This window comes from Pinus tabuliformis, chromosome J (assembly GCF_031772625.1).
Source record: "Pinus tabuliformis cultivar Carrire ecotype Pingquan chromosome J, CPIR1, whole genome shotgun sequence".
NCBI classification, from domain to species: domain Eukaryota; kingdom Viridiplantae; phylum Streptophyta; class Pinopsida; order Pinales; family Pinaceae; genus Pinus; species Pinus tabuliformis.
Genome location: NC_142295.1, coordinates 1228578005 through 1228650093, shown reverse-complemented (window position 1 = coordinate 1228650093; position 72089 = coordinate 1228578005).

Genomic DNA, 72089 nt, shown 5'->3' with positions numbered 1-72089 from the left:
TGAAATTACCAGAAATTTCCAACATGGTATCAGAGCAGATCCAGGCTCTTTGAAGGTATCAAAGAAGCAGAAGGAAGGAGTTTTTTTTTGCAGCAGCAACTTCTCCAGCAGAGTGAAGTCTCAGGCAAAAGAATCCAGGTATTCCTCAAAGTTTTTTTTGTTACTACTGAAGAAACAATCAGTATTTTAAATACACAGTCCAATATTTGAAGCATAGTTAAGAATGGCAAGGTCAGAGAAGAAAGTCTCAAATTCTCCTAAGGATGTGTCTCTCTCTACTACTAAAATAGAAGACAACCTATTTGAAAGCATTCTATTTGAGGCTCCAAGGTTCAATGGGAACTTTGATATATGGGAAATAAAAATGAGGACTTTTTTACAGTTTGAAGGGATTGAAATTTGGGAATCAGTGATTGATGATAGCAGAATGGATAGAGAATCCAAGGAGTACAATGTAAAATCAGCAAAGACAATCTTGGATGGACTGCCTGATTCTGTAGAGAAGAATTTAGGGAAATATTCATCAGCAAAAGATATATGGGACAAACTTCATGACCTTCACGCAAAGGGAAAACTGACCATGACCATCAGTCAAGAAGGAAATTATGAACCCATCATAGAAGCTGAAAATGAGAAGGTTGACCTCATCAAGGTTCAAGTACAAGAAAGGGATGAAGAGCTCGCCAAGCTTAAGAAGGAACTTGATCAAAGCAAAAGGAAGCATCATGAAGAAGTCATATCCATGACAAATCAATTGAATAAAGCAAAGAAGCAAGAAGATACATTGTCAAGTCAACTTGAACAAAGGCACAAGAGAGTGAACAAACTTGTAGAAGAGATTGGACAGTACAAGGCAGAGGTCACCTCCCTTAAGTCTCAATTACAAGAAGCCAGGAAACAGGCACAAGAAGCTGAGAAGAAAATGGAAAGCAGTCAAGCAAAGAATGAAGAAATGAAGTCAGATATCATCTCCCTTAAAATAATAGCAGCTGAAGCTACTCGTAGCAAGGGAGAAACTAAGGAACAACTTGCAAAGAAGAATAATGAGTGTGAAAGATTGGAAGAAGAGATTTTCCTCCTCAGGAAAAAGGTTGAAGGGATGAACAAAATCATGAAGAGCTCTCAAGCCTTGGATGACATGCTTAGCTATCACAGATCTCCATCTGATAAATCAGGACTCGGGTATGTAGGTGAACCCTCAAACAAGAATGAAAATGCTTTAAGCAAAAGAGATATGAAGAAGGCAAAAAGAAATTGTGATGCTCCTGGTTCCTGCAGAGGCAAGGAGAAAGATCAAGGCTACAATAGAAGAAATCCTACTCCAAGTAGAAAACCAGCTCCAAGAAGAAATGTTGATGATGTCAAAGAGGCAAGAGGCAATGGTTATCATCAAAGGATCTCAAGGCAGAAAGGATTCAGAAGTACATCAAGAAAACCTCCATCTCCCAGGTACCAAAGTTCATTTTTTGGTTATTGTTATTCTTGTTCAAACTTTGGTCATATGGCAAAAGATTGTAGAGCATTTCATAGAGATAGATGTTACGGTCTCCGACAACCTCCAAGAAACAATTTTACACGAAGAAATCACGAAATCTTATTCATGAACAATGTAGAATGTTTCAAGTGTCATAACATTGGGAATATGACACGTGATTGTAACTTAACATGGGCTCCTACACAAGCTAGACCCATGCAAAAGAAGAAAGTTACACAAGTATGGAGAAGGAAGGAAATTCAGTTCGAAAGTCCCTTGAGCTCCCCAGCCAATCTAAGTTTCTTTTGGGAAGACTGCCGAAAGAAGATGATGCATACACTTAGGAGGGGCCTGTAATTCTTGATCATTATTGCTGAACTATATTAACAATCATTCTTTGATGAAAATCTTCTTATAGGTGAATGAAATGCACAGAAGTGCGAAGAGGGTAAAAACATGGGCTGCATGAAATTTTTTTGTTGTTGCATTGTAATGCATTACACACAGAAGTGTGAGGTAAGTTCTCTTTATTGTTCAATGTAATGTGATGAAAGTGAAGGCGCAACAACGCGATAAGAAAAAGGGGAAGAAACGCACAGCAGCGCGAAACAAAACGCAGCAGAAGGTGAGTAAAATCAAAAATAAAATGAAATGAAGAATTTACACAGTAGAGTAAAATGAAGGAGGAGCATGTAATGTAGAGAACGGAAGCACGCATCAGTGCAATCATGAAATTTTTCACACAACAGTGAAAAGGGTAATGTAAGTCTTGTTTTTGTTGTTGGAGAATATGTAGTAAAAACACACAGCGGTGTGAATATGAAAAATGCAGCAGCATGAAGATTTTTTTTGTTTAAGAAACGAAATGTAATGGGTAGCCGCACATGTAAAAGAAATTTTTCTTTACAGTAGTAAATGTAAGATCTTGTTTTTATACAACAGTGAATGTAAGTGCAGTGAGTGTGTTTTTCATTGAACTGAAATGCAATATATACAACAGCAGTGAAAGTGATGAAAGGAAAGCTGATACTAATAGGCAGAAAAGTTATGAATTCTTGAGGAAGTGTTTGGGTATAACTGATAACCTAGCAGTTGAAATTAAAGGGGAGTGTTGGAATATTAATTCCAACTGCGTGCAGTGTTGGCGGAAGCGGACAGTTGGACAGTGACAGTAGCACAGTCAGTTGCCGAATCAACCATCGTGCAGCAGGAAAACAGCTCCGGAAAACTACCAGTTCATATCGCACTACCTTTCACACAAAGCAGTTTTTGTCAGAGGGCCTCTGAACACCCTGACCAAGTGACATGCGTCCAGTGTACATTTACAAAACCGCCAATCTCCCGGCCATTAAACATCATTTGAGTTGTGTGGCTTAAGCTTGTGAAATTCGTCCGATTAAGTCAATGGACCAGGATCTTTTACAAGCTGCGTGAACTTTTGCTTGACCGCCCACGTGAAGGAATTAATGTAATTTATGGTGTTTCGTAAATTGTAGGTAAAAGTTGGTAAACGTTTTGAATTCTTGTTTCCACGGAAGCATGGCGAATTAAAGAATGGTATGGACAAGTCAACGCTGTTATAGACATTTTTGTGCCTTACCGCATGAAGCATGAAATGTCCATAATCTAAGGGATCCAAAGTCCCTAAACATGTTGTTCCTACCCCTAGAGGAACAAGGTCAGCAAACCACAACACTGAATAAAAGTTCTCCACCTGAAAAAACTCAAAAACAAGGCAATTCTGGATCATGTCAACTACTCCACTGAGCATCTGTGCTGAATGTCAACTGCTCCACTGTCTACCTGCGCTGAATGTCAACTAAAAAGAAGGCTACCTGTGCTGGGTGAATTGGGACATGTGGCACAGTCATTCCTCAAGGTGTCAATGCCCAGGAAGCTTCCAAAATGACACTTGGATCAGGGAATTCCACTGGTGATGAGTAAGAGGGTCTAGATCTCTAAGTGGAAGCAAGAACCTCCAAGTGGACTCAAGAACTGAAGAATAACTGAAGTGAGAGAGGACACTAGTCAGCTTCATGCCAGCCTCAAGCTGACTCATCCTTTCTCCAAAACTCCTATATATAGATCTCTCTCATGAGGTCTAGGGGAGGGGAATCTTGTGAATGTAAAGAATTGCTGTTGGTTTGAGTTTAGAACTATTGGGTGATTTGCTTTGAAGGAGGTGAAGAGGAGATTTCTTTCTGCTGGGAAGGTGATGCTGGATTGGGCCTCTTATGGTTGTATCACTTCCTGAACTTTACTTCTTCCATTAATAAAGCATTTGAGGTTCTTCTATATGCATGTGTCTCAATGATGTATTGTTATACTTGTGTATTTGATTTATTCTAATCCTTGAATCAATTATGAATGTATGCTTCTTGTAGTTTCCCTCTCTTGCCATTTTGCAGGATCTTGGTGTAGCTGGGCCAGTGAAAGAGAAAGGAGCTGGGAGCAAGCAGCAAGGAGAGAAGATTGGATCAACCATTAGCGAAAGACATCGGTTAGTGGATCTCTTTCTCCCCTATTTTACTTTCATAAAGAAGAAATCTCAGATAGCTTTGCTTTGATTGTTACTGAGGTACTATCACCCTTAGAGTGGGATAGGGTCATTCCGTATTGGATACTTTTCCCAACAAAAAATTGGCGACTCCACTGGGGATCGTATCTTGTTGGTTGTTTGTATTTTTGCTATTCATTTCCTAAACACAGGGAGTACCGAATCGAACTGCGTTTGGATCTTTCAAATGCAAAGTAGAGGGCAACTACTCTAGCTCAGTTTCTGGGCATGTTTATGATTTTAAGAGCTAATCCACAAGGACTCTGAATAGCTCTTAGTGATAGCTTTTCATCCTCCTTTTCATCCTTTAGTGTGTACTTGATTGATAGCTTTGATTTGGCCAAAAACTGTTGATTTTTGAGCAATCTGTGACCCAGAACCTGAGAAAAAAGAGAGTTTCTCTCTTCATTGCAGGCACTGTGAAGGCAGTCTGCATTTCATCGCAGGTCCCGAAGGGGCTACCTACGCTGAATGTCAAACTAACAGTGTACTACCTGCGCTGAACCAGTTAGGCCTTGTGCAACTGGGGTTCTCTGCTTTCTGTTGCCCTATTTTCATCCTTGTTTTTGCAGCCTGTTATCAGTCAATGTATCCATCTGAAACCACCTTTCTTTGCCACTATTCCGCCTCAGTTGTATAAAGAAACTGTATTTGTTCTTTGTGTTTTTCTTACGTCATTTGCAGTTTCCCATAACGAAAGTGAACTAGTCTTGCTGTGGCCTCTTAGATCTAGACCTGTGATAAGTGTCGTTCTGATCTTAAGAGTTAGTTTGTTTGCTGTTCATAGCTGATTGAGCTTTTTCTTTCGTCATATGGTTTGAATTTAAGTATTTCTAGTGTTGAAACAAGTAAATCTTAAGGTGTCTTTTGGTTTTGGACAAAAGCTTGTTTTCTTTCACTTGAAATTGAATTCAAAGTTATACAACAGCTTTCTTTTTGTAGTACATCAACATTAAGAAAGAGAAAAGAAATACCTGCATTGTGCATTTTGCATTTGATAAGTTTGCATGTTGATTTAGGAAAAAGTGCATTAGTGTGTGCTCTATGATCTGTGTGAAAAGATGATGTCTTTCTTTTCCCTCAGTAGTTAAGATTTTCATAAGTTGAAAAGATTGAAAAAGCTTGCTTCTCATCTTTAGACTGCATTTAGGAATTTGTATCAAACATCTCGTGGTGAACCTTGAAAGGCAAACTTTAAAAAGATCAACTTAAAATATATTGAATGAACCTAATAATGCTTTGAAACATAACGCAAACACATAGAGGTCTAAGCTAGAGACGTGTTCTGGCGTCGTTAAATGTAGTGACTATCGATCTCGAAGAAGGTGGGTGATTCCTCCTGAGAGTCGGTGCCACTAATACGGACTTGTGCTCCCACGTACCGTCGCGTATATATTGGGAGACCCCTATAGGCATATATCTTTTATCCTTAGGAAGCCGTGTCGGCCGCCCTACTGATCGCAATACAGTGAACACAGCATTCACGAAGATCGACCACCCGTGCCGTAAAACGTATTCTGTGGTTTTGCGAAAAGTTTGGCACACCCTCTGCCTAGATCTCCAGAGTAGTTTCTTTTGGCATTTTTCAAACTCTATAACTGAAAAAGTCCACCCGAGTATTTGTCACTTCGGGCTTGTTAAAACATCGAAAGAGACTAGAGTCATCTTTAGCTTTTTCTCGACTCTTTAAAACTGAAAAAGCAAGTTGTGTCTAAAAGCGTCTAATAAAATTCATTCAATTCGGAAACACAAATTTCCCCTTTTAATATTTTGGTTGATCGAGTAATCCGCAATCGTGGAAGAAAGTCAATTGAAACCCCGTCGTTCGCGGAGGCTTACGAGTCAACCGTCTTTGTCTCCGGAATCGAAAACAGTACGAACAAAGCGAACTCGTTTAACCGGTTCAAAATCTCCTATAAAAGTTAGAACAAGTGTTCCAACTGCATCTGAGGTTCCGGTTACTCCAAACATTTCTGGAAACCCTGCCTCTATAGAAGAAGTTCAACAGCCACAGAAGGACAGTAATACTGATCCTAGTCTGGGGGCAAGTACTTGTATAACTGAACCAGTTCCATCTGTAACCGGTCCAGAGAGTTTTGTTCCTCAAACAACTGTCGCTGTCGAAACAACCACTTCTTCGGCACCAGAAATATTTTACGGACCTGACGGTCTTCCTCTTCCACCGGGTTTGATTGTGATAGAGGAAATTGCAGAGGATCCACAAGAAAGTACTCCAACCCATTTTGGAGTCGGGGTCACTCTATTTCCTTCATCAGAAGTTAATCCACCACAAGTGGAGGTTCCTGTAGAATCGCTAGGCAATCTATTGGATAGACTTAAAATGTCTGAACAACCGTCATCATCTAGGACTGTGTCAAACAACACAGCGACAGCAGAAGCCCCTGCCGTCACTCCAACGATGTTTGCCGGCATACCATCTGTCCCGACTAGCTCGCAACCGCTAGAAGGAGTCCACCAAGGGACTATGACGACAGTGTGGTCTGTTCCAGTTTGTTCATCCGGAATAATATCCGGCAACTCTTACATTGAGACTCGACAGATTGATCCTCATGGAGGTCAATTTGGGCCATCCAGTCCTCAAGGACAAACAATCCCTCTGAGTTCCAGATTGCTACCGTATGGGGGGCAGTATTCCCTTTCATTACCTCCTCCGGGAGGATATCCATACGGCAGTTCGCAACAGTATTCAGGTTATACTGGAATTGCATCAAGTAGTTGGGTACCTACGCTACCTCAATAACCAAGGGTTGTATATTCTATGCAACAGTGTGTACCTATGAAGAACATCCCGACCACACCAGCTATTGTAACAGTGTCACAAGTTCAAGCAATGCCTGTTGCATGTCAACCTCAGATATCTCAGGTTGTAATGCAATAGCCCCTTGAACATGGGTCACAACCACAATCGCCAACTGGCGGGGCGACACAGGTCCAAACGGGTATAATTACCCCACACCTCGGTCCAACGGTTAGCATAGCACAACAGAACATGGCTTCACAACCATGGCTAGTGCAATACCAACAACCACAATTCCAGCAAGTGTACCAAGGTTCTGAGCAGCAGATCTTTGCGAACAGTGGACAACCGTATATCCAAAACGGTCAAAACCAACCACTTTACAGTGGTCAAGTCCACCAACCGTATCATTCATACCAACATCAATTACATTATGCTGGTATGCAAAGGCCCGCTGCTCAAGCGATTCCATCGTACCCTGGTTATGCTTCGCCTAACCTGAATCAACAGTTACCATTCGTGGCAACTTTAGAGTTACCCGATTTACACCGGTTAACCAACGATCCGATTGCTTATGCCCCTTGGTGGCCAGCGATTCCTCATAAACTTCCATCTGACATTCCTAAATTCAATGGAAATCCAGGTGAAGACCCATCGAATCACGTGATGACTTTTCATATGTGCTGTTCGTCGAACACCCTAAACGACGATTCGATAAGGCTTTGCCTTTTTCAGAGGACATTGACAGGTCCAGCGACTAAATGGTATATTGAGTTGCCAAAAGCCTCTTTCGACAATTTCAGCTCCTTAGCCACGACTTTCTTAACCCATTTTCAATTACCAATAAGGTATGAAACGGGGACTGAAATATTAACCAACTTCAAGCAGACAACTGCCACCCATATATCTGATCATATACATGAGTGGCTTCGTCGTCATAGGATGGTGAAAACATACGTTCCCGATCAGTTGTTAGCTGAATGGTTTATAAAGTCGTTACTTCCTGCTATAACAGAAGATGTGGCCAAGGGGGGAGTCGTAACAGAGGAGCAAGTTATCGCTCATGCACAGTATTTGGACTTAGTTTATACTCAGTCTGGCACGCTCTACGACAAAATACCTGACGCTCCTAGACTGGAATTTTCAATTCCTCCCCCTCCTAAATCCAATAGTGACTCTCATGCCGGTGATGGCGTGATTGGCACGACAAACGCGAAATCGATAAAGGCTTCGTCAAAGAAAGCCCGTAAGAATTCGGAGCAAAATGCAAAAGAAGAAATTCTTGCTTCGGAAGTAAATGCCGTATCAGCAGATAAGGGCAAAGAAACCAATCAACCAGGAAGCAAGAAGAAGCAAAACAAAGGGAAGAAGAAGAAACAGGGTGAATCATCTCCTGGAAAAAATTCTTCGAACCCTCCTAGGCAAGGGAAACAAATTTATCCATGTCAAATATGTGATGAAAAGGATCATTACACAAAGAATTGTCCATTAAAAGCTGAGTTAAAGAGGTCCTTTAAAAGTTCCCAAACCTCGGCTGTGTTGACTGATCCTTTTCCCAACCCAGTTCAAAATATGGTTGATAGTGGAAATGCTTCCCCGTCTCAAGTGCTTATGTTGTCGGTTTCAAAACAGCAGAATGATGCTTTGATTTCGACAAGGAACAAAGATTATGGGAATCCTCAGCTGTCGAACGACAAAGGTAAAGATCAACCAAGTAGTTCGACAACAACTTCGACAGAAGTTGTACCGCCCATCATTCTTGAATTAACAATAAAACCTCCAAAGGCTGTAGTACACAAGTCGACATTTAATCCTCGCGCCAGAGCGACACAACATTATAACATAGTGGAAGATTTGGTACAATCGCCATCCGCTATGTCGACTCTTGAGGTACTACAAAATTGTCCATCCCAAAGGCAGGCTTTGTTATCGGCAATTGGTGGGGTTGATCCTAAGGATTCCAATCTTGTATCCTTTGATCACAAAGGATACGATCCTCAGTTACCAGCTCAACTAGCTTTCCTTATTCAAGTGAAAGCCCTCAACAAAATTGTTCACAGAACAATTATTGATGAGGGAGCATCAACATGTATTATGTCGATGAGCTGCTGGAAAACTTTAGGATCTCCAACCTTGTCGCGATCATCGACGACATTAAAAGCTTTCGACGAAAGGACTTATACCCCATACGGTATCCTTAATAACTTGAAGGTTGAACTAGGAGGAAAAACAGTAGAAATTGATGTTGAGGTCATCGATGGAAATCTTGACTACAACATCCTATTGGGAAGACCATGGATTTATGCCATGGCCGCTATCGTGTCGACTTATTTTAGGAAGATCGCATTCCCGTTTGAAGGAGGGATTACGGTCGTCGACCAACAGAACTTCCTCCCTAATGGTTCACAAGTTACAGGAAGCATTCCCATGATCCATGAGAGCAACCATTCACTTCAAGATATCAGAGTAGGATTATTGAAGGACCCCACACTGATGGGAACTTTCACGCTACCACCTCCTATTTATATAGGAAATGTACCATTTGTAGCAACCTACAACATGATATCTTCCACGAAGGTCGACATGGATCGTGCAATGGTCTTGGCCCCAAGCCATTTAGAAATATTGTAGCAATCAATGTTTCAAGCATGGGAGGCGAACCCAAATCAACGCTCGTCAAGCGTTTGGGTAGATAGGTCTAGAGAATATGGAACCCCATTAGATCCTTGGTCGAAAGTACATGGGACTGACGAAGGAATCTTACAATCAATGTTGATTGAGGGGGCACCATGGAATGATCACCACCATCGTTCCCTTCTTCCAGAATATGAAGAAGATACTCAAAGTGACCTTTATCACCCTTCAGTTTTTGAATTCCTAACAAATACTGTAAATATGGTGGATTCCGAGCGAAACCTATCCAATATTGAAGAGACTATAGCCATAAATATCTCGACTAAAACAAATGTTGTAGAGAATATTTATGTCGGCAAAGGTTGTTCCCCTTCAGAACTAGAAATATATAATGCTCTTTTTCGCGAATTCAGAGATGTCTTTGCTTGGTCATATGATGAAATGTCAGGCACTCGAGTATCGTTGAACATGAAATTAAAATGTATCCTGATGTCAAATCAGTAAGACAACGGCTTCGGCAGGTGCACCCCAAGAAAGCTGCTGCCATTAAGGCGGAAGTTGAAAAACTTCTCCATGCTGGATTCATCTACCCGGTTCCTCTAACCGATTGGGTATCAAATATTGTCCCTGTTATGAAGAAACAAGGGACGATTAGAGTGTGTGTCGATTATAGGGATGTAAACCAAGCTTGTCCAAAGGACAACTATCCTACACCCTTCATCGACCAGATAATTGATGAATGCGCCGGATGTGAAATCTTTTCATTTATGGATGGATTTTCTGGGTACAATCAAATAAATATCCGCCCACAAGACCAGTCAAAGACTGCATTTATTTGTCCGTGGGGCACATTCACTTATCGAAAATTACCGTTTGGTTTAAAGAACGCAGGGGCGACGTTTCAGAGGGAAATGAATTATGCCTTCCATGATATCAAGAACATTGTTCAACCTTATCTCGACGACCTCCCGGCTCATTCGCGAAAGCGGACTGATCATCCGCAGCATTTAAGAGCGATATTTCTACGTTGCCGACACTACAAGATAAGACTAAATCCACACAAATGTGTGTTTTGTGTTGGTTCTGGTCGTTTACTTGGCTTTGTAGTCTCTAAGGATGGGATTCGTCTCAACCCTTGCAAGGTTCAAGCAATCATTAATTTGCCTCCACCTTCAAATTTGCTTCAGATTCAGAAACTCCAAGGGAAAGCGAACTTTCTGAGGAGGTTCATTCCAAATTACGCAGAACTTGCGAAAGGTTATACTCGTCTTTTGAAAAAGGATGTACCGTTTGTCTGGGACCAGGTGGCGCAAGCTTCCTTTGATGCTCTGAAAGATTGTCTAGTAAAAGCATCATTAATGTACGCCCCAGACTATCAAAGAGATTTTAACCTGTATCTGGCTGCAGCGGATACGACCATTGCGATGGTTTTAGTTCAAGAAGTCGATGGAATTGAACATCCTATCTATTATTTAAGTAAAAACTTAAATGATACAGAAAGTAAATATTCTTATGTTGAAAAACTAGCGCTTGCAGTTGTTCAAGCGATTCAAAGGTTTCGACATTATGTCCTCTTTCGGAAAACTACCATCTTGTCCGATTGCAACCCCATGACTTATATACTGTCGCGACAGTTGCTGGGGGGCAAATATTCAAAATGGATAGCAATCCTTCAAGAGTTTGATCTAGAATTTGTAAAATCCAAATCAAAGAAAGCTCTAGTTTTCGCAGAATTATTGTGTGATCTCCCATCGTCGTCCAACGATGAAACATCAGAAGAGTCAATCGTGGACAAAAGTTTGTTTCTGATATCTACAAGCGATGAGTGGTATGGAGATATCATAGTTTATCTCCAAACCCAAAAATTCAGGCCAAACACCTCTCACTCCGAACAAAAACGTATACGATACCAAGCAAAAGACTACATGATCGTCGGTGATACACTTTACCGTCGTGGTATCGATACAGTTCTGAGGAGGTGCCTTACCCATGAGGAGGCCGAAAAAGCCCTGAATGAGTGTCATTCAGGCGCGTGTGGGGGGCATCAATCTGGATATGCAACAACACAAAAAATCTTACGAGCAGGATACTTCTGGCCAACCATGTTCAAAGATTGCATAATCGCAGTCAGAAGTTGCCACGCTTGTCAAATTTTTGATAGCAAAACCAGAAGACCACCCGCACCTTTACAGCCAATAGTTGCTGTTGGGCCTTTCGCCAAATTGGGCATCGATTTCATGCAATGTAACCCCACCTCGACCGGGGGGCATGGGTATATTATAGTCGTTGTTGACTATTTTACCAAATGGGCCAAGGCGATGCCTACATTGGATAACACTGGTGAAACATCTGCCCTTTTCTTTTTCAATCATGTAGTCGCCAGGTTCGACATACCACAGGCTATAGTGACAGATCATGGGTCGCATTTTCGCAATCACATGATGGTCGAATTAGCTGCCAAGCTAGGGCTATCTCACGACAGCTCTACCCCGTATTATCTGCAAGCCAATGGACAAGTTGAAGCAATCAACAAGGTCCTGAAGCGTATGTTGCAAAGGATGATCGGGGTTCATAAAAGAAGGTGGCACCTAATCCTGTACTCAGCCTTGTGGGCTTACCGAACGTCGGTAAAGAACGCGACCGGGTTCACACCTTTTCAACTCGTGTATGGCCTGGAAGCAGTCTTGCCAATCCAGTGCGAAATTTCGTCGCTTAAACTCGCAATTGATCTCCTCCTCGGAACTTCAGAAGAAGAGGCTCGTTTCTTGGAATTAATCCAATTGGATGAAACCCGTCGTGATGCCGCTTTGACTAACGAAGCCCATAAGAAACGAGTCAAGGCTCAGTTCGATAAAAGTGTCAAACCCTGTGTCTTCTCAGAAGGTGATTTGGTCTTGCTTTATGACCAAGAATCCGATAAATTGGGAGCAGGCAAATTCAAGTCCTTATGGATGGGCCCCTACATTGTTAAAAGGGTGTTAGCAAAAGGAGCCTACGAGTTAATGGATTATGACGGAATTCCACTGGCGCAGCCCCGTAACGGGCTGTACCTCAAGCGTTACTATGCTTAAATAGTAGCCTGCATGCTTTTGTTGTTTTTTGTTTTCGCTAAAGTATTTGTTCTGGTCGAGTGATCCACCTTTTCCATTTTTTGCAGATGTCGAACCTTCTGGAGACATGTGTTGGATATGCCGACGGAGCGAGTCGTAGTTCGCGGAACCTATCCTCCGCAGCCTGGGCCAGTTTTGATCCAAGCGGCGAGTTAGTAAGTTTCAGAGGTGTGTGTATTGGGCAATCAATGAATAACATCGCTAAGTATAGTGCGTTGATAGAACTACTCTCTGATGCCATCACACGTGGCATATGTCGACTAATTGTCAGGCTAGACTCACAGCTCGTAATACTGCAACTCAATGGTATATATTCTGTTCACAATCCAACTATTTATCGCATGTTCCTAAGGGTTAAGATTTTGGAAAGACAATTTGATTCAATTCAATATCAACATATTTCCATAAACTTAAACACATTAACTGACTCATTAGCAAACTATGTGTTAGATAGACATTTGCAACATTTATAAAAAGGACACATCATCAAAGATTGTACATATGGATCATATAACTCAAACAGAATAAAACTCGAAAATCAAAATATATATATAAGCTGTTTATAGTTCATATATAATGTTATGTAACCAAGACAAAATTGGTCATATGACCTAAAACGCAAAAAGTGCTAGGGGGCACCCTAGCCTAGTGGTGCTCATGATAGCACGTCACGGCCTGTGCAATCATGCGCAAGAGACGAGTCCATCGTCTAGGCACACCAGTAGTGTGTCGCTGCAGCTGTAAAGGTAACTCATCAATCCTCACATCGGGAATACCGAGAGTAAGGCTCTCAACCTGCTCCTGCACAGCTGTAAGGGTCTCAGTATCGTCAAGGTCGCGGAGAATAACTCTCCTAGCAGGCTCCACTGCCGGGGCAGCAACTGGCAGTCTCGGACGAACTGCTGGACGAACAGGACCAACATCTGCATGCACCCAAGAGTATGATTAAAAGTCTTGATAGAATAAAGAACAACAACATTATGAATAAAACAGTAAACAGTGATATGGTCAAAGAGTTTACCAATAGCGCCCCACTGTTCGCCATCTGGTAACACCAAATCCGGATCACCTCGGAAATCCATACCCACATATGGATACTCGGAAAAGACCATCTCCTGGGCTCGAACCACCTGAAGAAGGCATCAGTAAAAGTAATCTGAGGTTGACCAGCATGCCTAGACATGTGATCGACCCACCTCTGCATGCGTGGCTCGGTTGGAGAAGACAAGTCGAGTATAATGTACTGAGGCTGCATTAGTGGTATTTTCTCCAAGGCGAAGGCAGTCAGAATAGAACCAAATCCAAAGTTCTTCAGCTTCCCGTCCTTTACCTTGGTCAACTGACTTTTCATCTGAACAAGTACTGCATCGCACCAGTTGAATAATTTCGGTTGGAGACACTCCAAGGCGTGCTGCACATAAGATCTGTTGGCAACATGTAGAGCTGCGCTACCGGCCATCCTACCAATGGTATACAGAATGGACCTGAGAGACCTGTCAGTAATCTCACGGATAACAACCTTGCCGTCTCTGCTCGGCTGGGAACCTTCCCTGCAATACTGGCGGACATAATCTCTCACGGAATTGGTCCCCCGGGCCGTACCTGACAAGGAAATGGGGGCACCTCGCCTTGACAATCCAGTCAAGAAGTACATGTCCTCTATGGTCAACGGGATGGACTTTCCCCTAATCTGGAATACTTGGTTAATAGGATCCTAAGCATCAAGCATATACTGCAGCAAAGTGATCTATGCTCTCATGCTAGAGATACGGAAAAACTTCAGCAAGCCATAGTTCCGCAGCGCGTTCACCGTGACAGGGTCATGGAGGGCAATCATGTCCTCCTCTTCATGTTCTCATTCTCGCCATGTAAGGGACATTTTGTTCAAAGTTCCCTGCAAAGCAAACAAAAGAAGGAGTAAGTTCCTGAATTTGGTGAAAAACTGGCGAAAATTCATCAAAAAATGAGCCAAAAACTCAGTTTTCTGAGCCCAACGTGGGCAGAGAGTGTCCCACCTGCGCTGAAGGTTAGGCTGCCTTAGGGCAGCTTGACATTTAGCGCAGGTTTCGAATGGGAAACCTGCGCTGAGGTTAGGGCGCCCTGGCAAAACCCCTGGGGCTCAGAAGGACTGAAAAACAGGCATAAAACTGAAAAAGGGAACCATGAAAAGAAAGAGCTAGGGTTTAGCTCCTACCTGGTCCAGACGGCGCTGAGAATCGTCCGCGGAATCTCTCAGAATCAGCTGATGAAAATCAAGGGGGAAGAGGCACCTCCAGAGCTCCAACAAACCAAATGCAAATGAAATGGTAAAATGAGAGGTAAAAACACCTTTTAATGGCTTTTTACGTAGTTCAAAGCGAAATATTAGGGTTATAATCTCATTTTCATGCAAATATTATTCATTTCTAACAAAGTTTGTTGCAGCAATTGAGAATGCAGTACTATCCTTGAAAAGAGAAAAGCTAGTAATGGTAAAAAATCAAAATTTGACCATATATTCGAGCAGTTTTAGCACATAGTTCATGCTCGTTAAAAAATAAACATAAGATCGAGCAATTTTACCGCGGAATTTATGCTCGTTAAAAAATAGAAAAGCGAGATCCGAGCAGTTTTAGCACATAGTTCATGCTCGTTAAAAAATAAACATAAGATTGAGCAGGGTTTTGGCGCATTCAAGCTCGTTAAAAAATGAACCTGTCCTGGTAAATAACCACTGTGATCGTAAATTTATCAGCCATAAAAGCCTTGGTCGTGTTTTGCACCTGCCACCTCCACTTTCATTTGGCCGATCGTTCACCTCCATATGATTTTTTACCCATTTTGAGGAACAGCTGCAAAGAGTGATTTCACCTAGCCATCCTTGTGACACTGCCGTGATTGGAAAATTCCAACCTGTACCTGGAATCAGTTGCTATCCCTGTTTATCACTCGTTCCTTAAAAGACGAGTCTTCTTTAAGCTCTTTTCATCTGACTCGTAAAATATGAAAATTTTGCCGAGTTTTGGCCTTCCAGCTCGTTAAAGTGACCGGAAGAGCTATCCCTCCTCTAGATTTTAATCTTTTTGGACCTGAGGGATTATTGCACAAAAAGGTCGAGCGCTTGTTTTATTCGGCTCGTTAAAGTTATCGAAAACTCATCCCTTCTGTATTGTTTTATACTTTTTCGGACTTAAGGGATTAGATGACGAAAAAGGAATTTTGGAGTTGACTTTATGTACCTTTTCAGACTCTCTAAAAATGAAAAGGACCGAGTTTTCTTTGTCGTTAGACTCGTTAAAATGATTAAATAGCGACAAACTTGTCTTTAGACGAGAACGAGTTTCCCTATCGCTAGGCTCGTTAAAACATAGCGATGGGCTTGCCCGAAGGGCAGGTTATAGAACAAGCATATGTTATCCTCCTCAAGCTTGACAAAAATAAAGAGGTACTGGTCAGAAATGACTGGGGAAAAATTGGGAGAACCTCAAAGCTTTAATGGTAGCAAGTCGCTCTTGAACATGACACTTTTCCTCCGTACCACATCGGGTTGGGTTGTTTCATTCACCGGTCTCATCACCATGGTCTCGCCAAACCATCCACATTTGGGGTAATGCTACCGATCCATCGCATCAATGTTGTTATATGTTCAAGAGATGTCGTTCAGAAAGAGTCAACCATGTCCCATCCACTACCATACATCATCTTTCATCCTTTCATGACCGCCACCCTGAATCATATTTCACAGATTGTTTTCACCTCCATTAAAATCATTAGCTCTGTTCCGTGTCATTGATGTGGGATTCATTAAGGCCCTCCTTTGACGGATCGCTTCTTGTCGACTTCAGCTCATTATCCAAGAAGTTGATCTAGGAACAACCCCCTCAGTACTTTGAAGCTTGCATGCCTCAATGGCAAGTTTCTCACTTCCGGTGACAGGTATACATCAATAACCTTCGACCAGAAGATTTTGTGTGGTGTTCGACGCCAAGTCCTATATTCACACCACGTGAATTGTACTGCAGTACCTTGAGGGTCATTATCATTATCGGTGATTCCTCTCGCGCTTGTTAACGGTTTACATCATTGACCGGTAATCAAGCAATGTCTTTCCATGTTCGACTTCAGCACAATTCTCACGTGGATCGACTTGTACTTAGAGTGAAGATCGAACGAGTTTGAAGACCCCGGATCTAGTTTCATCCATCCGGGCTGCGATATATATTCAGGAAATATAAAGACATTTGACATGTACATCATTGCAGCAGATGATCATCCTACTCAAAGGATGATAATTTTCACCAAAATTATCAGTCTACCATCAGACGATCGTCTGTTCTATGTACCAAAATGAATTTATAAAGTTGAGCATGGGAATGCCCGCCTCAGCTAGATCATGAAAACAGTATGAAAAATAATGTATTGTATTGTATCTTATTACAGGTCACCTCTCAGCGATTGAATGAACTTCAGATCCTCCTGATAAAGCATTTCACCCGATAAACGACCTCATACTTTAGGGGGCAACTGTTATAGACATTTTTGTGCCTTACAACATGAAGCATGAAATGTCCATAATCTAAGGGATCCAAAGTCCCTAAACATGTTGTTCCTACCCCTAGAGGAACAAGGTCAGCAAACCACAGCACTAAATAAAAGTTCTCCACCTGAAAACACTCAAAAACAAGGCAATTCTGGATCATGTCAACTGCTCCACTGAGCATCTGCGCTGAATGTCAACTGCTCCACTGTCTACCTGCGCTGAATGTAAACTGCAAAGAAGGCTACCTGCGCTGGGCGAATTGGGACATGTGGCACAGTCATTCCTCAAGGTGTCAATGCCCAGGAAGCTTCCAAAATGACACTTGGATCAGGGAATTCCACTGGTGATGAGTAAGAGGGTCTAGATCTCCAAGTGGAAGCAAGAACCTCCAAGTGGACTCAAGAACTGAATAATAACTGAAGTGAGAGAGGACACTAGTCAGCTTCATGCCAGCCTCAAGCTGACTCATCCTTTCTCCAAAACTCCTATATATAGATCTCTCTCTTGAGGTCTAGGGGAGGGGAATCTTGTGAATGTAAAGAATTGCTGTTGGTTTGAGTTTAGAACTATTGGGTGATTTGCTTTGAAGGAGGTGAAGAGGAGATTTCTTTCTGCTGGGAAGGTGATGCTGGATTGGGCCTCTTATGGTTGTATCACTTCCTGAACTTTACTTCTTCCATTAATAAAGCATTTGAGGTTCTTCTATATGCATGTGTCTCAATGATGTATTGTTATACTTGTGTATTTGATTTATTCTAATCCTTGAATCAATTATGAATGTATGCTTCTTGTAGTTTCCCTCTCTTTCCATTTTGCAGGATCTTGGTGTAGCTGGGCCAGTGAAAGAGCAAGTAGCTGGGAGCAAGCAGCAAGGAGAGAAGATTGGATCAACCATTAGCGAAAGACATCGGTTAGTTGATCTCTTTCTCCCCTATTTTACTTTCATAAAGAAGAAATCTCAGATAGCTTTGCTTTGATTGTTGTTGAGGTACTATCACTTTTAGAGTGGGAGAGGGTAATTCCGTATTGGATACTTTTCCCAACAACAAACACCCTATTTTTTTAATGCTTTTGGTACATGTCTTTGTGTGTGCTCATTCACAAAGCAGTGGTGTGTGTAAGGGAATGAAAGGGTGGGCTTGCGGCTGTAATGTGTTTTATGTTCATTGCACACGGGATGAATCAGAGGGTTCGCAACAACGAATAAAAACCAGGAGATGCACAGCAGTGCAACCTTGTGTAACGAAGTGCACAAAAAATTAAAATGAAACCAAAGCAGGGATGAGATGAAAATGAGGGTTCGTGACAGGGAATTGAAAACCAGAAGAGCACAACAGTGTGGAAGAGAAGAAAGATTTGCGGTAGCAAATGAATATTTGGAATTCCCTTTTACAGGTGATTTGTTGAAACGAATGGGAATGAAAAAGTATTTTTTTTATATGTAATGTGAAAACCCAGAATTTTGAATGTAATGAGAAATTTCATACAAGAGTGAATGTGAAAGAAATTTTTATTTCACAGCAGTAAACCAATGTAATAATTTCTCAGCTTACAACAGTAAATGCAAAAGTTCTTCACATAGCAGTGAATGTAAAAACCTTTTCACATAGCAGTAAATGAAAATTTTACACAACAGTGTAAAATTATTCATAAAAGAGGCAGAGTAATTTTGATGAAAGTCTCTTGGTGAATCCTTCTTTCAAGAGGAAGATGCTTTTCAGCATAGACTGGTGAATCCCTCCAGTTAAGAGGAAGATGCTCTTTAGCATAATCTCTTGGAGAATCCCTCTGTGTGAGGAAGACTCTTTTGTTGTTTGTGGAACTGCACTTGAAGCAGTGTTGGTGAATCTCTCTATGTGAGGAAGACCTTTGTGTAACAGCAGTTGTGTAATCCCTCTCTAAGAGGATGAATCCTGTATCAAGAATTTTGTTTTAATGAATACAAAGATTTTGTGGGTGTATGTAATGCTCTACTCAGGTACAAAAGCTCCTGTGGCAGAAAAAGAGCATTTTCTCTGTTCTTTTATGTTTGAAATTACCAGAAATTTCCAACAAGTATTTCCACTGATTCTTATTGTTGTCGCCGAATGAAGGGAACTAAAAATTTGTAGAATTTCCAATGGAGTACTGTGCGAGGCAAACAATAGCGAGTACCCGAAAGAGGAACGTTAAGGCATACAGCTCCTCTTTGGCACCTCCCATGATAATTAGACCAAAAATTGGAGCAACAATTGAGAAATTAATAGCCGGGTATTGTTCACAAAATCAGCACTGATGTCCACGGCCATCGATTGAATCACCCAAAATGGAACCCCAGTAAATCTATCCACAAACAATCAGCAAACTCAAGGGAGTTGTGCAGTTATGTATCCAATGTCAAAGCACGAGGGATATAATTAATATATTTCTTCGAAAGCTCTGAAAAATTGAAAAACTGCCCGAATTTCTGACTAAAATTTACAGGAAAAAAAACAACAGAAATTGACCTAGCAGAAATTATTTAGTTATATCAATCAAGGAAAATGTGGCTTCCAATAAATCAGGACAAATCTGAAAATGGCAATCACCTGCCCACCCACTTTAGCCTCTGGATATCATCGAATCACATGACACCAAACAAGAATCTGCCACATGGTAAACAAAGAACAATGAATGGTATGGAGGGAGCATGCCTGGAGTCAACCCTAATCCATTATCATAAGCCCCTATGTTGTGGAAATCCAATATCGCGAAATTATGGCAATTTCATTTTTTTCCCAAACAACTCCCTGTCACCGCGCACGGCTCTTCTGTTAACTCTCGGCCAACCATTCATAATAATATCTTGAATTGATTCGTTTATATAAGAATAGTTGCTTTTAGTTTTCTTGATAGAACATGGATTTTATTTATTTAAATTCTGGGTTGCGGGTTGATTTGATGTCACCATTACTTTCGCCGATGGCAACCTGAGAGCAAGATTGTCGTTTGACTACATACAGGAGAGTTGAAAACTTCGCCCTGAATACTAATTCTCAAGGGCAGAGCATAAACTCGAAATGTTTATAAATTAGGTTTGTTTCTGCCTTAAAATTCGGGAGAATTGCTTAAAAATATGCCTGATGTATTACTTTGATAAGCACTGCTGCCTGGTGTTTGTCTCAAGCAAATTAATATATTGTCAATATAGAGATAGTGTTTAATGTTAATCACATGTAAAATCTCATGCATATGAAATAATCGATGAAGATTGACTTTGTTTCAAATTTATTAAATAAATTAAAATTAATTTTTAATATTAATATTAATTAATATAAAAATATCATTTCATTGCCTACACCAAATTAAAATTACTATCTACACACTAATAAAATCTCATTTCACTATCACACCAAATTAAAAACACTATCTACACAAATAAAATGTCATTTCACTATTACGCCAAATTAAAAACAAGTAATTAATTTTCAATAAAATCCTAAAATTATAAACTCAAACATGAAATAAATTTAAATGAGCATAATTTACACTACATAAGGATAACCTTTATTGTGCAAAGGAATCTCAAGCTTTTATTTCCTTAATTAATTTTTGATGGGGTACTTGAATCCGGACATGGAAACAGAGACAAGTCGGGACAGAGGCATAATAAAGAATGGCAAGAGCTAACGAGTATATTATTGAGCATTAAATGTCCGGCTACATGTGCCTGTTTAACACACGTGAGCGATGATAGATAAATAAAAAATAAGCGCGTGTGTTAAACAGCTATGGGGGGTGCATGTAGTCGGGCATTTAATGTTCAATGGTATGCCCGTTAGCTCTTGCCATAAAGAATGGCGTTGGATAGAAAGAATGGCGTTGTCTATCCACGGGAGGATTTGTTTGACCGTTAAAAGTCATTTAAATTTGGGTGAAAGAATATTAACAAATTTTAAATCATATTTTTAATGGTGGAAATAGATTCAATGCTAAAAAAAACACCTAAAATTTTAAAATTTAATAATTTAACCTAAATTTACAAAACCTCTACTATTACCGAAATTTTCATAATTTTCAAGGGCAAAAAAAGCAAATAAACTAACACCACTATATCAAGTTAATAACTTTGAGTGAAAATAAAAATACACACGTTTGTCCACAAATAATGTGAACACATTTGCCCCCACAAAAATACTGCAAGACCCTCGCTTTTCACACTGTACGAAAATATCACCAAACAGGATGAGATAAATATTCTAACTTGTCACTTTTGAACACACACCACTATCTCCCATGATCATAGCTTTGAGAGCAAATAGAAATGCACACATTTCTCCACTAATAATATTAAAAGATTTAACTTTTGGCCAGGTACAAAAGTAACACAATGTTATCATATACAATTTATAGCTTTTTATTTTTGGTAATCTGGAAAAGATTTCAATCTCTTATTAGCTTTTGCTTACTTTCGCTAAGGACTGTAGCTTTCACACTCCCATTAAAGTTATCTCCCTCTATTAATTTGCATGAATTTTATCTGCATAACAAAATTTTGGATTTCATTTTTATTTACCATTTTTTTTAATTATTAAAATAATTTTATAATTTTTGAAAAATTAATTTTTCATTTTTTAATTGGCTCAGAGTATTTTGATGGAACATAATAAAGTTCGTGAGTGTATTTTTATTTTCATATTTGTTAGTGTGTGACAAATTATTTAAATTTTTTTTTTTGTAAATGACCATTATGTTGGCGAGTGCTCTAAATGACATTGAGGTTGTATGATATTGCTAGTGCTCTACCCAAGTTTTTTATATAAGGGAGTGGGGGTACACTAACACTGTTATGTTTGATATTGTTAATGTTCTACTCAGGTCTTTTATATAAGTTGACTAGGGGGCATCTGTTGTTGTGGTTAGCTACTGAAATCAACAGTGGACAATTTATATTGGGTTACATTAATAATGTTATTTCTAATGTTCCAATAAAAGTATTTGATATTATTCTTATTCATTATGAATTTTTATTCTCATATTAAAAAATATTCAATTTTTATTAAAGACAAAATACGTTTCAACATTATATTAAACCTTTATTTTCCAAAAAAACAATTACAAAAAAACAATTTTAAATTGAAGAATAGCATTTTAAATATTTATTTTAAAATAGTGTGTACCACCTTGAAATGAATGACAAATCAAGATCAATGAAAATATTACTCTTTGTGCTTCGAGAGAGAAAATGTCATAGTGATATAGGAAGTCATGACATCACCAACAATAATCACAACGAATTTTTCGTCCTTATCACGTGAACAAATATTAGTAGGCAAGATGACTGGAATGGGATTGAGTCAAATGAGAGAAGGCATGTTGGCAAGTAACATGGAAGAACATAAAAAAAATAGAGATATAATGGAGTAAAGGCAGTATCAAGAGTTAGCATGGGTGGTTTAGCCAAACCTCAAAACAATCAAATGATGCAATATTGGGTGTTGGGACGAAATGATTTTGCTTGACATATTTACATTGTGATATCAAATGAGATGACACCACATAAGTAACAGAGGTGTGGGCCAACTATAACATACCCCCTACTATCCATAGCCCCTGCTGAGGGTAGAAAGAGGTAGTTATTTTGACGATCTGACCTCCAAGGTCTAGTTATGGAAATGGGGTCTAAAATTTTCAAAAAATTTCAACCTATTTAAAACTTAAAATGGATGACATCGTTGCATTCATCTCATCGAAATTTTTCCAATGATGTAAAACTTGCCTCAATCCAACTCTCAAATCAAAAGTTATGGTCAATTAAATATTGGCCCGTCAAATAATGTCATGTCACTTTGGCCTATCATGTGACACCTATATGGACACCATGTGGCATCTATGTCATTTCCACATGGTACTTGTTGACCCATTCATGACCAGTGTTGTGTTATATCAACTGCCAACCCATTCGTGTCGTGTTATGACTTTTCACAACCCTAGCTCATAACACACCCATATATATATATATATATATATATATATATATATATATATATATATATATATATATATATGAACTTGGATTCCATATGAGCCACCATTTCCAGCTCACCCTGAAGATAAAATCTTGTGAATTTCCTTTATAGTCCCTTGTCGAAGTAGTCGGGGAAGGATGGTCAGGGCTACATGGAGCTTGCCACATCCTTCCACCATGTCAAATTTCCAGGAGAGCACTCAACCCATGTTTTTTCACCCTCATGGACCCTCCTATGCAAATTCACCCCTTTTCACCAACACGCACATGTGGGCCTAACTGGCGCCACATCACCTTGAGCATCAAATCCTGACAAAATTGCATTATACACCACAAGAAATTGCTGAGAATGAGGCATTTGGGTGACATCAATGCCTTTAATCGTCGGGGTGACATCACCCTCCACATGGCTCCACTCTGGGCATGTCATGTGTCGAATATTTGCAAGGCACATGGCCCCACAAAAAACCTGAACCTGATTGGCATGTGTCCTACTCCTAAGTTGCTACGTCCCATTGTGGCCACGTCACCTACCATTTTGGTCATGGATCCAAGCATTCCTCCATTACTTAGTAAGTTTAATTTCATGTTAGAAGAATTATATGGGGTCCATTTGACAATGAGAAGAGCATGTTGAATCAACGATCGAGATCATATGGGAGGCCCCCACAATGCAACATCATCCCAACATTTAAATCCTAGTGAACTCTAAACTAACCTCTACTTGAATTCTCCGAGGTAATTCTTCTAGGAAAAATAGTTTCTTATCGCTTGAAGGCTTTGCCTATCATCCGCTTCTGACACATCCTAGTGCTTGGATGTAGTGCCTATTCAAATGAACACTTAAGGCTCTGACCTCCTTGTTGCTCTAGGTCCTGAACTTCGAGCTCTCAACATATGAAAATAGATGTATGGCTTGGACTTTCTCCACCCTCGACTCTTAGTTACAATGTTATTCATGTGCGTATTACACCACCTCTATTAAGCTTAGTTGAATCTTAGGCTAGTATAACCTTTTATACATCTACATGTATATCCCGCTATCCTTCCTAGGCTTTGATAGGGCTTCAATCCATCCTGCAAATAAATAAATAAATAAATAATATATATATATATATATATATATATATATATATATATATATATATATATATAGATATATATATATAATGTATCGACCCCATTTGGCATGCAATATAATTACAATAAATATAAGGAAATATTATCCTTCCTAAGCTTATAAGGGTATACCTTCGATACTTAGAGGATTTCAGGGCTATCTCTTCTGAATATTAAAATTTACGAACAAAGGCCAATTATCATAATTCATTTAATGCAAGGAATTATATGATAATAAATATTAACCCATCTCTTTCACATTTAGGAAATTTAGTCTAATTCAGGCCCAACTTTGCACAAGGATACATATAACTGCTAGATTCAAGCAGTTTGAGCTAATTCTAGGCTCGGGAATTAAACATAGGTGTAGGAATTTACAGGGTAATTTCCTTAGATAAAACACCAAAGGAAATCACTCAAAAATAGATCACAAATCAGTACACCAGTATTCTTGTCATGGTTAAAACCGTCAAAGAGGGAAATAGTCTACGGCTTGAGCCAACATGGCCACTTCAGACAATTTATTAATGTAAAAGAAATAAAATTTACAAAATCTTCTCTCGTGAATGACCACCTAACAAATGACCCTCCATGCTATTTAAATAGAGATCATGGACCAATCAGGTGTTAAGACACAGATAAAGTGTTGGTAATACCGAGGAGGGAATGACCCATCAGATCACTTCATGTCTAGAACATATCGTGACCATCGGATTGCAAGTTACAAAAAGTGCATACTAAAGAAACACACTTTACCTAACTATACACTAGACCAAGCTATACTTAATTATTTCCGATGTGTCAAAATATCCTAATATCCCCCCTTAAGAACAACTTGGGATAGGATTGAAGGATGTAAAAAGATGACACAATAGGAGAAGGAAGGAGGCATTAGAGCCTATTCCCCTTAGTGACAACTTCCTGAACTCCAACCATAAATTGAAGTTTATTAAACTTCACCTCTAAGCCTTTGTAAAGATGTCTGTAACTTGATCATGGGTTTAACAATATTGCACTTCAAGAACACAGTCATGAATGAGCTTTCTGATGAAGTTCATGTGTATTTCAATGTATTTTCTGTGCTGATGTTGGACTGGATATTTCCATAGTTGAATGGAACTTTGATTATCACACCAAAGTGTAGTCAGATGCTGTTGCTGAAAACCAAACTTTAACAGGATCTGATGAAGCCACAGGGCTTCCTTACTAGCTTCAATGGCACCACAGTACTCTACTTGTGCTGAAAAAGGAGAAATGACACTTTGTTTCTTGCAAGCCCATGTAATAGGTCCAGAGAAAAGAGTGAAGAAATAACCTGCAATAGACTTTTGATCATCAGGATCACCAACCCAATCAGAATCAGTGAAACCAACCAATAGAGGAGATGCTTCTGCATTGTAATGAATCCCAAACTGAACTGTACCTTGAACATAACAAAGTATTGTTTTAGCTACTTTCCAATGACTTTCATGTGGGTTTTGCATAAACCGAGCAACAAGGCCAACAACAAAGGAAAGGTCAGGACGGGTATGGGTCATATAGAAAAGTTTTCCAACAAGCTGACGGTATAAGGTAGCATCAACTTCATAGGAAGTACAAGTGTGTTATGAAACCAGCTCAAGAAAAGATAGAAAAGATAGATCAACGCCTTAGAATTCAGCCTCTTCGAGGGGGCAACCTCCTTTATATTACATAAATGAACAATTCTTCGATGATTCAAATGATAAAACCTCCTTTCTATATATAGGAGTCTAAGGAGTCATAATATAATCCAGGCGACCTAACAATAATAATATAAAGCCACAAAAATAACAATAGAGGGATTCTATGGGGCACATTAATAACAATATGGGGGAAATAGGGGCAGAACAATATAATAAGGGGTATAACTACAATATTAATGGGGTAATCACTAGTATTATAGGGACCCAACATGCCCCTCGCCTTCAAAAAAGTGTTGTCCTCAACGCTTGAGTAGTTCTGGATACTTCTGCATAAAATTCTCATCCTCCCATGTGGAATCTTCAGCGGATAAGTTCTTCCACTTGATAAGATACTCTGAAATTGATCGATTTTGTAGCTGTCGAGTTCTTGTTTCTATAACTGCTTCTGGTTCCAATATAATTTTTCCTTCCTCATCAAGTTTTGGCAATATTGTTTGAACTGGGAGCTTGTCGCCTATAACCTTCTTTAAACATGAAACATGGAAAACTGGGTGCAATCGAGAAGCTGCAGGAAGCTCCAATTGGTATGCCATAGTACCAATCTTTTGCAACACCTTGTACGGACCATAATACTTTGGTGATAATTTATTATCCTTCTTAGCTTGCTTGAGGGACATTTGCTTATATAGTTGTAACCATAGGATTACCCAATCACCTACATCAAAACTTCTTTCACTGTGATGTTGATCTGCCTGTTGTTTCATTATATTCTGTGCCAACACGAGGTTGTCCTTTAAGAGTTGGAGGACTTGTTGTTGATGTTCGATGTGATGTTCCACTGCCTAAACCTTAGAATTTTCTCTTAAATATGATGTGATGGATGGTGGTTGATACCCATAAAGTGCCATAAATGGGGTCATTTTTGTTGTTGTATGAAAGGAAGTGTTATACCACCATTCAGCCAGAGGCAACCATTTGACCCATTGTGTCTGTTTATCAGATACAAAGCAACGAAGATATCCTTCCAAAAATTTGTTTACTATCTCCATTTTCCCATCAGATTGAGGATGATAAGATGAGCTATGAGCTAACTGAGTACCAAGACAAGAAAATAATTCTGTCCAAAAATTTTCAGTGAAAATGGGATCTCTGTTACTTACAATAATCTTTGGGTTTCCATGTAGCTTTTGAATTGTTTCCATAAATGCAGTAGAAACTGTACTGGCTTTAAATGGATGTGATAATGCACAAAAGTGTGCATACTTGGTAAGTCTGTCAACTACCACCATGATGACACTCTTTCCCTCATACTTGGGTAAACCTGTGATAAAATCCATTGAAACCTCCTCCCAGCGTTGGCTTGGAATGGATAAAGGTTGTAATAGACCTGGTGTCTTAATTGTTTCAACTTTATTTTGTTGGCAAACCAAACATTCTGCCACAAACTTTTGAATATCTGATTTAAGGCCATCCCAAAAAAATTCCTTCTTAACCCTGTGGTAAGTTTTTAAAAATCCTGAGTGCCCTCCTAAGGGAGAAGTGTGCAATTCCATAAGAATCTTTTGTTTTAGTTGGGAATTCTTACAGAGGTATAAGCGATCTCTGTACCATAACGAATTATTTTGCCAGCTAAATGTATCAGATGTACTAGAATCTTGTTGTAGCTTTCGAATAAGTGCCCACACTTCTTCGTCATTCTTCCATTCCTCCCTTGCTTCATTTACCCAATCCGGTTGGATATGGTATCAGAGCTTTGGATTCTAGGGTTTCGCTGCTCCAAACAAGTCATCGTGGAATTTTTGCTATAACGTTTTTTCTGTGACATTTCAGAAGTCACAAAAAAAACCCATTTGAGAAGAAATCGCGCTGAACCTCGGGTCCGAATTTCAGAGCTTTTCGCACTATATTTACGGAGATATGATCTGAGGAAGTTGGTCTTTTTGCAGACTCCTGAATTACATTCCAAACAGGTGACCTTGGGAAAATCGTCATGACTTTCTCTCTAGGGATCGGATTAAAATTTCGTAAGAAGGTGTAGAAATAGGATGGACTTTAGTTTCTTGTATGCATTTTTCATATCCATAGGTCGAAACAGTGACTCATGGCATTTCATACAAGTTTTCTCTACTGAACTAGTCTATAAGCAAGTCACTGTGGGAGATTTTGCATAACTCTTCCTTGGAGAAACCAATTTGGGTCAGACTTGTGGAATTGAAAAGAGGAGTCATAAGGCTACTACAGGTCAAAATTTCAAAACTGGATGATCCAAAATTACAGAGATACATTAGATTCAATATCAGGCTTCTACAAAGTGAAAAAAGGTGTGTAGTTTTTTTTTTAATTTTTGCATAAGCTTGGATTGAAGGAACTCAAAGGGCATAGTAAAGCATTATTATCGGTAAATGATGCCACGAGGAAAGAAAATTCAAACACCTAGTAAGGAACCTGAAATCTCTAGCATGACTCATGAAGAAGAGGAAGAAATGCTACATGATATATCAAAATTACAAGAATAAGTGCAACAAATGTCACGCTCACAAAAGCTAACAGACGCTAAGATAAATGGCGTGGAATCTAAGATAAAGGGCATGGAAGCTAAGATGGATGATTTGAAGACAGATTTGAGGACAGATTTGAAGACAGACATGGCAGATTTGAAGACAGATTTGACAAATTTTCTACAAGAAATACTTACTAATGGTGAAAAGGTTGTAAAGGAAACTCATGATGTGAACAAAAGAAATGTTAATCATGATTCCATAGAATCTAATGTTGGATCGAAGACCCACCATATTCCAAAAATCGATATGAGGAAGTTTGATGGCAAGGATCCCGCCACATGGATATTACAGATGGAGCAGTTCTTCGATCTCAATAATGTGCAAAATACACAAAAGGTACATATGGCAACTTTATATTTGGAACCAAATCATTTTGTATGGTATCAATGGCTTTGCTCTCGTAAACAATTTATCACTTGGGCAATTTTTACGGAAGAATCGATAGCACATTATGAGGATACAAAAAGCAACACTTTTTTTAGCCAATTGATAAATCTCAAACAAAAGGGTTCAATAATGGAGCACATTGAGGAGTTCCAAAAATTGAACATAAGGGTAAAAGATATTCTAGAGGAGCATAGGATTGATGTGTTCATAGGGTCTTTAAAGGATAATATCCAACATGATGTTTGCCTTTGGGAACCTGATTCATTAGAGAAGGCATTCAGGTTAGAAAGAAAAATGGAAAGAAAAATTATGGCAACCAGGAAGCATACCACTCACAACTATAAAGATTGAAGTGCAGTTGTTCCTAGTCTTCCACAACCTATAAGGTTGACACCACAACAATTGGAAGAAAAAATAGCAAAAGGGCTCTGTTACAGTTGTGATAGCAAATACACTAAAGGTCATAAGTGTGCTGAGAAGAAATTATTCTACATAGATTGTGAACAGGAAGAAGAAAAGGAGCAAGAAAGGTCAAAAGAAGAGGATATGCTCCAGGAACAAAGCCTAGATGAAGAACAAATAAATCCGACCATATCTTGTAATGCATTGGCGGGAATTACCACTCCTCAAACCATCAAGATAGAAGGAAAAATCAAGAAGGAAAAGGTAATAGTGTTGATTGATTCAGGAAGCACCCACAATTTGATTCACTGTAGGGTAGCAAAAGAATTGAATTTCTTCCTATATCCAGCACCAGAGTGTCGAGTGATGATTGCAAATGGAGGAACAATAAATTGCTCTGGAAAGTTCCATAATATCAAGCTATCCATGGGAGAATATGTATTGACTAGCCCAATGCTTTCCATTCCAATGGGAGGTGTTGATGTTGTACTAGGAGTCCAATGGCTACAATCCTTGGGTACAATAGCTCTGATACCAAATGTTATGAAACCAGCTCAAGAAAAGATAGATCAACACCTTAGAATTCAGCCTATTTGAGGGGGCAACCTCCTTTACATTACATAAATGAACAATTCTTCGATGATTCAAATGACAAAACCTCCTTTCTATATATAGGAGTCTAAGGAGTCACAATATAATCCAGCCGACCTAACAATAATAATATAAAGCCACAAAAATTACAATAGAGGGATTCTATGGGACACATCAATAACAATATGGAGGCAATAGGGGCACAACAATATAAATAAGGGGCATAACTACAATATTAATGGGGTAATCACTAGTATTATAGGGACCCAACAAAGTGACTGAAAGTTTGGCTCCAGACTGAAAGGGAGAAGGGGATGGCTTAGAGTCTTCCATGTGAAAGTGGAGTAGAAGATTAGAGACATACTTGGACTAGAAAAGGGAGATACCTTCTTTTGATTGCAAGACATGAAGACCAAGGCAATAATGCAAGTGTCCTAAGTCTATTATTTCAAACTACTTTTTAAGGCTAGACTTAACATGGTTTATAAGGTTGTGATAACTACTAGTAAGGATATGATCATCAACATAAAGAACAAGAATGATAAGAGACTTACCTACTTTCTTGGTGTAGACAGTATTGTCAGAATGACACCTAGAAAATCTAGTATCTAAAAGAAAGCTATCAATTTTGGAATACCAAGCCCGAGGGGCTTGCTTGATACCACAAAGGGATTTCTTAAGCTGACATACAAGGCTGGAGTCTGTTTGTATAAATCCAGGAGGTTGCTCCATATAGATTTATTCATGCAAGTCCCCATGCAAGAGTGTAGATTTAACATCCATTGATGGGCTTCCCATTTGAAAGAGGCAGCAAGGGAAAGAACACGACATATAGAGTTCATTTTGGCAATAGGGGAGAAGGTTTCAGTATACTCATCACCTTCAACTTGTAAAAAGACCCTAGCAACAAGACAAGCTTTATGTTTATCAACTTTTCCATCTAGTCCAAACTTGGTTCTGTAAACCCATTTGCATCTAACAAATTTTCATCCCTTTCGAAGAGGAACAAGGTCCCATGTATCATTTTCCAATAATGAATGATATTATTTATTCATAGTTGCATCCCAATCTAGATGCCCCGAGGCCTTTGCAAAGGTGTCAAGATCATAATCCGCTGATGCTTGAGCCAATAAAGAAGAGGCTTTGTTGAACTGATAATGTGTATGATGTTGATTTGTAGGATCACCTAGAAGAGTACTTGTTGCCTCCCAAATAGCACAGACCCATTTTAGAAGCTGAGGAGTTGAAGGAGGATCCCGAGAAGGTGGGGCAGGATTGTCATCCTCGTTGTCATCATTTGAAGAAGGAATATTTTCAAAAGTAGGAGGGATAGAGAGAGGTGGCACAACCGCCAAACTAGGCTCATAGGTTGATATATTTTCAACAAACTTTACATCTCTTCTAATGATAACATTTTTGGATTTAGGTTGAAGAAGTCTATATCCCTTGACATCTTTTCAATATCCAACAAAAGTAAATTTTTCACTCTTAGGTTCTAAGGCTTTATGTTTCTCATATGGAATATGGGCCCATGCTTCACTTCCAAAAAAACGAAATTGACTTACATCTGGTTTAATTGGTCTCCATGCTTCTTTTGGAGTAATATTCTTTAAAACCTTAGTAGGACTGCAATTTACTACGTAATTTGCACAGTTAATTGCTTATGCTAAAAAATTAAGACTAAGTCCTTTATATTCAATCATATAATTATCCATTTCCTTTAAGGTGCAATTATTCCTTTCAGCTACACCATTTTGATGTGGAGTATATGGAACAATATGTTGCAATTGAATTCCATGCTCAGTGCAAAATTTGATGAATTTGTTGTTAACATATTCTCTGCCATTATCATATCTTATCTTAAGAATTTAATGTCCAAATTGTTTCTCAACAAGGGTCTTAAAGGCCAAGAGCATGTTAAAGACTTCACTCTTGAGTTTTAAGAAGTATACCCAAGTTCATCTAGAGAAATCATCAATGAATGTTAAGAAATACTTCTAACCAGAGAATGAAACAAATGGAAGTGGACCACATAATGTAGAAATTCCCACCTGTAGATCACCTGATAATGCAATATAATAAAGCAAAATACTTGATCTACTTCTACAACCAATTTAGCGGAAGCTTAATCGAACATGAAAAACATCAATTAGAACACATATAACTGATAAGAAGGAATCAATCACACATAACACAGAAGATATAACCCGGGGAAAGCACCAGCCTAAAACCCCATCTCTGTATTATCATACAAGTGGAAATATAACCAGTATTACAAAAAGAATCAACTCAAAATATATCCTGCTCTCTCTGCAATACCTCTGCTACTCATAGACAGTCAAAGGCCTCTATCTAACCTCTGGTCTACCCTCCAAGCCTCCTATTTCTTTGCAAAATTTTGATTGGGGTCTTGTGCAGCCACATGTGTGAATTGGCCTCTTCACACACTCACTAACATCTGATCCAACTACGCAGTCCTGAAGGAGATAAATCCTTCTCATGGATGAGCTTCCTTTATAGGAAAAACATTTATCCAACTGATAGTACACTGTCCCTTCTTTGATCTCAAGTGGGTCTATGTCTAAATTGACATGCATGAGTTATCCATGAGTGAATACTCAGTTATCTGAAATACAATAGTTACATGCATGCAAGCATTAACTAACTGAACTCTCATTAATTTAACAAACTATTAAATTAATCTAATTGGACTTGAATCAGTTAACTAATCCAACTAATTACAACTCATCCTTATCCCTTTAACTAGTGGATAAATTCCTCAATTAATAGATAAACAGTTGCATGTCCTCACATAGACTTCAAGTTTGATTTTCCTTAACTAATTAACTCAATATGACTTAATTAATTAATTTCCAAACGGCTGTTAATATCAAATTCGAATTTTACTTCCTATTTTTAGTTTAGGGACTGACTAAAATAGGAATCCATTCTAAACTGCTAAAAATAGAATGTTATTTTTAGCACTCCCATTTTTCATTTCCTATTGCCCAATCCAGCACTGGTACTCAAACTGCTATTTTTAGCCCTTTTATTTTTAGCATTCCTTGTTGCCATTTTCAACACTCCCTCTCAACAAGAAAATCTTCCTCTCGAACCCGATCCTGTACCTTCGGAATGTTCTACATGCAACACTTCTACCAAGTGTGGTTGCTCCAGCAACTCTCATAACAAAAAAAAGCTCCCAACTGACCTCTCTGTTGGGTTAGAAACTTACTTTGATGCTGAAGCTCTACCTACTGCTGACAAGTGCTCCCCCTCTGACCTCTTCACTACTACAACATCTCCATTCATCTCACACTGGTGCACACCTCTCTGTGCCATCCTGCACTGGTGCAACAAACTTGTGCCTCTCGCATTGCTGCAACCTCCTAGCTCTGCGCTGTCTTGGGATTCTTACACTGTAGCTCTCTCTTCCGCTCCATCCGCATCTATCTCTATCCAATCAATCAGTCCTGCTACTCCTCACTGGGGCTGCTGTAGCAAAGTCGAATCAAAGAGGTTGGGTACCTCAAGGATCCTGCCCCCATATCAGCCTCCGTGGGACAATCACTCCACATCGCCCCACATCCTACCTAGAGGTATGGTTGCATGTGATCCCTCTGCCCACCTGGCTCGAAGTTTCCCCCTACTGGAGGTCTTTGCATGAGTAGATGTCTCTACTTGATCTCCTCTCAGCTTCTCTAGTTATGGCTGCTCCACAACCTCCTGAAGCTTCTTCACGAATCGTGGCTCCTTCACAATCGTCTAAGACTTCTTTTGGCACTGCATGTTGAGAGATAATGTACTCTCCATCTCAACCACCAAGTCTCCATTAGTTTCCTTGCTCTCAAGGCTTTGCATGCATCTTGAACCTCAAGAGTATACAGGTTCTTGACCTGTGAACTGATCTGCTTCACCTGTCTAGTGATGATGTGTCTAAGGAAAACCTTTCCCTTACTAAAGACTACATCATAGCCTCTATCTTCCATCATCGTGATCGACACCAAGTTTCTCTTCATTCCTGGTACATACTTGACATCGGTCAAGGTAAGGCAAGCTCCATGCTCCCTCTAAAAAATATCCGTGCCTACACCTAAGACACTGTACTTTTCATCATTAACCATCGCTATGAGTATCTGTAGATCTTTCTCCTCCAAAGTACCAAACAAACTCTTGTCGTCGATCATGTGGAAAGAAGCTCCACTGTTAAGAAACCAACCATTTCCCACCATGGATGAAACCATGCATGCGAAGTGTGTGAAATCCAACTCGAACTGTGAAGCAAGTGCCTCACCTTCAAATCCTTCCACGGATCCCTTCTTGGATTTCCTCACTGGACAATTTATAGCAAAATGGCCTACCTCATGACAACGAAAGCATCGCACTTTCGATTTGTCAAACTTCTTCCCACCATGGGAAGACTGGATTTGGAAAGAGAAACCTTCTCCTTCCCCTTCTTTCCCTTACTCGCTAAGGCACAGTTTTATTCATCCTCCATGGATGAAGAATCATCTCTGGTGCTTCTTCTTATCTCCTCCTGCATCAAATCTGACCAAAATCGTTCCCAATATGGCAGTTTCTCTCTTTCATTAACTGAGTCCTGGTAGCTATGCCAACTCTTAGGAAGACCAAGGAGTGCAAGACTCACCATGTCATCATCAGCTGTCATGATCCATACACTTCCAAGCTCATCCCTGCATGAGGTGAGCTTGTTCAAATACATAGAGATCGTGTCACCCTTTTCATACTTGATCTTTCGAAGTTTGTCCTTCAGTGCCAGCGTCCTCTGATCACTGCTATTATGATAAATATCTTTCAATGTTTTCCACATTGAAAATGGAGTCTCCTTCCCATGTAGGCTCAAGACAATGTGATCTCGAACTCCCTCTAGGAGGATTCTCCTTGCTCTAGCCAAACACTTTTTCCATTCCACTAGTTGAGTAGCATCAATCAACTTCTGGACTTCTTGATCAATGAAGTCCTTTAGACCATTATCTTCTAATATTGCCTCCATGCGATCCTTCCAGGCTATATAATTTGAATTTCCATCAAGGGCATATTCGAGTCTCAAACCACTGAACGTCATCGGTGAAATAGATGTGGTAAGAACTCAATTCAATATTTAGAAACCACAAACTTCAACTTCTCCCTTCTTGTATATTGTTCTTCCTTTATCACCTGTGCTCTAATACCATGTAGATTTTTTCTACAAATCAGCTAGCTCTGATACCATGTAGAAATTCCCACCTATAGATCACCTGATAATGCAATGTATTAAAGCAAAATACTTGATCTACTTCTACAACCAATTTAGAGGAAGCTTAATCGAACATGAGCAACATCAATAACAACACATATAACTGATATGGAGAAATCAATCACACATAACAAAGAAGAATTTACCCGGGGAAAGCCTTAGCCTAAAACCCCAACTCTATATTATCATACAAGTGGAAATATAACCAGTATTGCAAAAAGAATTAGCTCAAAAGCTATTCTGCTCTCTCTGCAATACCTCTACTACTCATAGACAATTAAAGGCCTCTATCTAACCTCTGGTCTACCCTCCAAGCCTCCTATTTCTTTGCACAATTTTGATTGGGGTCCAGTGCAGCGACATGTGTGAATTGGCCTCTTCACACACTCACTAACCCTTGATCCAACTACACAGTCCTGAAGGAGATAAATCCTTCTCATGGATGAGCTTCCTTTATAGGAAAAACATTCATCCAATTGATAACACATTGTCCCTTCTTTGATCTCAACTGGGTCTCTGTCTGAACTGACATGCATGAGTTATCCATGAGTGAATACTCAGTTATCTGAAATACAGTAGTTACATGCATGCAAGCATTAACTAAATGAACTCTCATTAATTTAACAATCTGTTAAATTAATCTAACTAGACTTGACTCAGTTAATTGAGCCAACTAATTACAACTCAATATTACAACTCATCCTTATCTCTTTAACTGATGGATAAATTCCTCAATTAATAGATAAATTGTTGCATGTCCTCACATAGACTTCAAGTTTGATTTTCCTTAACTAATTAACTCAAGATGAATTAATTAATTAATTTTCAAACTGTTGTTAATATCAAATTTGAATTTTACTTCCTATTTTTAGTCCAAGGAATAACTAAAATAGGAATCCATCCTAAACTGCTAAAACAAAAATGCTATTTTTAGCACTTCCATTTTTCATTCCCTGTTTCCCAATCTAGCACTGGTACTCAAACTGTTATTTTTAGCAGTTCCATTTTTAGAACTTCTATTTTTAGCATTTCTTGTTGCCATTTTCAACACATAAATAATTATGCACAGGTTGTAAGTGGCCTCAGGCATTCCAAGAGGCACATTTTTCAAAACTATCCTGATGATGTTTTCCGAGTACACATCTGGAAAAAACACCATCTATACAATATTGTTAGGCCCCTATACTACTAATATAACCCCTTATTGTTATTATTACAACCCCCTTATTATATTGTTTTTCCCATGTAGTCCCCATATTGTTATTATTGTGCCCTTACATTATTACTGTTATGTCGGCTTTGATTATATTATGACCCCTTAGACTCCTATATATAGAAAGGAGGTATTGTCATTTGTATCATCCAAGAATTGTTCATTTGTGTAATGTAAAGGAGGTTGCCCCCTCAAAGAGGATGAATTATAAGGCGTTGATCTATATTTTCTATCATTTTGTGAGCTGGTTTTAACATTTGGTTTTAGAGCTTTGGATTTTAGGGTTTCGCTGCCCCAAACAGGTCATCATGGAATTTTTGCTATAACATTTTTCTGTGATGTTTCAGAAGCTAAAAAAAAACCCAATTGAGATGACATTGCGGTGAACCTCGGGACCAAATTTCAGATATTTTCTCGCTACATTTTCCAAGATATGATCTTGGACGGTTAGGATTTTTGCAAGCTCCTGAATTCCATCTCAAATAGGTCATCATGGAAGTTTCACTATAATTATTTTTCTACAAAGTTTTAGACTCTGAAATTAAAACCCATTTGAGCTGCAACCGTGGGTAATATTAGGTCTAAATTTCAAATCTTGTTTCACTACATTGTCAGAGATATAGTCCAAGACATTTAGGGTGTTTGCAGGCTCCCGAATTACATCCCAAACAGGTGACCTAGGGAAATCGTGATAACTGTCTCTCTGAGAATCAGATTGCAATTTCATAAGAAGTTACAGAAACAAGAAGGAATGTAGTGTTCTTTATACCTTTTAAAGATCCGAAGGTCAAACCACTGACACATGGCACTGTGTAAAAATTTGATCTTCTGAAAAGGTATATAATCAGGTCATTGTGGGAGATTGTGCATAACTCTTTCTTGGAAAATCCAATTTCGATCATATTGGTGGCATTGGAAAGAGGACGCAGAGTGCTACTGCAGGTTGCAATTTCAGAAATGGGGGATCTAAAATTACAGAGTTACAGATGCTTCAAGATCGAGCTCATAAAATCAAGAAAAGGCGATATGAGGAAGTTTGATGGCGAGGATTCGGTAAATTGGATACTACATATGGAGCAATACTTTGATCTAAATGAGGTACAATTGTTACAAAAGGTACGTATTGCATCTTTATATTTAGAACCAAATAATTTGTATGGTATGAAGGGCTTTGTTCTCGTAAACCACTTCTCACGTGGTCAATTTTCATAGAGGAAATGATAGCACATTATGAGGATAAAAAGAGAAACACCTTCTTTAGCCAATTGATAAATCTCAAACAAAAGAGTTCAATGGAAAAGCACATTGAGGACTTTCAAAAATTGAATATAAGGGTAAATGATATTCCAGATAAGCAAAGGATTAATGTCTTCATAGGTACTTTAAAGGATAACATTCAACATGATGTACATCTTTGGGAACCTGATTCATTGGAGAAGGCATTCAGGTGGGAAAGAAAAATTGAAAGATAAATTATGGAAACAAAGAATCCCACCACTCAAGATTATAATTATGGAAGTGTTTTTTATCCTAGCGTTCCACAACCTACAAGGTTTACACCACAACAATTGGAAGAAAAAGAGAAAAAGGGCTTTGTTACAATTGTGATAGCACATGCACTAAAGGTCATAAGTGTGCTGGAAGAAATCATTTTACATAGATTATGAAGAGGAGGAAGAAAAGGATCAAGAAACTTCAAAAGAAGATGATATACACCAGGAACCAACCCCAGGGAGAGAAGAAATGAATATGACCATATATTATAAAGCATTGGCAAGAATTATCGCTCGTCAAACTCTCAAGATAGAAGGAAATATCAAGAAGAAAAAGGTTCAAGAAGTGAAAGATCACATTGAAAAAGAAGAAATGAATCCAACCATATCTTGTAATACATTAGCTAGAATTACCACTCCTCAAAATATCAAGATAGAAGGACATATCAAGAAGAAAGATGTTCAAGAAGTGAAATATCACATCGAGCATGAAGAAATGAATTTGACCATATATTGTAATGCATTGGAAGAAATTACCACTCCTCAAACTCTCAAGATAGAAGGACATATCAAGAAGAAAAAAGATTCAAGTAGTGAAATATCACATCGAGCATCAACAACAAGTTCTCCAACTTTTAAAGGATAATGCCACTTTGATGCATAATCGAATGAAACAACAGGTAGATCAACATCGCAGTGAAAAAAGTTTTGATGTAGGCAATAGGGTATTTTTATAGCTACATCTCAACCAAGCTATTTATGAGAAGGAAATGTTGGCAATACTACATGCACTTAAGAAATGGTGACCTTACCTAATGGGAAGACACTTCAAGGTAAAAATGGATCATGATAGTCTTAAATACTTTTTAGAACAAAGATTATCTTTTGAAGAACATAAAAAAATGGGTCACAAATATGTTGGGTTATGACTTTGAAATCATCTACAGAAAAGGGAAGAAAAATGTTGTTGCAGATGCACTCTCAAGAAAGGATGAGGATGTGGAAGCATTATTTTGTGTTATTTCTATTATCCAACCAGATTGGATAAATGAAGCAAGGGATGAATGGAAGAAGGATGAAGAAGTATGGCCACTCATTCAAAAGTTGCAAAAGGTCCAAGTCAAACAATATTGCCAAAACTTACCAAGGAAGGCAAAATCATATTGGAACCTGGAGAAGACATAGAAACAAGAACCTGATAGCTACGAAATCGATCAATTTCAGAGTATCTCATTAAGTGGAATAACTTACCCGCTGAAGATTCCACATGGGAGGACAAGAATTTTATACAGAAGCATCAAGAACTACTCAAGCATTGAGGACAACACTTTTTGAAGGAGAGGGGCATTTTAGGCCCCTATACTACTAGTGTAACCCATTATTGTTATTAGTACAACCCCCTTATTATGTTGTTGTGCCCATGTAGTCCCCATATTGTTATTATTGTGCCCATAGAAGCCCACTATTGTTATTATTGTGCCCTTACATTATTATTGTTATGTCAGATCTGATTATATTATGACCCCTTAGACTCCTATATATAGAAAGGAGGCCTTGTCATTTGTATCATCCAAGAATTGTTCATTTGTGTAATGTAAAGGAGGTTTCCCCCTCGAAGAGGTTGAATTCCAGGGCATTGATCTATCTTTTCTATCTTTTTGTGAGCTGGTTTCATAACAAAGATACCATAAGAAGATCTGTCACCATATTTCATTTACATAGATTTTGAAGGGAGCGATAGTTTAAGTGACCAAATCGCTCATGCCAAAGTTTGTTCACTTCATCATTATGAGAAACAAATACCGAGGGAAGAGTTGATGACCCAAATTTGTTAAACTTATATAACCTTGTAGAATCATCAGCAATTCCATTAGCTAAAATCTATCTAGGATCTCTTAGGTCCTGAATTACATCATCATGAGGTGAAAATTCAACGGTTTTACCATCACTTGAATGAGTTATCTGATATATATATATAGAATGTTGCAGGATAAGGTAGGAACACATAATACATCATTAAATTGACCATTTTTTAGGTCAATAGTTCCAGTCTCTACAACACTAAGAGATCTATCATTACCAACAAATATATTTTTTGTGTTATAATCATTTAAAGAAGAAAACATAGCTTTGTTTTTGGCCATGTGATAAGAAGATCCAGAATAAATGAGCCACTCATGAGAATGAGAAGAAGAAGACACATTTATTGCATAACCAGAACGAGATGCTTGACAACCACATGCAAAAAGTGTGATTCTTGAAGATGAAGTTGAAGTTAAAGAGTTCTCCAAATGGATGTTATGCTTCTTCATTTCTACTTCCAAGGTTTCCATCTTCTTAAATAATTTGTATTCTAAGTGGCCATCATGATTACAAAAGTTGCAATGTCTATTAGTATTCTTCCCTTTGTTTTTAGTTTTGTTATCATTTTGTTGAGTTGATTTTTCATTTTCAAACTGAAATGGCTTAGGACCCTTGGAACTTGGTTGCTGCTGGGCTACTAAGGCTTTATTAGAAGAGTTTACAGTATTAAGAAGACTAATATGTAAGAGATTTTCTTGTTCTCTTATTAAATAATCATAAAAAGCATCAAAAAGAGGGGGACCTGTAGTCTTGTCCTTGAGAAATAAAGGCTTCTCTAGTAGAATGGAAGGTGGAAAAAAACACAGAGTAGGCTGGTCTTAACTTAGTAAGAATGGAATAGATAAGGTTACTGTCTTTTTCTTAACCCTAACACCTTCCAAGAGAAGTCTAAGGGTCTTGAGCTTGGACAAAAAATATTCAATGGAAGAAAAAATATTGGGGTCCATAAGCAACTCATTTCCGAGTTGATGGGCTCTAATTTCATTTTTTATTCCAAAAACTTTATTGAGATTTTTCATTTCTTCATCGGTGGTATCAATTTCTGCGATATGGAATCTAAGATCTGGAGAAATAAACATCCCTATCAACCCATGTGCCCGATCTTGCTTACTTTTCCATTTGGCTTTCTTATCTTCATCTTGAGGTTTAGACTCTTGGCTTTAGGCTATTCTATAAAGACCTTTGCTTATAAGTAAATCCACCATGTAGGATAGCCATTGGAAGTAGTTGGTGCTATCAAGAATATATAGGCATGGAATTTCCATTTAAAAAGAAAATGAAGTTGTATATGCTGAAACTAAGTGTTCCAATGGAAAGATCTCGAAAAATTAGGCCGATTAAATTAACGACTCTAAAACGGCTTTCGAATGAAGAATTTATGGCCTTTTGAAGAAAATTTGTTGAAGATGCCAAAGAACCACTTGTTGGGAATCATGATTGTTGTTAGACCGAAACGCGTAGGTGTTATTCAATGATTGCATCACCAGAGATAAGGATCCACGAGAGGCAGTCAGTCCATGTCACAAAACACATGGGGAGCACTGGTTTATCTAATGTCCAACAATCTCTCCCCCAATCCAAGTTGGGTGTGTATCAAAGTCGTGAACTACGCTTTGATACCATGTAGGAAGTTACATGGTAAGTTCCTTAGATAAAACACCAAAGGGCACTGCTCACAAATAGATCATAGATCAGTACACCAGTATTCTTGATGTGGTTAAAACCCTCAAAGAAGGAAAGATTCCACGACCTGAGCCAACGCAGCCACTTTTGGAAATTTATTAATGTAAACGAAAGAAAATTTACATAAGCTTCTCTCATGAATGGTCACCTAACAAATGACCCTCCATTCTCTTTAAATAGAGATCATGGACCAATCGAGTGTTAATCCCTAGATCAAGTGTTGGTAATACCGAGTAGAGAATGAAATGTTGGATCACTTCATGTCTAGAACATATCGTGACCGTCGGATTGTAAGTTACAAAATGTACATACTAAAGAAACACACTTTACCTAACTATACACTAGACCAAGTTATACTTAATTATTTCCTATGTGTCGGAATATCCTAACAACGAGAATGAAACCATTCCTTAAAACGTTTACAAAACATATTAGTAGACCTCATTTAAGAATAAAATAACATCCCTTAGAAATTTTCTTAACATAGTACCAACACATTAAATATAGACATGATTTCCATATGCACAACGCATCTAACAGTACCCATGCTTCACACAATCAGTACACAACATAGGCCCGTTGATACTATATAGTTTATGCATAGATGATTAACTAAGATGTAGAGCTTCAACCATGTCCTAAGCCCAACCACTATGCTAAATATTAAGCTCAAATTAAATATAGAGATCAGGAACTAAACTCGATTTGCATTAATCATATAGATCTATATTATTCCCAAGATCATGCAAGAGTTATTCTACAAAATCATAATGGTTTTAAACAGCAAAATGATCAAAGTTATGAGTTTAGATAAATACACAGCTATATGAGTACTTATTTGGTGGGGAAGAACCTGGTAACTGATATTGGGACTTCAACTCTCCACCTAACCTTAGTGATCTGATTAAGAAAATTAGTTTTTTCTGTGTTAAAATTCCCTTTTAGATTATATTAAATATGCTTGAGGAATTGTGTGATTGTTTGCAAGTTTAAACATGGGTTTTTGAGTGTTTTCATGTAATTTTTATGTGAAAATTTACATAAGCAAATGACTGAACAACAACAAATGGCAGACATAAACATCACCATAATCAGCGTCACAACAACACATGATCATTCCTCCCCACTGGAAACCTTTTGGGCCCCAAAATATCACTTTCATTTGTCCAGTAGGTGAGGGTAGAGTTCCCTCACCTTTCCAATATTGATCCATTGGCCTTTGAAGTATTTGTTCCCTTGAGACCCACTCGAAGGTAATCCACATTCCCTCATATTGAAGATCTTGTTCCTCTGTCAGGAATGGTGTCTTGCTGTAGTTCATCAAGGTATTCAGGAGAAAAATCTTCTATGGAAGGAATTTGGACATTTTCTCCTTGATCTTCAATCAACAGAGGCTCATACAACCTTAAGTTCTCAACATTAACAACAACATAAATTTTCATATATGAAGGCAAATCCAACCTGAAGGCATTATTACCGATCTTTTCCAAAATTTTGAATGGAACATATCTAATTGTTTTAAGCTTTTTACCTTCTCCTTGGAGCCTCTCTTTCTTAACGTGACACCAAATTTCATCACTGAATTGAAACTTGTGATCTACACGATGCTTGTTGTGCCTTTCTTTGTACTTTCCTTGGCTCTTTTCAAGTTGTTGTTGAACTCTTTGGTGTACCAATTAGATTTTTTCAATGAACCTTCTTTCTTTATCTATGTCACTATGACCATCAATAGCAACAACTTTTCCAAAAATGAAATTCAAAGGAGACTTAGGAAAGTATCCCAAACATGCCTCAAATGGAGATGTTTGAGTTGAAGAGTGCTTGGCCCAGTTGTAAGCATGTTGAATATAGTGCAAAAGTTCATCCCACAACTTAGGATGCTTGCTTCAATATCCACGAAGAAGATGTATCATTGTCCTGTTCACCTACTCTGTTTGAACATCTATTTGTGGATGAAATGATTTACTCTTTTTCAATTTGGTGTCCATGAATCCCCACAAGCTTGAGTAGAAATTCCCAACAAAGTGAGAATCTCGATCAATAACAATGGATGTGGGCAATCCAAAATGCACCCATACATTAAAAAAGAATAACTGAGTAGTTTGTTCAAATGTAACTTCCTTTTAACATGGCATCAAAATACACATTTTGCTGAACCTATCCACAACTACATACAAATAATCATGACCTCTTTTTGACAATGGAAGACCTCCTACAAAATACATAGAAATAGTCTCCCATAGTTGTGAAGGAATCGGAAGAGGGTTGTACAATCCTAAGTTCCTATTGTTAGGCTTACTGACTGCACATAATGAACATCCTTTAATAAAATGTGACACACTTTCAAGCATATGAGGCCAATAACAATACCTCCGTAGATGTGCCACCATCTTACTCACACTGAAATGACCAACAATAAGAGAAGTATGTGCCTCTCTTATGATATTGACTCTTTATCCCTGTGGAATATAAAGCTTTCCAAGATGGTACAACAAGTTATCATGGAAACAATAATCCAATTCCTCTACTTGATTACCTTGACTCAAGCTTGCATAAATATCCTGAAAGTCGTTGTCTAATGCATATTGCTCAATACAACTTTCATGCAAAACATAATTATGCTTGAGTAAACTAATTGCACTAATAATAGGCCTATAAAGCGTATCAACAAATTTATTGTGGATACCTTTCTTATACCTGATTACCAAGTGGAATTGTTGAATAAAACCCATCCATCGGAAGTTCCTTGATTGCTACAACATCGATTGAGATTGTAAGTATTGCAATGGTTGATGATCAGTGTGAATGATTGTTTCCTTACCGATCAAGTAGTGTTTCCATTTTTTCACACTTTTCACCAATGCATACAATTCTTTGTGATATTTAGGATAATTAATCAGTGCACCATTGAAAGTTTCTGAATGAAAATAGATAGGCTTACCATGTTGCATGAGGACTGCACCCATGACATAGTCACTAGCATCAGTTTAAATCTCAAATGGCTATCTCAAGTCTGGAAGTGCAAGTAATGGAGTTGAACTGATATTTTCCTTCAATGCATCAAAGGAATTTTGTTGTTTTCCTCCCCACTGAAAAACCTTTTTCACACTTGTCAATGCATGCAAAGGAGTTGTTATAGAAGAAAAGTTAGCAATGAATTTCCTCCAATATTGGGTTGCTCCCAAAAAACTTCTTACCTCAGTAACTGTCTTGGGCCTTGGCCAATTCAAAATGACATCAACCTTGGAGGGATCTATTTTCAACTCACCTCCTCCAACAATATGACCCAAGTAAACTAAAGAAGTTTTTCCAAACTCACACTTTCACATCTTTAGATATAATTGTTCTTTCTTTAAGACATCAAGTAATTTTCTCACATGCATGACATGTTCATCACAAGATTTGCTGAAAATTAAGATGTCATCTAAGTATAATATAACAAAATCATTAAGAAATTGCCTCAACACATCATTCATCACACTCATGAATGTAGCAAGAGCATTACATAAACCAACAGGCATAACTAGCCATTCAAACAAACCTTGTTTAATTTTCAATGTTGTCTTCCAAATGTCTCCTTCAACAATTCTAATTTGATGATAGCCACTCCTTAAGTCCAACTTAGTAAAATACTTTGCATCTTTCAATTGATCAAGTAAATCATCTATTCTAGGTAGTGGGTAATGGTTCTTTACTGTAATCTTGTTCAATGCACGGAAGTCCACACACATGTGCCATGTTCCATCCTTCTTTGGTACCAAAACAATAGGTGAACCACATGGAAAAGAAGATGGCCTGATGATCCCTTTATCCAACAACTCTTGAATTTTATTTTTAATTTCTACACTTTCCATCATTGAAATCCTATACATGTCAATGTTTGGAAGAGGAAAATCTTGTTGCAACTGTATCTCATGTTGGATTCCTCTCTTTGGAGGAAATCCTTTTGGTTCCTAAAAAATCTCATCATATTGTTTAAATACATCAACCAATTTAGATTTCAATCTTGAATCACAACCTTTAAAAAACTTCATTATCAACATCATTCTTGGCTTTGATAATTAGAAGCACAAGCGTTTTTCTTGAATTCACTAGCCTTTTCATTTGCCCTGCATTAACAAGTGAAAGATTTAGTTTCTTTCTATGAGCTCTCACAATATATTCTACTCCATCTTTGAACAAATGGTATTTTTTTTCATGTCTATGGAAGATATCTTTTCTGTCATAGAAATACAGGTTGCCCAAAACTATACCACATATGTCTAATGGCACAACATCAAACTCCACTTCATCTATGAAATTTGTAGCAATGGTGAATTTCAATTTACACTTTCTAGTTACCTGCAATTATGCATTGTCACACACCCATCCAAGTGGATATGGTTTATGATGTGGAATGGTTTCCAAGTTTAAAATTTTGACAATGTTTTCAGAGATAAGATTGGCTTGAGAGTCGCTGTTGAAAAGTGTATCAATTTTTATATGTTTTGAGATCACCCTTATGTGAAAAAGTTCTATCCTCTTCTTTTCATTTGGAGTTTCATTGTGTGAATTTGAAGTACTAGTGCTAGCAATGAATTATTTTCCTTTCATACCCATGGCTGTAATTTCAGTTTCATCACCTAAATCAGATCCAAAATCCTGTTGAGTGGTTGCAATTGTCTTTTTTTTCCCCTGTTGTTGAATTTTTTTGGTTTCATTTTGGGATGAAGCTTCCAAAAATGAGCTTCATCTTGAACCTCTTTGAAACAATGTTTGCATGTTAATTTCTCTCCTTCATTCTTGATATATGCATTTTTCTTTCCCTTACCTTTGAAACCCCTTTATTTTCCTTTACCCTTAAATGGATTTTTACTACCCTCTTCTGAAGTGTTTTTCCCTCAAGACTCAAGATGAATGTCTTGCACACACACCTCATCTAGATTATTGGGATTAAACATTAGGATAGTATGCCTAAGGTAACTGTGTAAACCCCCTATGTACTTCAGCAATATGTCTTGTGATGTAAAATATACACCTAACATTAGAGACCTTTTTCTGAATTCTTGGGTGTAATCTTGCCCATTTTGACCTTTAAGTTGTCTAAAGTTTTGCCAATTCACAATGACTTTCTACATATAAGCTAGATGGTAGAATTTTATTTTAATTGCAACAATGAAATCGGACCAAGAAATTGAGATCTTATTGTGTTTTTTTATCTCCTCTTGTGTCTTTGATTCCCACCACACTAGTGTTGCACCTTCCATCCTCAAGGAAGCTAACTGAATCTTTATGTCATCCTCTTGAGGGTTTTGAATTCTGCAATAGACCTCCATTGATTTACCTCAAATTTAACATCAATTTTTAATAAGGGTGATTTACCAATACCTTTTGAGGTATGTTGATGAGTATGAGTAAGGGTTGTGTTAGCGGAAGAGGGTGAAGATGCATGTAAAGAAGAATATGAAGAAGATAGTGGAGAGGGTGGAGGTTTACCCCCATTTCCATTATCTCCTCCTCCTAAAGAACCTTCTCCTTTAGGAGTTTTGGAGCTTTCACCCTGCATTCTGGTATTCCTCTCTTCATAGAGGACCTTCACCATCTATTTGATATCAAATAAATCCTTCCTGAAGAAATTCTCATCTTCTGTCGTGTTTGCAGGTTCTCCTTCATAAGACATGCTCACTGGAGTCTTAACTGCAACTTGAGGAAGAAATAGTGGTGGATATTGTGGCAACCTTTCCCTCCTTCCCCTTGACCCAACTTCAGGGCTTTCAACCAACTTCCCTTCTCCTCTTTTTAGTTTTAACCTTGTAAGAATGACATAAAATTGCAAACAGTTAAATCCTTCTTGCATAAATAAAACCAAGATCTATGATACCAAACTTGATCTGATTAAGAAAATTAATTTTGTTGTGCTAAAATTCCCTTTCATATTATATTAAATATGTTTGAGGAATTGTGTGATTGTTTGCAAGTTTAAACATGGGTTTTTAAGTGTTTTTATGTCATTTTTATGTGCAAATTTACAAAAACAAATGATTGAACAATAACAAATGAAAGACATAAGCATCACCATAAATAGTATCACAATAGCACATGATGAAGGAGTTCGCCCCTCCTAGGCTACGTCTCCTTGGTCCAGCTTCCAATGGTTTGGACCTCTCTATTATGTTAAAAAACGTGAATACATTAATTTACAATGATTATAATGCTCTAAAACCTATCCCAATGGTTCCAGAATGCCCAAAAATTCCTGTGTAGCCTCTTTTTGCTCTTGATTTGGTCAAGAAATGAAGAAGTTATGACCTTTCCCAACCTTTTGCTAATTGCACCAAAAATTCCCCAAAATACGGCATCATCCTACAAATTCGCCCGCCAAGCGTGCTAATCGAGCGACAATTTCGCCCGATTTTAATGGAGTGACAATTTCACCGAAAATCAGGCGAAATTGTCAAAGAGTTAAAAAGCCCGCTAACACTTAAGTTTCAAAAATTGGGGCCATGAGGGGGACCACGTACCCGTGGCTAAAGCCAACAGCCTGCCCCGACCAAACGAGCCTCCACTCCTCCTTCGTGGTGGTCATATATGTAGTTATGTAATCATGGTTGGTCGTGTGCGCAATTATAACCAACGATTGGCCCCGTGGGCTAGCCCTACCCCCGTATAGCGTGGCAATAAATCTCAAATTGATCCAAACACTCTTAAAAGTTTCCTGAACTTTGTAAAACTCATACCAAAGTTTCAAGTGCTATTGATGTCGAGCTTATCAGAAATAACCTCTGAACAATGGAAATTTGTGGTCAACAGGGAGCAACGAGGACCCTCAGTCAAATTGTGCACACTGTTGGCCCATGGTAACCGCGTGCTGGTGCAAACTAGCAAAACGAGAAGTCAAATCCAGAAACGGAGGCAGTTTCTGATACGCGATTAGCACTAAGTGCTAATCGCATATCGTAGGGCATCCCCCTCAGTGAAGGAAAGCCCCTAGTGCTTGGTCGTAGGGAAAAACATAAAACCATACGGAAATCAATGATTCCATTAGAAGTTGGGCCCCACACTAAAACCGGCAGGATATTGAAAGGCCCTCAAGTGGTAAGCAGGTTCGATCGAGTCCTGCCCGATTCTGTACAATGGGTGACACGCGTCCAATGGATGAGAGAGAAAACCACTCTCATCGCGTGGGTAAAGGTCAAGCTACTTACCCGCACGATATGGATGGAGACTGTAGGATCTGGAGGCCCTAGATCAACGACGGAGAAGCAATCCAATGGGTGACTAGATTCGACAGGGAAATAAGCTGAGGTGGATAAGATTTGAGATCCGACATGATCGATGAGTTGGTGGAGGAATCAATTTCGCGGGAAATCTTGGAGAAACATAAATAACGTCCGTTCAAAGAGAGCTGACACTCAGTTCATGATGAAACATGTGGCCACCTCTCTATGAAGCGTTATAGTGATGATGACGCAGAGCAAGGGAATTCCAGTGGATAGAGGTAGGAGATCCAGAGAGTCGGGAAGCAGAAATAAACAGTCAGGGAGTAGATTGGCTTTAAGCCATGAACAGATAGAGAAGTTAGAGAGGAGGAGAAGCAGAAAAAGAGAGCAAAGAGAGAGAGAAGCAAAAATTGCAGAGAACGGAAAAGCCGAGTTGACCTGCAGAGCAAAGGAATCATCGAGCAGACAGAGACATAGAGAGTCCAAGAGTCTGTGAACTCCAGAGAAGGCTTGAGAGGTTCAAACAACTCCTCTTTGTATACCTGTCAGGTATTGAGTACCAAATTGGACTCATACCACTGAGATCAGTTAAGATCGAGTTTCAGTAAGGCGAGTTTGTGTACTCTAGAGACTTGGGGGATCCAAGTACAACCCTACTAATCATTATTTGTTAAGTGAAACTCAATTTGAGCTCACTGTTGTAAAACTATGCTTTTTTTAAGATACAATAGAAAGGCCACCACTGAAGGCTGGACCAAAAGACATAGCCCAAGAGGATTGGGTGAACTCCTTATTAAATTTGTTGTCTTTATGTATTTGCTTACTATGTTCTCTAACTGTTTCAGTGTCTGTGTATTTCGCAATATTATTGATCCATTGCATAAAATAACATAGGCACACCCCAGCATTTGAGTCTGTAATACCTTCATTAATTAACTGAGATCATTCATGAGTGAATTCAGATCAAGTGGTATCAAAGCTCCTAGGTTGTTAAGGTTAGACAAGCTTGTGCTGGATTTTGTTGTTGAATGCTAACTAGATCAAAGCTTAAATTAGGAGAAGGAGAGTTGGTCGAAACAAACCCAGAAATTGGAAGAGTCTGTCCTAAGAAGAAAATTTTAGAAGAAAGTCCCTTGGGACCAAACCCCCAATTCATAGATAGTTTCCCAGCCATGAGGTCCATGGTAGAGGAAATGTATAGGGAATTTAAGAAAGGTAAAGATGAAGATTCATCACACTCCAAAGAAAAAGGAGAATAAGATTCTCTCCTCCATGACCACTCAAAAGGCAAAGGGAAAGAAGAAAACTTTCTCACACCTCCTAATAGCCTTGAACATAAAAAGAAGACATCTTTGATTAAATTAGATGTTAAATTTGATTTACCAATATATGATGGAGAGTTGAATGCAGAGAAGCTGGATAATTGGATTAGAAAAATTGATGTTTATTGCAGAGTGCAGAGTATCAAATCAGACAAGAGTAAGATTCAGCTAGTCAGCGTACACCTCAGAGGCACTGCCCTGGTATGGTGGGAAGGTAGGACACAAGCTGAAATGAAGAAACATGGTAAGATTCTTTTTGTCTGGAGTGAATTTATTTTTGTAATCAAAAAGCAGTTATATCCACTAGCTTACATGCAGCAAGCCATGATGAACTGGAAAACTCTTCGCCAATTGAAAGGGCAAAGTGTACAAGGCTACACCCAAGAATTTAGGAAAAGAGCTTTGATTCTATCAATTTCATTAAAGTCACCTGAGACGTTTTGAAGTACATAGGTGGTCTACACAACTACATGAGGCACATTATACTCTTATTTAATCCCACTAGTATAGATGAGGTATCTGTGCAAGCTACGCATCTAGAAGCTAGAGGAAAGAATGGGAACCCAGAAGTTGGGGGATCATCCAAACCCACTGCAAGCAAGAATAAGGAGAAAGGAAACAGAAATGGAGAGAGAGGAAGGCCAACACAGCACAAAAAAGCAAGTCTTCATGCACTCACTGTAAAAAGGATGGGCATGATGATGAGCACTACTGGATTCTGCATCCAGAGCTGAGACCTAAGAAGTTCAAGGGAAAGAAGAAGAAGACTGTTGCAGCTATTTAGAAATATTTGGGGTCAGACACAGGAGATGAAACAACCATTGCAGCCACAGGTATAAAAGGTAAAAATTCTGAAGCATCTACTAGTAATTCTCCATAATCTATTAGTGATGAAGAAAATGAGAGAAAAAGACATGAGCTTTTCCATATTCGAGTTATTTCCAAACATCAAAAGATTGATACATTGTTTGATAGTGGATCACAAGTAAATTTAATTTTTGAACAAATTGTAAAGAAGTTGGGATCACTGACTACACCTCACAAGAAACCATACCCATTAGGTTGGTTAAGTGATAAAGCACAACTACAAGTGACTAGACAATGTAAACTTAAGTTTTCTTTTGGGTCGGCATTTTTAGATGAGGTTGAGTTAGATATAGTTCCTTTGGATATATGTGGACTTGTTTTAGGAAGTCCTTACTTGTATGATAGAAAAACTATTTTCTATAGAGATGAGAACAAGTATCTACTCGTTAAAGATGGAATCAAATACTTTGTAAGAGCTCATAAGCTCAAGAATAATTATACTCTCATAAACATAGAGCAGATGAAACAAATTGTAAATTCATACAAACAATTTTACTGATGGTTGTAAAGGAAAATAAACCTGATAAAACCAATGTATTTGAGGGCTGTTATTCTAAACAGTAAGCTGATTTAGAAAAAGTTGTTTTAGAATACGATATCTTATTTCAAGAACCTAAAGGTCTGCGACCCAAAAAGGAAATAGTGGATGATATTAATTTGTAGCAAGATGCTCCATTGCCTAACATTGGAATGTACAGGTTGTCCACTTTAGAGAATGCAGAAATCGAGAAGCAAGTGTAGGAGTTACTCGAGAAGGGGTTCATCATACCTAGTACATCATCATGTGGGTCTCCAATTGTCTTGGTGAGAAAGAAAGATGGCTCATGGAGAATGTGCATTGATTACCGAGCACTGAATAAGATAACAATAAAAAATTGTTATCCCCTTCCTCACATAGATGATCTATTAGATCAATTGAAAGAAGCTATTTATTTTTCCAAGTTAGACTTGCATAGTGGATATCATCAGGTCAGAGTTGCAGAACAAGATGCATGGAAGACTGCTTTCAAAACAAAGCAGGGATTGTATGAGTGGCTGGTTATGCCTTTTAGCTTAACTAATGCTCTTGCTACTTTCATGAGAATAATGAATGATGTACTCAGACCTTTTCTTGATGATTTTTTAATTGTATATCTGGATGACATTCTTATATTTAGCAAAACATGGGAAGAATATTTAAAGCATGTTAAGCAGACATTAGATGTTTTGAAAAGAGAAAAACTTTATGTTAAACTCTCAAAATGTGAATTCGGCAAAACATATTTTAATTATTTGGGACATATAGTAGGGGGTGGTGAATTGAAGATAGATCCCTCTAAAGTTGCAGTCATTGTAAACTAGCCTAAACCCAAATCTGCTACAGAAGTTAGAAGCTTCTTAGGAGCAGCACAATATTAGAGAAAGTTCATTTCTAACTTTTCCTTAATTGCATCTCCCTTACATGCTTTAATAGGATTGAACAAGGTGTTTCAGTGGGGAGGCAAACAACAGAAAGCCTTCGACACCTTGAAAGAAAAGATTAGTACAACACCAGTACTAGCACTGCCTGATCTTCAAAGACCATTTGAGATCCAAACGGATGCCAGTGACTATGCCATGGGAGCAGTGTTGATACAACATGGTAAACCCATATGTTATCATTTTGAGACATTTAATTCTGTAGTAGTTAACTATCCCACATATGATAAAGAATTGTATGCATTAGTACAGAGTGTGAAAAAGTGGAAACATTACTTAATGGGCAAAGAGACAGTTATACATACTGATCATCAACCACTTCAATATCTACACTCCCAAACTAAGTTGCAGCAATCAAGACACTATAGATGGATGGGTTTTCTACAACAGTTTCATTTAGTCATCAGATATAAAAAGGGCATACACAATAAAGTTGCAGATATGTTATCTAGACCAATTATAAATGCATCCACTATACTTAAGCATAATTCGGTAGTGCATGAGAGCTACATTGAGAAATATGCTCAAGATATAGATTTTAGAGATGTATATGCAACTTCAAGTTAAGGCAAATGAGTAGAAAGACTGGATTATCACATTAAGGACCAACTCTTGTATCATTGTGGGAAGCTATGCATTCCACAAACTGAAAGAGTAAAGATAATTCGAGAAGCACACACTTCTCTAATATCAGGTCACTTTAGGGTAAGTAAAACGGTTGCACAGATGCAAAGATTTTGTTATTGGCCAAAAATGAATGAGATAGTTTCTAGATATGTAAGAGGGTGTACCATATGTGCTAAAAGTAAGCCAAGCAATAGAAAACTAGGCTTGTACACTCCACTGCCAATTCCTTATCATCCTTTGGAAAGCGTTTCCATGGACTTTGTCAGACGACTGCCTAAATCTAGGAAAGGTCATGACTATTTATATCTTGATGTGGATAGGTTCAACAAAATGTGTATTTTGATACCTTGTAATAAATAGATTACAGCTGAACAAACTGCAAAGTTGTTCTTTTAGGATGTATGGGTTCATTTTGGATTACCCACTTCCATTGTATCTAATCGAGACTCCCGATTTGTTAGGAAGTTTTGGTCAAGTTTGTGGGAACTAATGGACACCAAACTGAAGAAAAGCATAGCCTTTCATCCAAAAATAGATGGCCAAACAGAAGTGGTCAACAGGACAATGATCCAGTTTCTTAGAGGCTATTGCAGCAAGCATCCCAAACTTTGGGATGAACATTTATGTTGAGCATGCCTACAACTGAGCAAAACATTCTTCTACACAGAGATCTCCTTTTGAGACCTGTTTTGGGTTCACACTAAGGTATCCCTTGGATTTTGTCTTTGGTAAAGACATAGCAGTTGATGGACACAGTGATGTGGACAAGGAAACCAAGTTCATTGAACAAATCCAAGAGATTCACTAGGCAATACAGGAACAGTTGGAAAAGAGCCAAGCCAAATACAAGGCAAGGCATGACAAGCATTGGATGGAGCATAGTTTCCAAGTTGGTGATCAAGTATGTCTGTATATCAACAAAGACAAAATGCATGGTGAAGGTAAAAAGTTAAAGCCAATAAGGTATGGACCTTTCAAGATACTTGAGAAAATTGGTGAGAATGCTTTTCACCTTGATTTACCAGCTTACATGCAAATCTACTCAGTTGTTAATGTAAATAGCTTGAGACTATTTGAACCTTCATTAATTGAAGATCCCGAAGAGCAGAGTCAATTGCCTTCTATTGATGATCTATTACCGGAATATCTCAATGAATTGCAGGAAGATATAGTTTTGGACATGAAAGTGAGGACGATGAACAGGGGAGATGTTGAGTACCTCAGGATTGGACTCAAGGGTTCAAAGCCAAGCATTGCAAAATGGATAGGAATTGGACAAGTGAGACAACTATACCCTCACTTAGTCGATGCTTGAAAACCAACTTTTGGTGGTCCAAAAGATTTTTCAGCGGGAAGGCCATGATTCGAATTGGATCCTCAAACACTGTTAAAGTTTCCTGAACTCTGTAAAACTCATACCAAAGTTTCAAAGTGCTATGGATGTCCAGCTTATCAGAAATAACCTCTGAACAATGGCAATTTGTGGTAAGCACGGAGCAACGAGGACCCTCAGTCAAAGCGCGCACACCGTTGGCCCATGGTAACCGCGTGCTGCAGCAAACTAACAAAACGAGAAGTCAGATCCAGAAACTGAGGTAGTTTTTGATACGCGATTGCGCTAATCGCGTATCGCAGGGCATCCCCCTCAGTGAAGGAAAGCCTGGAGAACTTGGTCATGGGGAAAAGCATAAAACCATATGGAAATCATTGATTCCATTAGAAGGCGGACCCCACGCTAAAACCGGAAGGATATCGGAAGGCCCTCAAGTGGTAAAAGTAGTAAGCAGGTTCAACTGAGTCTCACCCGATTCCATACAACGTGTCGGCATTATGATACAAGTATTGTCCTTGATGGCAACTCTCACAGATGACAGATCATAGTGCAGCAGGGCAATAGCAAAAAGTTGATGATCAGAATACAAAGAATTTAGAAAATGAAAGGCCCACAGGTTCCTGTTCACAAAATATGCGGCCTAAGGCTGGGTCCACAGTTTCGTTGTTCAAAAGGTGCGGACATGTTCGTAGGTGTTCCGAACAAAAGGTGAGGACCTAAAGTTCACAGACTTTCATGCAGAGAAAAGCGCACACACGTGGGAAAACTTTCAGGTGATCCATGGTATTTAGTCCGACATTTTTGATCCTATGGTTTTGGTCTATGGTTTTTCTTCTAAAGTATTGAACCCATGTTTTGGGTCCCTTGTATTGGAATTCTATGGTTTTGGACCATGGTTTGAGTAAGGGCTAGTCTATAAAAAAGAAAGGAGATCATTTGGCTGGGCACTCTTGCACGTGAAATATCTAAAGAAAATCAAGATCTGAAATTCTGATGATCGGTTGGAGAGTGATAGCTAAATCAAGGAGAGACTTGAGCACTAGAAGGAAGATCTACTTTGACACATGATCAGATCTATGGATCTGAAAATTTGGGGCATATTGGAGGACTGGTAATTTGGCTCTATTCGGAGGTCCGCAGGTGAACCACAGCGCAGGTTCGGAGGTATGCAGTCCAGACACGAGTTTAGGTGTGGAGGTACGCAGTCCAGACACGAGTTCAGGTGCGGAGGTACACAGTTCAGACACGGGTTCAGGTGCAGAGGTACGCAGTTCAGAGATGGGTGAAGGTGCAGAGGTACGCAGTTCAAACACGGGTTCAGTGCGGAGGTGCGCCTTTCAGAAACGGGTTCAGGTGCGTAGGTGCGAAGCCCAAAGACAGGTGCAGGTGCGGAGGTCTGCATGCTTGACACAGACAAAGTGCAGAAATCCGCAGATTTCTATTGGTGAAGTTGTGGACTTTTCTTGAAACTTATTTTAGCTACTTTTTCCTATTACTGTAGTGTTCTGGGTTCAGAATTGGTGTCTGGTCATTGGTATTGTTTTCTGGTTACTGCATTCTGAGAAGCTAGTGGTTGATTCAGTATTTGATTGGTTGATGCACATGTATTTGATGTTTGTTTGATGTTCATGGATCCAGTCTGAAAATTTACGAAATGTGGTCCCTGGAAGAAAAGAGAAGGTTGAAGCCTTCAGTAGGTGAACACCTACATACTAGTAGCTCAGCTAGTACAAGAGCTAAGGGGGTTGTAGCTCCCTTCCAAGAGAGTCTGGAAAATGAGAGAGGGTTGTAGCTCTCTGTAGGTTGTAGCCTGCGTACTGGTAAAGGATTGCACCAGTACAAATCATTGTAAAAGAAGTTTCTAATTGAAAGAAGATAGAGACATATTGCAGCAGGTGGTTTTCACCCACATTGGGTTTCCACCTTATATCTGGTGTTATTTGGTGTGACTGTCTATTTTCCTTGTTCCTATTCATTATTATATGGTACTGACATATAAATTAATGGTCAACATCTGAAGAATAAAATTAATTATAAATCTGGAAGGTATATTGAAAAGAATTTGATAATACTGATTCACCCCCCCTCTTAGTATTATTTCCAACAATTGGTATCAGAGTAGGTCCTTCAAAAGAAGCTTGATCGCTTGAAGGAAGATCTCTCATCATGAGCAACTACGAGAGAGAAGCATCAATCAAGCCACCAATTTTTGATGGGACCAACTTCATCTATTGGAAGGTAAGAGTCACAACCTATCTTCAATCTCTTGGTACAGAAGTCTGGGATATCATAGATACAGGGTACACTTTTCCTTCAACAACTCCTACAGATCCAGCTGGTAAGAAGCAATATGAAACAAATGCAAAGGCTATCAATACTCTATTAGGATATCTATCTCAATCAGAATTTGTCAAGGTTATGCAGTACAAATCTGCAAAATAAATATGGGATAAGATCGTTCTGAGCTATGAAGGAGATGAACAGATAAAACGAGCAAAACTTCAAACCCTCAGAATTTAGTATTAAAATCTCAGAATGTACAATGATGAAAGTGTGGCTAACTATTTCCTTCGTATAGATGATATTGTTAATTGTATGAAAAACTTGGGTGAAGAAATAAAAGAGGTTGTTGTGGTTGAAAAGGTTCTAAGATCTTTGTCCTCTAAGTTTGAATCAAAAGTTTCTGCAATAGAAGAAAAACAGAATCTACAAAACCTTACCATGTCACAGCTGCATGGAATTTTAACTGCTTACAAAATGAGGAAAGGAGGACCATCAGACACGAGAGAAGCTGAATTCAAGGCTTCAGGCAAAGGAGATTACTATGAGTTAGGAAATATATCAGAAGAACAGGAAGAATCAAATTTTGTGAAGAACCTTCAACGGGGTGCTAGAAGATTTAGAGGTAAGGTACCTTTCAAATGCTTTGCTTGTGGAAGAGTCGGTCACTATGCTGCAAAGTGTCCTCATAAAGATAAGCTTGAAAAAGGTAAGGAACCTGTTAGATGGAACAAGAAATAGAATGTAAATAAGAAAAGATATTACACTCATGAAGACAGTGATGGACTTTCAAATAGTGATGAAGACAAGCAAGGTAATAATTATATACTTTTAATGGATTTTGAAGATGATGATTTCATGGATGCTATAGATGAAGAAGGTCTGTATGAAGAGATTTCTAAACTCAAAATTTGTTTAGAAGAGAAAAATATGATTATTGATACTCTACAATTCCAACTGGCTGAAAGGGAAAAACATCATGAAAAGTTAGAATGTGAAATTGTGGGTCTTAGAAAAGAGATTGAGAAAAAAAAAGCTCTTAATCTTAGACTTGTTAAAGGATTTGAAACTCTAGATGAGATCACCACTAATCAAGATAGGTCTGGGATATAATGAAGAAGCATCTCAAGTGCAGAAACCATCCACCTCCAAAAGTTATCTTGATGCAGCAAGGAGGAGCGAGCAAAGGCCTAATAGAAATCACCAGGTAAATCAGGGACAATTTACCTCAAGAATGAACAAAGACTACCATGTAAATCGAGGGCAATCTACTTTAAGGACAAACAGAAGCTACAACCAGCCTCAGGTAAAACCTTCTCAATTTGCCTCAAGAATGGATGTCAATAGAAACTACAATCATTTGGCTGGTAGATTTGATAATCACAGGAGTTTCTTCAATGGCGAATGTTTCTCTTGTCATAACTTTGGTCACAAAGCAACTCAATGTGTTACCTATAAGACAATCATGACTAGAGAAGCTCAAAAACAGAGGAGTATGACTGGGATCACGAAAAGAGCCTATAATAACTTTTCTGCTCTTGAAAATGAAATAGAATGTTCTATTTGTAACAATTTCGGTCATAAGGATTTTGAATGCAGGAACAGGTTTCGGCAGACAACTCAGAAGGAGCAAGCCTCATGTGCCAAAACAGGGAGAATGAAGGAACCACAACTAGAGAGATGTGGTATAGCTTTATATGCGGAAGGGCAAGAAAATAAATGGTACATCGACAGTGGATGTTCGAAACATATGACGGGTGATAAAGAAAAACTTCAGTCATATAGTGCCTTAGAGAAGGAGAAGAAGGTCTCTTTTGGAAATGACACCCCTGCACTCATAAAAGGTAAAGGTTTTGATCAGTTAAAAGAAAAGGTCAAAGCTGGAAATTTCATGTATGTTGATGGCTTAAAGCATAATCTATTGAGTGTCAGTGAGATGTGCGATCAAGGAACTGAGGTAATATTTTGATCAAATGGATGTAGAGTCCGTGATCTTGATACAAGAAAAACAGTGATGAAAGGCATAAGAACTCCAAATAATTTATACATATTGAAAGAAGGACAACATCAATGCTATCTAAGCAAGAATGATGAACACTGGCTATGGCATAGGAGATTGGGGCATATAACCTTCTCACAGATAAGGAAAGCATGCAAATACCAGACATTTCTTGGTCTTCCAGACATCAAAATTCCAGACAATACAATATGCAAATCATGTTAGTTTGGTAAGAAAACCACAACTAACTTCCCTGAGAAGGAAGGATCAGCTAGCAGGCCGCTTAAACTTATCCATACTGATGTATGTGGTCCATCTAGGAAAAGGTCATCTCGAGGAGACGAATACTTTATATTATTCATTGACGACTTTTCAAGGATGTGTTGGATAGGACTTATGAAGCACAAAGATGAAGCCTTCGAAAAATTCAAATCTTTCAAAGCCTTGGTTGAAAACGAATCAGATCACAAAATTAAATGTCTCAGGTCTGACAGAGGTGGGGAGTTTACCTTAAATGAAATTTTCAATTTTTGTGAAGAACATGGAATAAGAAGGGAATTCTCTACTGTAAGGACTCCTCATCAAAATGGAGTAGTGGAAAGGATGAACAGAACAGTTCAACAAATGGCTCATGCTATGATGGATGAGTCTGGAACTCCCGCAACTTTCTGGGGCGAAGCTGCATTTGCTGCAGTTGTTATTCTCAACAAGACAAATGTCCGGGTGAACAACACTCAAACTCCTCATGAGCTCTGGTATGGTAAGACTCCTACGGTAAAACATTTCAAAATTTTTGGAAGCAAATGCTATATTAAAAATAATGATGAAAATCTTGGCAAGTTTGAACCTAGAGCAGATGAAGGCATTCTCCTTGGTTATTCTCCCCATAGCAAAGCATATAAGTGTTACAATAAAAGACTTGGAAGAATTGTTGACAGCATTGATGTAGTAGTTGATGAAGAAGGAAACATTCCTAGGCAAGTAAATTCCAAAAATTTTGAAGATGATGAGGACTATCCTTCAACATCAAATAAACTTATAACGAAGAAGAAGCTCAAGAGGCACCAAAGGAACAGATAAGGATAGAAGAGAAGACTCCATCCAGGTACGTTCAAAAGAATCATCTAGAACTCAAATTATGGGGCAGAAAGAGGCAGGTATACAAACAAGAAGAAAAATTGCAGAAACCTCAAGCTATTTGGCATTGCTCTCCTCTACTAAACTACAAACTATAAAAGAGGCATGCAAAGATGAATGTTGGGTCAAGCCAATGGATGAAGAATTTGAGCAGATTGAAAGGAATAACACTTGGGAGTTGGTTCCTAGACCAAAAGATAAGAATGTCATAGGGACAAAATGGATCTTCAAAAAAAGTTGAATGAAAATGGGGAAGTGATTAGAAACAAGGCCAGACTTGTTTGTAAAGGGTATGATCAACAAGAAGGAATAGACTTTGAAGAAACTTTTGCACCCATTGCTAGACTTGAGGCCATCATAATGTTCCTTACTCTCTCTAGCTTTCAGAAGTTCAAAGTATTTCAAATGGATGTGAAATCAACCTTTCTGAATGGAGACTTAGAAGAAGTGTACATTGAGCAACCAGATGGTTTCATCCTTGGGAATGATCCAAATCTTGTATGTAGACTAAAAAAGGCTCTCTATCATCTTAAACAGGCTCCAAGGGCTTGGTACTATCGTTTGGACACATACCTTCATCAACAAGGCTTTTCAAAAGGATCATCACATAGAAATATTTATATAAAAATTGAAAATGACAAATTGCTAATACTTGTTGTGTATGTATATGATATTATCTTTGGCAACAACGAAGAAGCTACGAGTCAAAACTTTGCCTTGGTAATGCAGAAAGAATTTGAAATGTCATTGCTTTGAGAACTGACATATTTTCTTGGTCTACAAATCCAACAAAATGAAGGTGGTATCTTTTTATCTCAGACCAAGTACCTCAAGCAGATCTTGAAGAAATATGGCATGGAAGATTCGAAACCAGTATGTACCCCTATGGTTACAGGATGCAGCCTCAGTGAAAATGACGAAGCAGCAGTAGTGCATCAACCAACCTATAGATCAATGATTGGAAGTCTGCTTTATTTGACAGGTACCCGACCAAACATCATGCATGTAGTGGGAATAGTTGGAAGATTTCAGGAAAATCCAAAGGAAACTCACCTTCACGCAATTAAGAGAATATTCAAGTATCTTCACGGAACTCAAAACTATGGCTTATGGTATCCTAGAGATATAGATCTCACACTTCATGCTTATACAGATGCAGATTGGGCCGAAAGTGTGGATGATAGAAAAAGCACTAGTGGTGGTGCATTCTTTATGGGTTCCAAATTAGTATCTTGGTTCAGCAAGAAATAGAGTTCAATAGCATTATCTACAGCTGAAGCAGAGTATGTGGTTACTGCATCTTGTTGCACACAACTTCTTTGGATGATGCAAACTTTGCAGGATTTTCAAATCACTTGTACTCCACCTATCTCCATCCTATGTGATAATACAAGTGCAATCAACATTTCAAAGAACCCAGTTATGCATTCAAAAACCAAGCATATACCTATCAAATATCATTTTCTTCAGGAACAAGTGCTTGAAAAAAAGGTCAAGTTGGAGTATGTTCCCTCTAAGGAACAAGTTGTTGATATACTCAGCAAACCACTGCCCAGAGAAACATTTGAATACCTCAGACAAAAGTTGGGAGTAGTTGATGCATCATCCTACTGTTGAATCTTGTGTGTTGTACGCGAATTTAATATGGGGTATACACGTACATGGATTGGTCAGAGACCAGTTGGCACAGGTTTAGGGGGATCATCTATTCTTCTAAATATGCATTGTTGGAATTATAGTAGAAGATCTTGGAGGAGCAAGTACAGAAGAAGAACATGGATGCTGATATGAAGAATGCTAGTAATGTTTTGTCTCTATGTCTTATATTTCTTTTGTCAAGGTCATGTGACGGCCTATCTTGGTTGCCCCACTATGCCTGGGATGGACAATGTAATGTGCTTATTATGTATTCCCACTTGATTGGGAGTTGTATGTACGAGTTTTAGGTGATAGGAAGGTCTCTTATCATGTATGAAGTCATGTTCTTTCTTGTAGAACATATTTTTGCAGACCTTGCTTACAGTCAGGGGGAGCATGTTCAACACACTTCAGCAGAGATTTCAGCAGGTTCTTAGGGGGATTATGGCCAGTAGGATGGTTATCGTGGTCCGCCCTTTGCCCTTGATGTCAAAGGGGGAGAGTGATTTGGTGTTGTTGCCATCAAGTCCAAAGGGGGAGATTGTTGGCATTATGATACAAGTATTGTCCTTGATGGCAACTCTCACATATGATAGATCATAGTGCAGCAGGGCAGTAGCAAAAATTTGATGATCAGACTACAAAGAATGTAGAAAATGAAAGGCCTGCAGGTTCTTGTTCACAAAAGATGCGGCCTTAGGTTGGGTCCGCAGGTTCTCCGTTAAAAAGGTGTGGACATGTTTGCAAGTGTTCCGAAAAAAAGGTGCAGACCTAAAGTTCACAGACTTTAATGCAGAGAAAAGCACACGCACATGGGAAAACTTTCGAGTGATCGATGGTATTTAGACCGACGTTTTTGATCCTATGGTTTTGGTCCGTGGTTTTGCTTCTAAAGTATTGAACCCAAGTTTTGGGTCCCTTGTATTGGAATTATATGGTTTTGGACCATGGTTTGAGTAAGGGCTAGTCTATAGAAAGGAAAGGAGATCATTTGGTTGGGCACTCTTGCACATGAAATATCTAAAGAAATTCAAGATCTGAAATTCTGATGATCGGTTGGAGAGTGATAGCTAAATCAAGGAGAGACCTGAGCACTAGAAGAAAGATATACTTTGACACATGATCAGATCTGTGGATCTGACAGTCTGGGGCATATTGGAGGACTGATAATTTGGCTCTATTTGGAGGTCCGCAGGCGAACCACAGTGCAGGTGTAGAGGTACGCAGTCCAGACACGAGTTCAGGTGCTGAGGTACGCAGTCCAGACATGAGTTCAGGTGTGAAGGTACGCAGTTCAGACACGGGTTCAGGTGCGGAGGTACGCAGTTCAGAGACGGGTGAAGGTGCGAAGGTGCGCAGTTCAGACACGGGTTCAGTGCGGAGGTGCGCCGTTTAGAAATGGGTTCAGGTGCGGAGGTGCGCAATGAAGAGACAGGTGCAGGTGTGGAGGTCTGCAGGCTCGACACAGATAAAGTGCGGACATCCGCAGATTTCTATTGGTGAAGTTGCGGACTTTTCTTGAAACTTATTTTAGCTGCTTTTGTCTATTACTGCAGTGTTCTAGGTTCAGAATTGGTGTCTGGTCACTGGTATTGTTTTCTGGTTACTGCATTCTGAGAAGCTAGTGGTTGATTCAGTAGTTGATTGGTTGATGCACATGTATTTGATGTTTTTTTGATGTTCATGGATCCAGTATAAAAATTTATGAAACGTGGTCCCTGGAAGAAAAGAGAAGGTTGAAGCCTTCAGTAGGTGAACACCTACGTACTAGTAGCTCATCTAGTACAAGAGCTAAGGGGGTTGTAGCTCCCTTCCAGGAGAGTCTGGAAAACGAGAGAGGGTTGTAGCTCTCTGCAGGTTGTAGCTTGCGTACTGGTAAAGGACTGCACCAGTACAAATCATTGTAAAAAGAAGTTTCTAATTGAAAGAAGATAGAGACATATTGCAGCAGGTGGTTTTCACCCACATTGGGTTTCCACCTTATATCTGGTGTTCTTTGGTGTGACTGTCTGTTTTCCTTGTTCCTGTTCATTATTATATGGTACTGACATATAAATTAATGGTCAACATCTAAAGAATAAAATTAATTATAAATCTGGAACGTATATTGAAAAGAATTTGATAATACTGATTCACCCCCCTTCTCAGTATTATTTCCAACACAACGGGTGACACGCGTCTAGGGGATGAGAGAGAAAACCACTCTCATCATGCGAGTAACGGTCATGCTACTTACCCACACGATATGGACAAAGACCGTAGGATCTGGAGGCCCTAGATCAACGGTAGAGAAGAAATCCGATGGGTGACCGGATTCGAAAGGGAAGTAGGCTGAGGCGGATAAGATTTGAGATCCGACATGACCGATGATCTAGGTGGATATTGGTGGCCACCTGCCAAGTCCACCTGGACCCCCACCATTGTTTCTCTCAGCATTTTCAGTTTCCTTAATTGTAGCACAACTTACTATTTTTAGCAGTTTTTCGGGTCCTGAACTTCTGGAGCCGTTTTTTGGGAAATCCACAGGCAACATGGGTCCATGGACCGATGTTGCCCTTCCCAAAGTGGTAGTGCTCAGATATATCTTTCTAGCGAGCTATTGTACGCATCAAACGGAGATCGTATGCCAAAGTTACGACCCCGGGAAGTTGATGTACCAATTTACCCAAACGGGGCCCACAGTTTGGCGTTTCATCTCCTAGGGTTAGGTTTTGGAATGTTAAGGGTTTTCCATTGTTTCTCAACAATAAATAGGCCTTCGAGCCTCATTGTAACATAGTTTAGAGGCATGTAGCCACCACATCTCTTCTTAGAGATAAGCTACCATCGCACTAGCTGGTTTATTTCCATTTATGGTTGTAAGCATATTTCAGTATCTTCCATTAATGAAATGAAGTATTATTTCCGCTGCATCTTTGTGTATATGGTTATCTTTGTAATTTTTTGCGCTCCTGTTTAAATTTGGATCAGTGGTATCAGAGCGGTCTGCTTTTTCTCTGTTTTTCTTTGCATGTCCCCAACAAGGTCGGGATATAAGGAGTTAGGGCTTGAACTGGTTGAACCTTTGCAAGACCAGCCTTGCAAATCTCGATGGCCTCCCATGGCGGATGAGAAGAAAGATGAGGGGGAAGGAGATCCCATCAAAATCTTGCTCGTAGAAGCCCTTGAGTGACAACGGAACACGATGATGGACAACTTTGCCCAGATCCTTCAGCGGCTACCCAGAAGCGACGCATCGGCTTCGAGCAGCTACTCTGGAAATGCCACGCCCTTTAAGGTACAAGTTAATTTTGAAATCCCCATATTCGAGGGTCAGATAGACGCAGATGCCGTAGATAAATGGTTAAATCTGCTAGAGGGTTATTTTTCTGTTCATGAATTTTTGAGTCGGGAAAAGATTGTTTTCGCTCTTCTCAAAGAAACCCCCCACGTGAAGGACTGGTGGGAAACCTACTGCGAGCAGAAGGATGAAAGTACTAGCTCACTATTTTCAGCCGCACCCACCTAGAATTCATTCTGGGATGCCATCAAGGAGTAGTACTACCCTGTCGGAAGCTATGAGGATGAATACATAAAGTGGACCATGCTGCGGCAGGGAAGGGACCAAGACGTGCCAGAGTTCACCAATCTTTTCCATACCCTTCGCACAAAGTTGGGTATCAAGGATTCAGAAAAAAATTTGATACTCAAATACTGTGGCTGCCTGCACAAGTACATCCAGGAAGAAATACAATTCCTGGACATCTCCTCGCTCGGCACAGCATACCGATATGCCGTCAAGGTCGAGCAGAAGTTTAAACAAAAGAAGCGAGACTTTGGATCTGTGAATCCAAAGCAGGGGAAAGGTGCCCCTAAACCACAGAACAAAGGACAAAGCCAAGGCGGGACAGCCCAAGACAACCCACCGAAGCTACAAGCAAAGAACAGTGCCGCGAAGAGGAAAAAGGACACTGGAAAATGGTGTGAGTTCCATAAGAGCTCCACTCACAACACAAGTGAGTGTCGGGCCAAGTAGTCACTGGTGGTTGAGCTAAAGGTTTCAGAATCAGATGCATGTTCCGACTCTGAGTCAGAACCCGATAAGGGGAATGAAAAAGGGAAGTAGATCGTTGATGCGGATCCCAACGCCACTATTGCTAGCACCAAGATCCAGAAAAATGAACCCGAAGATCCAGAGGAGGAGGAGCGTCTCTTCCACTCCCAGATGTGGGTAAAGGGCTCCTCGATAAAGTTCATTGTTGATAGCGAAAGTCAAAAGAACCTCATTTCGGCAGAGGTCGTGAAGCGGTTGGGCTTACCGACCACAGCACATCCACAACCATACACCATTGGGTGGCTTCACCAAGGACGAGATCTTCGCGTGAGCTAGCAGTGTCGCCTTCCATACAACATCAAGCCCTTCACGGATGAGGTATTGTGTGACATTGCTCCCCTTGAATTTTGTGATGTATTATTAGGACAACCATACTTGTGGAAGCGACATGTTGTGTATGAATCAAGGCCCCGTGCTGTTATTATTACATTGGGAAATACGTTGTACAGGATACCAGAGGTAGCACCACCTACCACCATCTCTTTGATTACTGCAAAACAATGCAGTAAGATCATTTCCAAAACCAAGAAATTTTTTTTCCTAATGATACGCCCTCAAGGAAAGAAGAAGACAGTGGCCACAGCCTCCACATGGGGTCCCTCTGCATGACAACTACAGATGGACAAGGTTGTGGAGGAGTACGAGGACATCTTCACCTCCCCTGCAGGGGTTCCTCTACACTGTCAGGTCAATCACTCCATCGATCTGACCCCAGGTGCGCCGCTACCCAATGGACCAATTTATCGGTGCTCCGTTTTGGAGAACAATGAAATCAAGAGGCAGATTCAGGAGCTCCTGTAGAAAGGTCACATCCATCCGAGTTCATCACCTTGTGGGAGCCCGATCGTGTTGGTACAGAAGAAGGATGGGACGTGGAGACTCTGTATTGACTATCAGGCGCTGAACAAGATCACTGTCCGTAATTGGTACCCGATCCCGTGGATTGATGACCTCTTGGACCAACTAAAGGGGGAAAAATATTTCAACAACATCGATCTGAATTCAGGATATCACCAGGTACCAATCGAACCCTCTAATGTGTGGAAGACTGCCTTCAAATCCAAGGAGGGCCTTATTGAATGGCTGGTTATGCCTTTCGGATGGACGAATGCTCCTGCAACCTTCATGGGGCTAATGGATGACATCTTGCGGCCATTCACCAACTCCTTTGTATTAGTATACTTGGATGACATTCTGATCTTCAGCCAGAGTTGGGAAGAGCACCTCCACCACATCCGACAGGTTCTCCAAACACTGTAGCAACACAAGCTATGTGCCAATTTGGAGAAATGCACTTTTGGCATGACCCAGGTTCAGTATCTGGGATACATCATTGATGAACGGGGGGTGCATGTCAATCCAGCCAAGATCCAAGTAATTCGGGATTGGCCACCTCCAACCACTCTAACAGAGCTCCACAGCTTTCTAGGTCTTGCCAACTTCTACCACAGGTTCGTGTTGGGGTTTTCTCATATTACTTGGCCCTTGAGTCAAGTCACCAAGGGAGGGGTGAAAGGAAAATTCTTTTGGTCTGAATCTCAACAGAAGGCATTCATGGAGTTGAAGGATCGCCTCTGCACGACACCAGTGTTCGCATTACCAGATTTACAACAACCATTTGAGGTCGAGACAGATGCCTCTGACTATGCTATTGGGGTAGTCCTTACTCAACATGGACATCCAGTGGCATATCACAGTGAAACACTTTCAGACACAGTCCGAAAGTACCCCACTTATGATAAAGAGATGTATTCCATTGTAGAGGCCTGCCGACAATGGAAGCATTACATTTTGGGGAAGGAAACGGTCATCCACCCAGACCACCGACCCCTGCAGTTCATACAGACCCAAGGTAAATTGTAAAATGATCACCATGAGAAGTGGTCTACATACCTACAACAGTTCCACTTGAATGTCAAGTATAAGAAGGGCAACACCAATAATGTTGCAGATTGCCTCAGTCGACCACCGATCATGGCGTTAACCACCGTGCTCAACTCTTGTGGGCACGAGACTTCTGATTGGCCACTTCTCTACAAAAGCAACCCAGAATTCGACCACACATACCAGATACTCTTGGAGGGTCAGCAAGTTCCAGATTTTCACCTCCAGGATGCCCTATTATGCCACCTGGGTCACCTTTGTGTTCCTTCAAGCGAGCGTGCCAAGATGGTTTGGGAAGCACACTATAGTCAGGCTGCTGGGCATTTCGGGGTCGAGAAAACAATGGCAATACTGAAAAATTATTTCTATTGGTTGAATCTTCGACATGATGTTGGGAAGTACATCAGATCATGTACTGCCTGTGCCATTGCCAAACCGACCATTAAGAAGCACGGCCTCTATACCCCGTTGCCTACCCCTAGTCGACCTTGGGAGTCCATCTCCATGGATTACATGTCAGGCCTTCCTTCCACTAAGCATGGAAATGACTGTTTTTTTGTGGTCGTCGATAGGTTTTCGAGGATGGCCATTATCGTGGCCTGCAAGAAGAATATCACGGCAGAAGCCACTGCTAAACTATTCTTTGAAAGAGCGTGGGTGCACTTTGGGATCCCACAGTCTATCATCTCAGATCGGGACAATCGATTTCTCAGCACATTTTGGTCCAGTCTTTGGTCAATGTTGGACACCGAACTCACGAAGTCCACAGCCTTCCATCCTCAAACTAATGGCCAGACAGAGGTTGTCAATAGGATGATTGTGCACATTCTGCGCATGTATAACTCAAAGCATCCACGCACATGAGACGAGAGCCTCCCCTATGTTCAGCACAGCTACAACCGAGCTCTTCACAGCTCCACTGGCCATAGCCCTTTTCAGGTGGGTTTGGGATTCCAGCCACTATGCCCCATTGATGTGGCCATGTCACTTGCAGCTACTCACATAAATTCAGCTCATGTCCAGTCCGAAACAGATAAGGCCACCAACTTCATTGAGCGCATCCAACATATTCGCCAGTAGGTCCATGACATTCTTGAGAAATCAAATGCCAAGTACAAGCAGCGACATGATCAACATCAGGTGCCACACAAGTTTCAGGTGGGTGACAAAGTCTGGTTGCATTTGCAAAAGGAATGCATTACTGGAGCCTATCATATATTGAGACCACTCTGATATGGTCCTTACACCATTACTAAGGCTATGGGAGAAAATACATTTGAGCTCAGCATTCCCCCATTCCTTGGCCTGCACCAGTGTTCAATGTGGACCACCTTCGGCCATACTTTCTGCCATTGCTAGACACATCCGACATTGCAGAACAGCTCAAACCCACATAATTAAATCCAGATTGCATGGAACAAGCTACAACTGATCGGATCATGGACACATAGATCAAGAACACTCGCCAACCGAATATACGACTGTATCGAGTTGTCAAAGCAGGCCAACTCCTTCAGCAGGGCAAGTGGCTCACTAGGGAACAAGTTCAGCAAAAGTTTCCTCATCTCATGGAGCAACTCAACGTAATGGGGACCATTGCTTCCTAAGGGGGGAGGAATGATCTAGGTGGATATTGGTGGCCACCTGCCAAGTCCACCTGGACCCCCACCATTGTTTCTCTCAGCATTTTCAGTTTCCTTAATTGTAGCACAACTTACTATTTTTAGCAGTTTTTCGGGTCCTGAATTTCTGGAGCCGTTTTGAGGCCCTAAACGACGGTTTTGGGAAATCTGGGGGCAACATGGGTCCATGGATGGATGTTTCCCTTCCCAAAGTGGTAGTGGTCGGATAGATCTTTCTAACGAGCTATTGTACGCGTCAAACGGAGATCGTATGCCAAAGTTACGACCCCGGGAAGTTGATGTACCAATTTACCCAAACGGGGCCCACATTTTGGCATTTCATCTCCTAGGGTTAGGTTTTGGAATGTTAAGGGTTTTCCATTGTCTCTCAACAATAAATATGCCTTCGAGCCTCATTGTAACACAGTTCAGAGGCATGTAGCCACAACATCTCTTCTCAAAGATAAGCTACCATCGCCCTAGCTAGTTTATTTCCATTTCTGGTTGTAAGCATATTTCAATATCTTCCATTAATGAAATGAAGTATTATTTCCACTGCATCTTTGTGTATATGGTTATCTCTGTAATTTTTTGCGTTCCTGTTTAAATCCGGATCAACCGATGAGTTGGTGGAGGAATCAGTTTTGTGGGAAATCTTGGAGCAATAGAAATAACGGCTGTTCAAAGAGAGCTGACACTCAGTTCGTGAGGAAACAGGTGGCCACCTCTCTGTGAAGTGTTACAGTGATGATGACACAGAGCAGGGGAATTCTAGCGGATAAAGGTAGGAGATCCAGAGATTCGGGAAGTAGAAATGAATAATCAGGGAGTAGATTGGCTTTAAGCCATGAACGTACAGAGAAAGCAGAGAGGAGGAGAGGCAGGAAAAGAGAGCAAAGAGAGAGAGAAGAAAAAATTGTAGAGAACAGAGAAGTCGAGCTGACCTGCAGAGTAAAGGTAGGATCAAGCAGACAGAGAGAGAGAGAGAGAGTATGAGATTCTATGAACTCCAGAGAAGGCTTGAGAGGTTCAAGAAACTCCTTTGTGTATACCTGTCACATATTGACTACCAAATTGGACTCATACCACTGAGACTAGTTGAGGTCGAGTTTCAGTAAGGGAATTCTGTGTACTCTAGAGACTTGTGGGATCCAAGTACAACCCTACTGATCATTATCTATTAAGTGAGACTCAATTTGAGTTCACTGTTGTAAAACTCTGCTTTTTTTAAGACGCAATAGAAAGGCCACCACTGAAGGCTGGACCAGGAGATGTAGCCCAGGAGGATTGGGTGAACTCCTTACTAATTTTTTTGTGTTTATGTGTTTGCTTACTGTGTTCTCTTACTGTTTCAGTGTCTATCTATTTTGCAATCTTATCGATCCGTTGCATAAAATAACGTAAGCACACCGCAACACTTCAGTCTGTAATACCTTCATTAATTAATTGAGATCATTCACGAGTGATTTCAGATCACAAATAGAATGCCCAATCAATATGGTTAAGACCCACGTATATGGTGCAATGGTAGAGACTCTAGAATATGGTTGGGAGGTCTAAGTTCAAGCCCCGCTTCCTCTGCTTGGATTATACAATTTTTTTGGTGGCCTCCTAGGCTACCAGTGGAAGCCTCTAGCTGGGCCACGTGTCATCTCATGGTTGGTCATCATTCCAACCAATAAAAAACGCAGTATTTTAACTAATGAAACGAACCCACTTGTTAGCACCCCATTTGCTGAAGTAACTTTAACCAAGTCAAACTGCCACATACCTTGCCTAGTTAGTGCCACATCAGTAGTATAGACTGTTGACTAGGATGTCCTCTTCTTTTTTAATTCACTTATTTGGGAAAGTGAACAGAACTCATTTCTAGAGTCATACAAAGTCCATTTCACACGAAATGAGTTGCATCGATTTAGGATGACGATCACTATGCAGTCATCTAGATTCCACACGAATCCAACAACTTTGAATTTTGAGCTATTTTTTAAGAACTTGATCACTTAGACACATTGTAGCCAAGTATTTCATGAAATAGTCATCCCCAAGCCAGTTTCGATAGCTTATGGATGAGTTCTTAATCCAGATTAAACCAATTTTACCAGTTGAAACAGGTTCAACATAGGACCATCCACCTCCATGTATCATCTACTTCATGTAGTCAATATTTCATAGGGGAATCCATAGGTCAACTACCTTCACCCTTCATTACTTTTGTAAAACTTATGGCTCTTCCATTTTAGGATGAAGAAGGGAATCCAAAGGCCCATCTCCACCACAAACCAAGTTAGGGATTCCAAAGGCTTATCACCTCCACCCTCAATCGAGTACCCACTGTCCAAACCAAGAAAACTAGTGGAGGGGACTAAAGAAATTTCTTTAGCAGGATTCCATGGAACATGCCTCCATTCAAGTTGTTAATGAAATCTAGAGAAAAACATCTCCACCCTAAAGTCTTATAGGGAATTTAGAGATTAATTTCCTCAAGTAAGATATATTCTACCACTTCTCAATGTTCAATCAAATGATTTCTCTACTTCTTGCATTTTGGTAGTAGTCCAAATATTTCTTCTCTTTTCCTCCTACGCTATAGATTTTTATTCCTCTACAACATAGTACTCTCCTTCTCTATCATATTCCTCATTGTTTCTTCTCTTGTTTCTTTTTAGCAATGATATCCTGTGTTCTTTGTTTTTCTCTATATTAGGATAGTTTCCCTCAATGTGTGAGAATTTCCTCCAAGAATTCTCTTCCTGAATTCTCTATTCTAAGGGGAAATTCCTACTCTATAGGTCATTTCACTACCATGCTGCAGTTTCTTTCATTTCTGTGGGTGGAAAATTTTATCAGTTTTCCTTGAGCTCAACCATGTTAGTTCTATCATTTCCGAGTGGTGGTGGGAATGGTGTTGTGTCAACACTTCCCCAACCCTTCCTATTGGTTGACTTCAACTATCCCTCCTCCCAATGCAAATCATCACCATTAATTTTTGTCCTTTCTACCTTGTGAATTTATCTAAGGAAGGCATGTTACCTATGTCCTCTTGCCCAACTCCATTAACTAATGTGATCATTCCTATTTAAATCACACTCTCCAACCATTCATGGTTGCAATTAGCAAGTCAATCTTCCTTCAAATCCCAAGAAATATCCTCCCTCAATCTTTGGACTATGTGTCATAATTCTCAAGCCTTTTTAATTATAATCAAGGTATATTAAATATTTACAGTGAAGGGGAATTAACCTAAGGCTATCAAAAACCCCTCCCCCTTGGAGGAACACTATCGATGATGTTATAAACCTAAACACAATGAAAAACATGCTCAATACCAACATAACTCATTGCGAGATTTATAATGT